Source organism: Bombina bombina, chromosome 7 (genome assembly GCF_027579735.1).
Source record: "Bombina bombina isolate aBomBom1 chromosome 7, aBomBom1.pri, whole genome shotgun sequence".
NCBI lineage: Eukaryota > Metazoa > Chordata > Amphibia > Anura > Bombinatoridae > Bombina > Bombina bombina.
This window is the reverse complement of record NC_069505.1, coordinates 69,277,818-69,349,906: the sequence shown is the minus strand read 5'-3', so window position 1 is coordinate 69,349,906 and position 72,089 is coordinate 69,277,818. Positions and strand designations below refer to the sequence as shown.

General features: G+C 42.5%; 1 protein-coding gene across 2 annotated transcripts; it reads left to right on the top strand.

The window, feature by feature from the left end:
* Positions 1-40,046: 40,046 nt before the first annotated feature.
* LOC128665901 (uncharacterized) lies at positions 40,047-45,455 on the top strand. 2 transcript variants are annotated; one of them, XM_053720150.1, is made up of 2 exons: positions 40,047-40,258; positions 43,791-45,455. In XM_053720150.1, exons 1-2 carry the CDS (start codon positions 40,135-40,137, stop codon positions 44,366-44,368), a joined length of 702 nt encoding a protein of 233 aa, XP_053576125.1. In that variant the 5' UTR covers positions 40,047-40,134; the 3' UTR covers positions 44,369-45,455. The 2 variants fall into 2 exon arrangements, with proteins under 2 accessions (XP_053576125.1, XP_053576124.1); XM_053720149.1 differs by having other exon boundaries at positions 42,781-45,455.
* The last annotated feature ends 26,634 nt before the right edge of the window (positions 45,456-72,089 follow it).

Genomic DNA, 72,089 nt, shown 5'->3' with positions numbered 1-72,089 from the left:
AGTTTTAGGAGTATACCGACAGATACCTACTCCAACTTGCTCCTGTTTGTGTAAAGGGTCTTTTCAGATGCAAAAGAAGGGGGAGGGAGAGTGTCTTATTTCCCACTTGCAGTGGGCTTTCCAACTACCTTTTCAACAAAGCTAAACTGAGAGCTTCTAAGTACAGTTTTATACTGGATTTTTATATCAGTATCTGTGCATCTTATTCTTTATATCAGTTTCTATTACATGCAGTTATATGAAAATTGGTGTATACTGTCCCTTTAAGTGATCTGATCCAAAGCTATCCCTTTAAAGTACATTTTTTTTGCTATGTAAAATTAAATATTTTTTTATGGGAATGGACTTTATCTTTTAGGGTCCATATTTACGCTTAGCAAATTGGGAACGATGAAAACAATCGGACCCTGAGAATTGAAAAAAAAAAAGAAATTCAGAAACAAATACTCTGAAATCTATAAGAATATTGTTTCTTGCGTATATTTCTGTGTGCCTAATACAGCTCTGATGATTTTTGGTTAGTTTTGAGTTTCCGGACTGCTGACGGGTTCCTGGAGAATTCAGCTGACACGCAGAGAGCATTATATGAGTTCTCACATTTTAATCACATGCTTATTTGTGACGATCACTTTATTAGGTAGATAAATGCAAAGACAAATTAGCGTTGGTGTGATACAATCAGTAATTACAATTCGTCACTTGGGTTTTAGTGAGCTTGTTGTTGCTAATCCTGGTTTACAGCAGATTAAAGCGTTTTATTGTAAACAAGAGGTGCTACATTGCGTGTTTGTCACTCTATCCTTAGAGAATCATTGAAATCCTCACTAGGGATGATTACATTAATCGAACTGCGCAATGGGAGACTGTTCCCACTCTGCCCTGTTTCCCTGTGTGCCCCGCTGCCTCACGGAGCTCGTTCTTTTTGTTAGCTACAAAATAATGTGAATGCTGTATCAAATTAATTGCATTTGATCTTGCAATTTGTTTCATTATTTCAAATTCAATAACAGGGGATAGAAAGATTTTGTTCCTTCCAATGTTTTCAGCTGCAGAAAAAAAAATAGTAAGCAAGTTCTGGTCTGCCTAAAAATATTTTATAGTTGAAAAATAAAACTGAAATGCTTTTTTTAGAGTCCCAAAATAACGGGACATCCTAAAACATTTAATTGGAAAATGGCTTAATGTAGCTTAATGACTAAAAAAGTGGCCAAATGTTAATCAATTGCTGCATAATTTTGCACAATCCAAGATTTCCACTATCCAAGCCTATCCTAGAAGTTTCATGGATTTTGGTCTCCCACAAGGCAAATGAGTGACATTAAGCTTGTTTTTTGGGAAGCACAATTGAACTTAAATGTTAACCAATTTCCTCCAAACTTGCCACAATACATTAATCTATCTATTCAAACATATTCTGAAAATTGCAGGACATTTGATAAAACATACCAAAAGTTATTTTTATTTAACTATTTCTTTAGAATCCTAAAACATTTAATGGCATCTATTTATCAACCCGTCAACTTACTTGCATTCGACGGCACCAATACGCTCACCTAAGATCGCCTAACATCGCTGCCGCAAACCTGAATACGTTCTCCAAATTTACCAAAAAAGCTGTCAAAAAGCCACGCACCAAGTAGGGGGCGATGAGCAGCGGACTGTTGTTAACTAACAGTCATCGATCTTGCTGCTCTTCGGCTTTTTCACAGCTTTATTGGTACCCTGTCACTAAACACCCACACTATACTATACTGTTTTACCCCCTATACCGCTGCTCCCGGACCGCGCCGCAACTCTAATAAATGTATTAACCCCTAAACCGCCGCTCACGGACCCCGCCACAGGTAAATAATGTGTTTAACCCCTAAACCGCCGCTCCCGGAGCCCACCACCACCTACATTATATTTATTGACCACTAATATGCCCCCTACACTGCCGCCACCTACATTATATTTATTAACCCCTAATCTGCCCCCTCCTACACCCCCACCACCTAAATTATACTTATTAACCCCTAATCTGCCAAACCCTACACCGCCACCACTATATTAAATTTATTAACCCCTAAACCTAATTCTACCCTAACCCTAACACCCACTAACTTAAATAAAATTTAAATAAATCTAAATAAATATTCATATCATTAAATAAATTATTCCTATTTAAAACTAAATACTTACCTATAAAATAAACCCTAAGCTAGCTACAATATAACTAATAGTTACATTGTAGCTATCTTAGGGTTTATTTTTATTTTGCAGGCAAGTTTGTATTTATTTTAACTAGGTACAATAGTTATTAAATAGTTATTAACTATTTAATAACTTCCTAGTTAAAATAAATAAAAATATACCTGTAAAATAAAACCTAACCTAAGTTACAATTATACCTAACACTACACTATAGTTAAATAAATTCCCTAAACTAAATACAATTAAATACAATTAAATAAAAAGATCTAAAGTACAAAAACAAACAAACACTAAATTACAGAAAATAATAAACAAATTACAAGATTTTTAAACTAATTACACCTAATCTAATCCCCCTGACAAAATAAAAAAGCCCCCCCAAAATAAAAAAAAGCCCTACCCTACACTATTTTACAAATAGCCCTTAAAAGGGCCTTTTGCGGGGCATTGCCCCAAAGTAATCAGCTGTTTTACCTGTAAAAAAAAAATTACAACCTCCCCAACATTAAAACCCACCACCACCCAGACGGCAGAAGTGGTCCTTCAGACGGGCAGAAGTCTTCATCCAGACGGCATCTTCTATCTTCATCCATCCGGCACGGAGCGGGTCCATCTTCAAGACATCCGACACGGAGCATCCTCTTCTGACGACGTCTTCTTGTTGAATGAAGGTACCTTTAAGTGACGTCATCCAAGATGGCGTCCCTTCAATTCCGATTGGCTGATAGAATTCTATCAGCAAATCGGAATTAAGGCAGAAAAAATCCTATTGGCTGATGCAATCAGCCAATAGGATTTAAGTTCAATCCTATTGGCTGATCCAATCAGCAAATAGGATTGAGCTCGCATTCTATTGGCTGTTCCAATCAGCCAATAGAATGCAAGCTCAATCCTATTGGCTGATTTAGTTAGTGACATCATTTAAAGGTACCTTCATTCAAAAAGAAGACGTCATCAGAAGAGGATGCTCCGCGTTGGATGTCTTGAAGATGGATGAAGATAGAAGATGCCGTCTGGATGAAGACTTCTGCCCGTCTGGAGGTTGGTTGTGTGGGTGGTGGGTTTTAATGTTGGGGGGGTTTGTAATTTTTTTACAGGTAAAAGAGCTGATTACTTTGGGGCAATGCCCCGCAAAAGGCCCTTTTAAGGGCTATTTGTAATTTAGTGTAGGGTAGGGCTTTTTTTATTTTGGGGGGGCTTTTTTATTTTGTTAGGGGGATTAGATTAGGTGCAATTAGTTTAAAAATCTTGTAATTTGTTTATTATTTTCTGTAATTTAGTGTTTGTTTGTTTTTGTACTTTAGATCATTTTATTTAATTGTATTTAATTGTATTTAGTTTAGGGAATTTATTTAATTATAGTGTAGTGTTAGGTTTTATTTTACAGGTATATTTGTATTTATTTTAACTAGGAAGTTATTAAATAGCTAATACCTATTTAATAACTATTGTACCCAGTTCAAATAAATACAAACTTGCCTGTAAAATAAAAATAAACCCTTAGGCCTTGATTTAGAGTTGGGCGGTAGCCGTGAAAACCAGCGTTAGAGGCTCCTAACGCTGGTTTTTACCGCCCGCTGGTATTTGGAGTCAATCAGGAAAGGGTCTAACTCTCACTTTGCAGCCGCGACTTTTCCATACCGCAGATCCCCCTACGCCATTTGCGTATCCTATCTTTTCAATGGGATCTTTCTAACGCCGGTATTTAGAGTCTTGGCTGAAGTGAGCGTTAGAAATCTAACGACAAAACTCCATCCGCAGAAAAAAGTCAGTAGTTAAGAGCTTTCTGGGCTAACGCCGGTTTATGAAGCTCTTAACTACTGTGCTCTAAAGTACACTAACACCCATAAACTACCTATGTACCCCTAAACCGAGGCCCCCCCACACCGCCGCCACTCTATTAAATTTTTGTAACCCCTAATCTGCCGCTCCGTACACCGCCGCCACCTACATTATCCCTATGTACCCCTAATCTGCTGCCCCTAATACCACCGACACCTACATAATATTTATTAACCCCTAATCTACGCCCCCAACGTCGCCGCCACCTACCTACACTTATTAACCCCTAATCTGCCGACCGCACCGCTACTATAATAAATGTATTAACCCCTAATCCGCCTCACTCCCGCCTCAATAACCCTATAATAAATAGTATTAACCCCTAATCTGCCCTCCCTAACATCGCCGACACCTAACTTCAAACATTAACCCCTAATCTGCCGACCAGAGCTCACTGCTATTCTAATAAATTTTTTAACCCCTAAAGCTAAGTCTAACCCTAACACTAACACCCCCCTAAGTTAAATATATTTTTTATCTAACAAAATAAATTAACTCTTATTAAATAAATTATTCCTATTTAAAACTAAATACTTACCTGTAAAATAAACCCTAATATAGCTACAATATAAATTATAATCATATTGTAGCTATTTTAGGATTAATATTTATTTTACAGGCAACTTTGTATTTATTTTAACCAGGTACAATAGCTATTAAATAGTTAATAACTATTTAATAGTTACCTAGTTAAAATAATTACAAAATTACCTGTAAAATAAATCCTAACCTAAGTTACAATTAAACCTAACACTACACTATCAATAAATTAATTAAATAAAATACCTACAATTATCTACAATTAAACCTAACACTACACTATCAATAAATTAATTAAATACAATACCTACAAATAACTACAATTAAATAAACTAACTAAAGTACAAAAAATAAAAAAGAACTAAGTTACAAAAAATAAAAAAATATTTACAAACATTAGAAAAATATTACAACAATTTTAAACTAATTACACCTACTCTAAGCCCCCTAATAAAATAACAAAGACCCCCAAAATAAAAAAAATGCCCTACCCTATTCTAAATTAAGTAGCAAAAAGGATTTGTTCCAGCCGCCAATAGTTAAAAAACCTTTATTTCTTCATATGGGGTCTTTAGACAAACATACAACGTTTCAGACCTGCTATAGGTCCTTAGTCATGTATGACTGGCGGCTGGAACAAATCATTTTTGCTACTTGGAGTATTTGCAGGATAAGGCAGATCCTGGGTTCCGTGCCCCACAAGCCACATATCTGTTGGTGCTGTTTTCCACAATTTGCTTTGACTATTCTAAATTAAAAAAGTTCAAAGGCCATTTGCGGGGCATGCCCCAAATAATTCAGCTCTTTTGCCTGTAAAAAAAAACATACAATACCCCCCCGCAACATTACAACCCACCACCCACATACCCCTAATCTAACCCAAACCCCCCTTAAATAAACCTAACACTAAGCCCCTGAAGATCTTCCTACCTTATCTTCACCATGCCAGGTTCACCGATCGCTCCAGGCTCCGAAATCTTCATCCAAGCCCAAGCGGGGGCTGGCGATCCATAATCCGGCTGAAATCTTCTATCAAGCGGCGGCTGAAGAGGTCCAGAAGAGGCTCCAAAGTCTTCATCCTATCCGGGAAGAAGAGGAGATCCGGACCGGCAACCATCTTGATCCAAGCGGCATCTTCTATCTTCATCCGATGACGAACGGCTCCATCTTGAAGGCCTCCAGTGCGGATCAATCTTCTTCTTCCGACGTCCAACTGAAGAATGAAGGTTCCTTTAAGGGACGTCATCCAAGATGGCGTCCCTCGAATTCCGATTGGCTGATAGGATTCTATCAGCCAATCGGAATTAAGGTAGGAAAATTCTGATTGGCTGATGGAATCAGCCAATCAGAATCAAGTTCAATCCGATTGGCTGATCCAATCAGCCAATCAGATTGAGCTCGCATTCTATTGGCTGATCGGAACAGCCAATAGAATGCAAGCTCAATCTGATTGGCTGATTGGATCAGCCAATCGGATTGAACTTGATTCTGATTGGCTGATTCCATCAGCCAATCAGAATTTTCCTACCTTAATTCCGATTGGCTGATAGAATCCTATCAGCCAATCGGAATTCGAGGGACGCCATCTTGGATGATGTCCCTTAAAGGAACCTTCATTCTTCAGTTGGACGTCGGAAGAAGAAGATTGATCCACGCTGGAGGTCTTCAAGATGGAGCTGTTCGTCATTGGATGAAGATAGAAGATGCCGCTTGGATCAAGATGGTTGCCGGTCCGGATCTCCTCTTCTTCCCGGATAGGATGAAGACTTTGGAGCCTCTTCTGGACCTCTTCAGCCGCCGCTTGATAGAATATTTCAGCTGGATTATAGATCGCCAGCCCCCGCTTGGGCTTGGATGAAGATTTCAGAGCCTGGAGCGATCGGTGAACCTGGCATGGTGAAGATAAGGTAGGAAGATCTTCAGGGGCTTAGTGTTAGGTTTATTTAAGGGGGGTTTGGGTTAGATTAGGGGTATGTGGGTGGTGGGTTGTAATGTTGGGGGGGGTATTGTATGTTTTTTTTTACAGGCAAAAGAGCTGAATTATTTGGGGCATGCCCCGCAAATGGCCCTTTTCAGGGCTGGTAAGGTAAAAAAGCTTTGAACTTTTTAAATTTAGAATAGGGTAGGGCATTTTTTTATTTTGGGGGTCTTTGTTATTTTATTAGGGGGCTTAGAGTAGGTGTAATTAGTTTAAAATTGTTGTAATATTTTTCTAATATTTGTAAATATTTTTTTATTTTTTGTAACTTAGTTCTTTTTTATTTTTTGTACTTTAGTTAGTTTATTTAATTGTAGTTATTTGTAGGTATTGTATTTAATTAATTTATTGATAGTGTAGTGTTAGGTTTAATTGTAGATAATTGTAGGTAGTTTATTTAATTAATTTATTGATAGTGTAGTGTTAGGTTTAATTGTAACTTAGGTTAGGATTTATTTTACAGGTAAATTTGTAATTATTTTAACTATTTTAGCTATTGTACCTGGTTAAAATAATTACAAAGTTGCCTGTAAAATAAATATTAATCCTAAAATAGCTACAATATAATTATAATTTATATTGTAGCTATATTAGGATTTATTTTACAGGTAAGTATTTAGCTTTAAATAGGATTAATTTATATAATAAGAGTTAATTTATTTTGTTAGATTTAAATTATATTTAATTTAGGGGGGTGTTAGTGTTAGGGTTAGACTTAGCTTTAGGGGTTAATCCATTTATTAGAGTAGCGGCGAGATCCGGTCGGCAGATTAGGGGTTAATTATTGTAGGTGGAGTCGACGTTGTGGGGGGCAGATTAGGGGTTAATAAATATAATATAGGGGTCGGCGGTGTTAGGGGCAGCAGATTAGGGGTACGTAAGTATAATGTAGGTTGCGGCGGTGTACGGAGCGGCAGATTAGGGGTTAATAATAATATGCAGGGGTCAGCGATAGCAGGGGTGGCAGATTAGGGGTTCATACATATAATATAGGGGTCAGCAGTGTTAGGGGCAGCAGATTAGGGGTACATAGGTATAATGTAGGTAGCGGCGGTGTACGGAGCGGCAGATTAGGGGTTAAAAAATATGCAGGTGTCAGCGATAGCGGGGGCGGCAGAATAGGGGTTAATAAGTGTAAGGTTAGGGGTGTTTAGACTCGGGGTACATGTTAGAGTGTTAGGTGCAGACGTTGGAAGTGTTTCCCCATAGAAAACAATGGGGCTGCGTTAGGAGCTGAACGCTGCTTTTTTGCAGGTGTTAGGTTTTTTTTCAGCTCAAATTGCCCCTTTGTTTTCTATGGGGGAATCGTGCATGAGCACGTTTTTGAAGCTGGCCGCGTCCGTAAGCAACGCTGGTATCTAGAGTTGCAGTGGCGGTAAATATGCTCTACGCTCCTTTTTTGGAGCCTAACGCAGCCATTCTGTGAACTCTAAATACCAGCGGTATTTAAAAGGTGCGGGAGAAAAAAGCCAGCGTAGCTAACGCACCCCTTTGGCCGCAGAACTCTAAATCTAGCCGTAAGATAGCTACAATGTAACTATTAGTTATATTGTAGCTAGCTTAGGGTTTATTTTATAGTTAAGTATTTAGTTTTAAATAGGAATAATTTATTTAATGCTAGGAATATTTATTTAGATTTATTTAAATTAGATTTAAAGGGACATGACACCCACATTTTTTCTTTCATGATTTAGAAAGAGAATGCAATTTTAAACAACTTTCTAATTTACTTATATTATCTAATTTGTTTTATTCTCTTGATATTCTTTGCTGAAAAGCATATCTAGATATGCTCAGCAGCTGCTGATTGGTTGCTGCACATAGAAGCCTCGTGTGATTGGCTCACCATGTGCATTACTTTTTCTTCAACTAAGGATATCTAAAAAATGAAGCAAAATAAATAATAGAAGTAAATTGTAATGTTGTTTAAATTTCTATTCTCTATCTGAATTATGAAAGAAAGATTTTGGGTTTAGTGGCCCTTTAAGTTAGGGGGTGTTAGGGGTTAATATATTTAATATAGTTGCGGCGGTGTAGGGGGCGGCAGATTAGGGGTTAATAAGTATAATGTAGGTGGCGGCGGTGTAGGGGGGCAGATTAGGGGTTAATAAGTATAATGTAGGTGGCGGCAGTGTAGGGGCGGCAGATTAGGGGTTAATAAGTATAATGTAAGTGGCGGTGTAGGGGGGGCAGATTAGGGGTTAATAAGTATAATGTAGGTGGCGGCGGTGTAGGGGTGGCAGATTAGGGGTTAATAAGTATAATGTAGGTGGCGGCGGTGTAGGGGGGCAGATTAGGGGTGTTTAGACTCGGGGTACATGTTAGGGTGTTGGGTGTAAATGTTACCATAGGAATCAATGGGATATCGGGCAGCAGCGAACATAAGCTTTCCTATGGCATCCGCGGCCTCCAGGGCGCGGATTGAAAATCAGGTATGCTGGGCCAGAATAGTGGCGAGCGTACCTGGTAGAAATTTGATAACTAGCAAAAGTAGTCAGATTGTGCTGAATTTGCATTCGGAACATCTGTAATGACGTAAGCATCGATCTGTGTCGGACTGAGTCCGGCGGATCGTATGTTACTTCACAAAATTCTACTTTTGCCAGTCTGTAGGGTTTGATAACTATGGGGAATCAGGCTCACCACAAATACGCTGCGGAATTCCAGCGTATTTGCGGTTGACGGCTTGATAAATAGATGCCAATGTGAGCAGCTTAATGTAAAAAGAGCTTAATGTACCAAAATTCCCCTAAACATCAATTAATTGCCTTGAAACTTGGCACAAACTCAGTTTGTCACTTTTCAAACCTATCCTAGAAGTTTCATAGATTTTGGTTACCCACAAGGCAAATAAGTGACATTTAGCTTGTTTTTTGGGAGCTTAATGTGGCTTAACGTACAAAATTGAACTTAGATGTTAACCAATTTCCCCCAAACTTCCCACAATACATTAATCTATATATTCAAACATATTCTGAAAATTTTAGGACATTTAATAAAACATACCAAAAGTTATTCACATTTAACTATTTTTTTTACAATCCTTTTTTTTTTTTTTTTACTTTTATTAACAGAAAAAGTTGAACATAACATCACATCCACGAATCAGACATCACCATTCAGTCTGATTGTTACATTATTATAAAATATACCGTCCTAGCAACGTTTCCTGACTCCACCATGGAGCATCATCTTTACAGACAAAAAAATAAAACCAAGCAAAAAAAGAAAGGAGAAAAAAAACTAAGGTCTACAGTCCCCCTTATGTTCACAGGTACCTAATATCTTGTATACAAAAAAAATACCAAACTGTATCTATTAACTTGGAGAGAAATAAACCTTCACCCTTTTGACATTGTTAAAACTAACTATTATTGGTTGGCCTCCTTATGGACGCTATCTCTCTGGTTATTCTGAAAAGAGAGGAGAAGAGCGCAAACTCAAATGTAGAGTAAAGGATATTTAATATATGTGGACGCACAACAAGTGGCAACTCACAAGAGGTATAAATTAAAACAGCAAATAACACGATGTGTAAACGTTACAAATGTAACTTATCCCACGTAACACGGATTCGGCAAGACAGCTCCAGAAGACAGCAGTCCCAAATTCCTGGGTAGATGGAAACCGGTCCGGGTGAATGGCGATATCCCCAAAGTCTTATCAGGGCTCTTTGTATTCTGTTTATTAAAGGCAAGCTGTATCTGACTGGTATTTTACTGGTAGCAGGTCGTTCCCATCCCTCTGGTTCCCTTTGCTCTTATGACAGATTCCTTTTACTTCTGGGAATTGCCAGTTCCACCACCATCGTAAACTTAAGTCTTAAGGGGAAACTAACCCCAAATAATCTAATATGTAGGGGAGAGGGCAGGGGGAGAGAAAGGAAAAGAAAAAAAAAGGAAAAAAAGGGGGGGGAGGAGTGGTAATATATGGGGATCCCATCTCTTCCCACGGTTCACGAATATCAGGGGAACCAACATCTTCTAGTTATATTACCAGTTTCCCTTTGTTGCCTGATCCACTCCGCCGCCTTGAAGCCTGAAACTATCTGTCTTTGTACTTCTACTGGAAATGAAATAATATATGTTTTTCATTTAGTAATGAAGCATCTTATCTGTTTATTATTATGTATTTTTACACTAAAAGGTTCTAAGATCATCTAGTGCTGGACATTCTTTAAAAATTCTAAAAACTTAAGTCCCGCCTTGCCTTTCCAATTCCTTAACATCTGATTCCTCCCTACCAAGATTATTGTGTTGATAAACCTATAATTCCAATTGGGGGGTCTTGAGGATGTGTGCTTCCCCATGAAAATTGATTAACATGATATAAATCAAATAAATAGATTTTTCCCATCATAATATAACTTGATCACCTCATCTAGTTTCTCTTGCTCTAATTCTGGTCCAGTTTCTATTCTCACCTTCCTTATCCAGTGTCTAGCTTGCAAGTATGAATAAAACGAGGTTCTTTTTAAATCATAGAATGCTCTCAATTCTTTAAATGTTTTTACCAGTAAAGTTTTTCCTTCACACATCTGTCCTATAAATTCAAGTCCATTCTGTGCCCATACAATGAATTCGGTCCTACCTAGTCCTGGTGGAAAGTTCGGGTGCCCTATCAGTGGAAGAAATTCTGATCTACGGTAGTCTACCTTTAACGCTATGCACATTTTCTGCCAAGCTACAATAATATGTTTGAACAAAGTTAATTGTGTAATAATACTAGGAAGTTTTGGAGAAGGACAGGGTAAAATTGCCTTTACAGTAAAAGGAGTGACAAGATTCTATTCTATTTCGTAAAAGGTAGTGTAATCTCTCTCCACAATCCAATCCAGTGCAAATTTACAGACAATTTACAATCCTAAAACATTTCATGTGAATTACTTAATGTAAAAAAGGGTTTAATGTACCAAAATTCGGCAAAAAATCAATCAATTTCCTAAAAACTTGGCACAAACTCAGTTTGTCACTTTGCAAACCTATCCTAGAAGGTTCCTGGATTTTGGTTTCCCACAAGGCAAATGAGTGACATTAATATTGTTTTTTGGGGAGCTTAATGTGGCTTAACGTACAAAATTGAACTTAGATGTTAACCAATTTCGCCCAAACTTCCCACAATACATTAATCTATCTATTCAAACATATTCTGAAAATGTAAGGACATTTGATAAAACATACCAAAATTTATTATTTTTTTACAATCCTAAAACATTTGGGTGCCCATTTATCAAGCTCTGAATGGAGCTTGATGCCCCGTGTTTCTGGCGAGCCCTCAGGCTCGCCAGAAACACAAGTTATGAAGCAGCGGTCTAAAGACAGCTGCTCCATAACCTGTCCGTCTGTTCTGAGGAGGCGGACAGAACTCACAAGAAATCAACCAGATCGAATACAATCGGGTTGATACCCCCTGCTAGCGGCCGATTGACCGCAAATCTGCAGGGGGCAGTATTGCACCAGTAGTTCACAAGAACTGCTGGTGCAATGATAAATGCTTAGAGCGTATGCTGTCAGCAGTTATCGATGTGCAGCGGACATTATCCGCAATATCGAATCATGTCCGCTCACATCTTGATAAATGGGCCCCTTAATGTGAGCAGCTTAATGTAAATAGAGCTTAATGTGCCAAAATTCACCTAAACATCGATCAATTGCCTTGAAACTTTGCACAAACTCAGATTGTCACTTTCCAAACCTATCCTAGAAGTTTCCTGGATTTTGGTTTCCCACAAGGCAAATGAGTGACATTAAGCTTGTTTTTTGTAGAGCTTAATGTGGCTTAGTTTACAAAAAAGAACTTAGATCTTAAGCAATATCCGTAAACTTTCCACAATACAATAGTCTATCTATTCAAACATTTTCTAAAAATTAATGGACATTTGGTAAAACAAACCAAAAGTTATTGATATTTAGCTTTTTTTTTACAATCCTAAAACATTTCTTGTGAGCAGCTTAATGTAAAAAGAGCTTAATGTACCAAAATATGCATAAACGTCAATCAATTGCTTTGAAACTTGGCACAACCTCAGTTTTTCACTATCCAAACCTATCTTAGAAGTTTCATGGATTTTGTTTTCCCACAAGGCAAATGAGTGCCATTAAACTTGTTTTTTGGGGATCTGTCACAGCTGATCAATCTCTTTCTGTAATTCCCTATAAGGGAAGAAAATGTATTCACAAATAGAACCCAACCGTGGCAAGTGAGTAAATTACACAGTTTATGTGTTGTACCCCTGATACTATGGTAGAAACTACTATCTGTGGAATCTTAGCAGATAGGGTAAATACCAGGGGGCCCATTTATCAAAGGGCTTGCGGACCTTATCCGATACTGCGGATCAGGTCCGCAAGACCTCGCTAAATGCGGAGAGCAATACGCTCTCCGCATTTAACATTGCACCAGCAGCTCACAAGAGCTGCTGGTGCAACGCCGCCCCCTGCTGACTCGCGGCCAATTGGCCGCCAGCAGGGAGGTGTCAATCAACCCGATCGTATTCGATCGGGTTGATTTCCGGCGATTCCTGTCCGCCTGCTCAGAGCAGGCGGACAGGGTTATGAAGCAGCGGTCTTTAGACCGCTGCTTCATAAGTTGTGTTTCTGGCGAGTCTGAAGACTCGCCAGAAACACGGCCCTTCAAGCTCCGTACGGAGCTTGATAAATGGGCCTGAATGAGTACTATTTTCTATAGGTGTAGTTGTTTCAGCAGGCTCTGATGGGCCAATGGTTATATGGCTTCAGAGGTACTGGTTAGTTACACCATTAAAATAGGTAATGATAAGAGATATGTTATAATATTAAAGTATATGTTAGAGGAAGTAAATGGTGCTAAATAATGACTTAAGTAAGCTTACTTGGGAGCAAGGAAGTCAAAGCGCTGTTCGAGTGAGAGAGGCAAAACTGACAGGCTGCAGCAAGACACAGTGAGTAGTTCCGTGCGATGTCGGCGTGTGACGTCACTGCGGAGTAATCCAGAAGATCCGGCAAAGCAGGTGAGGAGGAGAGAGACAAGGAAACCCTCCGGTCACGATAATGAAGCAGGTTACAGGTAATGGGAGCTTGAATAGAGAATACCAAGCAATGAGTGAGGGAATAAGGAGGTTTAAATAGCGGATAGCTGAGTGTTAATCTCGCCCCTTAAAGGAATATACACACAATGAAAACAGATATGTCACAGGATATTAATTAGGCTAAACATAAAAAAAACACTTATATATTATAGATATTAACCAATTTCCGCCAAACTTCCCACAATACAATACTTTATCAATTCAAACATATCTGGAACATTTCAAGATGTTTTCTAAAACAAACCAAAAGTTATTCACAATTAACTATTTTTTTTACAATCCTAAAATGAATGTGAACAGCTTAATGTAAAAATAGCTTAATGTTCAATAATGTGCCTAAACATCAATAAATTGCTTTGAAACTTGGCACTACCTTGCAGTTCCGACAAGGCAAACGAGTGACATTAAAGGAGACAGTTTATTCAAAAAATTTCTCCCCTCTAATTTGTTCACAATGGTCCACTTTACCTGCTGGAGTCTATTAAATTATTTATAAGTATTTCCATTACCCTTATATTGGCATTTAAGATAGTTAATTTATTCTGTGGTATCCCCACATATTCTGAAAGTTTTTGGCCTTAAGGCCAAGCTGTGTTAACACAGTCAGTAGAATAAATTACACTCCCAGTGGTAGATTTATCACAGTGCAAGCGGACATGATACAATGTAGCGTATCATGACCGCTGCACATCGATAAATGCTGACAGCATACGCTATCTGCATTTATCATTGCACCAGCAGTTCTTGTGAACTGCTTGTGCAACGCCGCCCCCTGCAGATTTGTGGCCAATTGGCCGCTAGCAAGGGGTGTCAATCAATCCGATTGTATTCGATTGAGTTGATTTTTGCCGAGTTCTGTCCACCTCCTCAGAGCAGGCACACAGGTTATAGAGCAGCTGCTTCTTAACTGGTGTTTCTAGCGCTCGCCAGAAACACGGCCCTTCAAGCTCAATACGGAGCTTGATAAATGGGCCCCTAAATGTTTTAGGATTGTACAAAACAGTTAAATGTGCATAACTTTTGTTATGTTTGTCAACTGTCCTGCAATTTTCAGAATATGTTTGAATCAATAGATTAATGTATTGTACGTTTGGGAAACCAAAATCCAGGAAACTTCTAGGATAGGTTTTGAAAGTGACAAACTGAGTTTGTGCCAAGTTTCAAGGCAATTGATCGATGTTTAGGTGAATTTTGGTACATTAAGCTCTTTTTACATTATGTTGCTCACATTAAATGTTTTAGGATTGTAAAAAAAATAGTTAAATGTGAATAACTTTTGGTATGTTTTATCACATGTCTGTAAATTTTCAGAATATGTTTGAATAGATAGATTAATGTATTTTGTGAAGTTTGGGGGAAATTGGTTAACATCTAAGTTCAATTTTGTACGTTAAGCCACATTAAGCTCCCCAAAAAACAAGCTTAATGTCACTCATGTGCCTTGTGGGAAACCAAAACCCATGAAACCTCTAGGATAGGCTTGGATAGTGGAAATCTTGGGTTGTGCAAAATTATGCAGCAATTGATTTACATTTAGCCACTTTTTCAATCATTAAGCTACATTAAGCCATTTCACATTAAATGTATTAGGATGTCCCCAAAATAACCTGTTTTTGGTTTAAAAAAAATAATAAAATAAGACAATAGTATGTCATTTTTTTAAAAACATATTACACGTGTAAACCAATAACCTACTATTATAAAATAATAAGACACAATATTTAATCCCTGGGGTGTGACAGAAACAATGTGTTGCAGCTCTATGGGGATTCAAAGGGTTAAATTGGTGTGTGCATATTCGCGTACCATAGAACAACAGGAAAAAAATTCCTGACCGGCTCAATCTCAAAAGAATCAAACATAATAATACATCATTAAAATAAGTTGACACAGCATGGTAGTAAAAATAGTTTCAAACCAGTCCTCTAATGCGTTTCGGGAAACCCTGTTGTCATAGATTACATCCATAGATTTGGGCATTGTCTTTTAAATACATACTGAAACAAATCAAATACACTGGGGACCAATCACTGCAAACTAGGCATATTGCTTTAATTACTTTATGATGTATTATATTTAAATGTGTATTGCTACCTCATATGTAACAGTTTTCTTCTAACAAGAAAACAAAATGTATGATAATTTATTTCTTCAAGATATTTTGATTCCACGGGTTCATCTTAAATACTGTTGGGAATATCACTCCTCGCCAGCAGGAGGAGGCACCACAGTAACACTGTTAAGTATCACTTCCCTACCCATAAACCCCTGAAGTCCCAAGTGAGTACAGCACAGAGGATAGGGTGCACGAAAGGCCAAGGGTACTGCCACAACCCTCCAACAATAGTAATAGCAAACAAGGTCTCCAGCACTCCAATATAAAAGGCAATTTTATTAATGAAAGCAACGTTTCGGGGTCACCGCCCCTTATTCATGCTACTTGGGGTGCTGATATTTCTGGAGCAGACATGCAGCCAAATCTGGAGTATTTTACAATATGGGCGAGCAAGCCGTCTGCAATAATGCACAGTGCTAATTAATATAGAAGTCATTGTCATATTGCAGGTCTTAGAACATTTATCTAATGCAAGTGTGATCGCACAGTACTGGGACAGCGGGCGCCTTAGAAAAGCTGATTGCCAACATAATAGGCACTTAGGCAAAAATAAGTTTGCACTCGGTGTCCCAGTACTGTGCGATCACACTCGCATTAGATAAATGTTCTAAGATTTGGCTGCATGTCTGCTCCGGAAATATCAGCACCCCAAGTAGCTGCTGATATTCAAGTTGCGAGCCTCCATCAACAGCGTGTACCCACAACCTGCAAGCAATAAGCTCTTCAAGTGCTTCTAAGGAGTAGGATGCCCAACACCAAGGGAGAGCCCCAGTGCTGCTGGAGGCTGTATAGCCGTTACTGGCACTAATCAGCCAGTGAGCAGGAAGTTGCCGCGCATCGACCACAGGAAGGCTTTGGGAATGAAGTATACCAGTGCTGCCTCTCTGCTGCAGCCAGCAGCGACGAACAGCTTGTAAGTGTTGCAGAATTGTTGCTTGATTCTCCGGACAAAGTGAAGGGGAAGCGCACTTGGGAGAAAGCAGGAATTTTGTAAATAAAGAGGGGTTTATGTACATGTGAAGCTGAACCAAAGTGTTACTATGCCTGTGCACATTTATTTAATGCGAGTGTGATCGCACAGTACTGGGACACCGGGCGCCTTAGAAAAGCTGATCGCCAACATAATAGGCACTTAGGCAGAAATAAGTTTGCGCCCGGTGTCCCAGTACTGTGCGATCACACTCGCATTAGATAAATGTTCTAAGACCTGCAATATGACAATGCAGATTCAGAGGTAATGCATGTTAAGATGATCTCATCTTTTTTAGCACCAGGGACAAAAAGCATTTTAAAGGGACATAAGACATTAGTGAAATAAAAAAAAAAGCTGATCGCCAACATAATAGGCATTTAGGCAGAAATAAGTTTGTGGATTAACTAGCAATGGAGAACCTGACACCCAGAAAAAGAAAGCACAGCTGCTTCTTTGACAGGTGTAGAGACAGAGCTGAAATTGCCATATGAGTGTCTCACTGAATGAAGGGAGACACAGGAGCGCGCAGGGACAAGACAAAAGGAAAGAATCTTGTACTAGTGGGAGCTTTTGGGAGATGTCAGAGAAGTAGGGGTCAGGCGGCCCTTTCAAAACGACTAGATGAGATCAGTAAGTTTATTTTCTGCCAAAGTTTATTTAGATGAAAATTGTGCTATAGTTTACTGTAAAGATCGTTAATTAACTAATCTAAATAAGTTACAGTAATTTTTGGGTTGACTGTCCCTTTAAGAGCACAGACCATGTCCAAATTATGCAACAGACGTTCTTTGTCCGACAATCTCCTGATTAATATTCTTAGTAGAAACAACTTTGGGAAGGAATCCCAACTTAGTACGAAAAACCGCATGAAAAATAAGATAAGGAGAATCAAACTGCAAGGTGGAAAGTTCAGATACCCTCCGCGCAGAGGAAATCGCCAATAGAAACAAAACCTTCCAGGATAGTAACTTGATATCTATAGAATGCATTGGCTCAAATGGACGCGGCTGCAAAACCTTAAGAACAAGATTAAGACTCCAAGGTGGAGTGACAGGTTTAAACACAGGCCTGATTCTCATCAAGGCCTGACAAAAAGATTGAACATCTGGCACATCTGCCAAACGCTTATGCAACAGCGCAGATAAGGCTGAAATTTGACCCTTCAAAGTGCTAACAGATAACCCTTTCTCCAGACCCTCCTGGAGAAAAGACAAAATTCTTGGAATCCTAACCCTACTCCATAAGAAGCCCTTGGATTCACACCAATAAAGATATTTCCTCCATATCTTATGGTAAATCTTCCTAGTAACAGGCTTACGAGCCTGAAACATAGTCTCAATTACTGACTCGGAGAAACCACACTTAGATAGAATCAGCATTCAATCTCCAAGCAGTCAGCTTTAGAGAAACGAGATTTGGGTAGAGAAAAGGCACCTGAAGAAGGTCATTCCTCAGAGGTAACCTCCACTGAGCTAGAGACGACATCACCACTAGGTCCGCATACCAGATCCTTTGAGGCCAAGAAGGGGCTATTAGGATCACTTATACCCTTTACTATTTTATGCAAGCGATCACCCGAGGAAGAAGAGCAAATGGAGGAAAAAGATAGGCCATTCTGAAGTTCCAAGGGACTGCCAACACATCTATTAGGCAGAAATAAAAAGAGAGAAGCGCTCAACCTGGGAACGAACAATAGCATAATAGCTTGTTCTATGGCTAGTTGCCACCCTAGAAGCAGCCTCTTTTTGCTCAATATGTGCCTTTCACAGAGAAGAACTTTCCTGTAGCATATCAGTCTGATCCTGACTTAACAGTGCAGTCCAGCCCCGAAATACCAGGCAATCCCTCTCTGAACAAGAGAAACAGCAAAACCCCAGACGTACGTTTCGGCCTATTGTGGGCCTCGTCAGTGAGGTGCAGCCATATCCCTCTAGGCACACTGAGCAACGGGTCCACGTCTGGATTACCGCATCACACTTAGGGAGACTTCCCCAAGTGTCATAATTTGCATAAATAAAAAGAGAGAAGCGCTCAACCTGGGAACGAACAATAGCATAATAGCTTGTTCTATGGCTAGTTGCCACCCTAGAAGCAGCCTCTTTTTGCTCAATATGTGCCTTTCACAGAGAAGAACTTTCCTGTAGCATATCAGTCTGATCCTGACTTAACAGTGCAGTCCAGCCCCGAAATACCAGGCAATCCCTCTCTGAACAAGAGAAACAGCAAAACCCCAGACGTACGTTTCGGCCTATTGTGGGCCTCGTCAGTGAGGTGCAGCCATATCCCTCTAGGCACACTGAGCAACGGGTCCACGTCTGGATTACCGCATCACACTTAGGGAGACTTCCCCAAGTGTCATAATTTGCATAAATAAAAAGAGAGAAGCGCTCAACCTGGGAACGAACAATAGCATAATAGCTTGTTCTATGGCTAGTTGCCACCCTAGAAGCAGCCTCTTTTTGCTCAATATGTGCCTTTCACAGAGAAGAACTTTCCTGTAGCATATCAGTCTGATCCTGACTTAACAGTGCAGTCCAGCCCCGAAATACCAGGCAATCCCTCTCTGAACAAGAGAAACAGCAAAACCCCAGACGTACGTTTCGGCCTATTGTGGGCCTCGTCAGTGAGGTGCAGCCATATCCCTCTAGGCACACTGAGCAACGGGTCCACGTCTGGATTACCGCATCACACTTAGGGAGACTTCCCCAAGTGTCATAATTTGCATAAATAAAAAGAGAGAAGCGCTCAACCTGGGAACGAACAATAGCATAATAGCTTGTTCTATGGCTAGTTGCCACCCTAGAAGCAGCCTCTTTTTGCTCAATATGTGCCTTTCACAGAGAAGAACTTTCCTGTAGCATATCAGTCTGATCCTGACTTAACAGTGCAGTCCAGCCCCGAAATACCAGGCAATCCCTCTCTGAACAAGAGAAACAGCAAAACCCCAGACGTACGTTTCGGCCTATTGTGGGCCTCGTCAGTGAGGTGCAGCCATATCCCTCTAGGCACACTGAGCAACGGGTCCACGTCTGGATTACCGCATCACACTTAGGGAGACTTCCCCAAGTGTCATAATTTGCATAAATAAAAAGAGAGAAGCGCTCAACCTGGGAACGAACAATAGCATAATAGCTTGTTCTATGGCTAGTTGCCACCCTAGAAGCAGCCTCTTTTTGCTCAATATGTGCCTTTCACAGAGAAGAACTTTCCTGTAGCATATCAGTCTGATCCTGACTTAACAGTGCAGTCCAGCCCCGAAATACCAGGCAATCCCTCTCTGAACAAGAGAAACAGCAAAACCCCAGACGTACGTTTCGGCCTATTGTGGGCCTCGTCAGTGAGGTGCAGCCATATCCCTCTAGGCACACTGAGCAACGGGTCCACGTCTGGATCACCGCATCACACTTAGGGAGACTTCCCCAAGTGTCATAATTTGCATAAATAAAAAGAGGAGAATTGCCTGGTATTTCGGGGCTGGACTGACCTTAATTGGCAGGATCAGACTGATATACTTCAGGAAAGTTTTCTTCTGTGAAAAGCACACTGGTCTAAAAGAGGCTGCTTCCGGGTGGTAAATCGCCATAGAACAAGCCACTGAGCTGTTGTTCGTTCCTGGTAGAGCGCTTCTCTCTTATTATGCAAATTATTATGACCCTGGGGAAGTCTCCCTATGGGTGATGGGGGAAACCAGACGTGGACTCCTTGCCCAGTGTGCTTAGAGGAATGTGGCTGCACCTCACTGACGAGGCCCATAGGAGGCCGAAACGATCGTCTGGGGTTGTCATGTTCCTTGTTCAGAGGAGAATTGCCTGGTATTTCGGGGCTGGACTGACCTTAATTGGCAGGATCAGACTGATATACTTCAGGAAAGTTTTCTTCTGTGAAAAGCACACTGGTCTAAAAGAGGCTGCTTCCGGGTGGTAAATCGCCATAGAACAAGCCACTGAGCTGTTGTTCGTTCCTGGTAGAGCGCTTCTCTCTTTATATGCAAATTATTATGACCCTGGGGAAGTCTCCCTATGGGTGATGGGGGAAACCAGACGTGGACTCCTTGCCCAGTGTGCTTAGAGGAATGTGGCTGCACCTCACTGACGAGGCCCATAGGAGGCCGAAACGATCGTCTGGGGTTGTCATGTTCCTTGTTCAGAGGAGAATTGCCTGGTATTTCGGGGCTGGACTGACCTTAATTGGCAGGATCAGACTGATATACTTCAGGAAAGTTTTCTTCTGTGAAAAGCACACTGGTCTAAAAGAGGCTGCTTCCGGGTGGTAAATCGCCATAGAACAAGCCACTGAGCTGTTGTTCGTTCCTGGTAGAGCGCTTCTCTCTTTATATGCAAATTATTATGACCCTGGGGAAGTCTCCCTATGGGTGATGGGGGAAACCAGACGTGGACTCCTTGCCCAGTGTGCTTAGAGGAATGTGGCTGCACCTCACTGACGAGGCCCATAGGAGGCCGAAACGATCGTCTGGGGTTGTCATGTTCCTTGTTCAGAGGAGAATTGCCTGGTATTTCGGGGCTGGACTGACCTTAATTGGCAGGATCAGACTGATATACTTCAGGAAAGTTTTCTTCTGTGAAAAGCACACTGGTCTAAAAGAGGCTGCTTCCGGGTGGTAAATCGCCATAGAACAAGCCACTGAGCTGTTGTTCGTTCCTGGTAGAGCGCTTCTCTCTTTATATGCAAATTATTATGACCCTGGGGAAGTCTCCCTATGGGTGATGGGGGAAACCAGACGTGGACTCCTTGCCCAGTGTGCTTAGAGGAATGTGGCTGCACCTCACTGACGAGGCCCATAGGAGGCCGAAACGATCGTCTGGGGTTGTCATGTTCCTTGTTCAGAGGAGAATTGCCTGGTATTTCGGGGCTGGACTGACCTTAATTGGCAGGATCAGACTGATATACGTCAGGAAAGTTTTCTTCTGTGAAAAGCACACTGGTCTAAAAGAGGCTGCTTCCGGGTGGTAAATCGCCATAGAACAAGCCACTGAGCTGTTGTTCGTTCCTGGTAGAGCGCTTCTCTCTTTATATGCAAATTATTATGACCCTGGGGAAGTCTCCCTATGGGTGATGGGGGAAACCAGACGTGGACTCCTTGCCCAGTGTGCTTAGAGGAATGTGGCTGCACCTCACTGACGAGGCCCATAGGAGGCCGAAACGATCGTCTGGGGTTGTCATGTTCCTTGTTCAGAGGAGAATTGCCTGGTATTTCGGGGCTGGACTGACCTTAATTGGCAGGATCAGACTGATATACTTCAGGAAAGTTTTCTTCTGTGAAAAGCACACTGGTCTAAAAGAGGCTGCTTCCGGGTGGTAAATCGCCATAGAACAAGCCACTGAGCTGTTGTTCGTTCCTGGTAGAGCGCTTCTCTCTTTATATGCAAATTATTATGACCCTGGGGAAGTCTCCCTATGGGTGATGGGGGAAACCAGACGTGGACTCCTTGCCCAGTGTGCTTAGAGGAATGTGGCTGCACCTCACTGACGAGGCCCATAGGAGGCCGAAACGATCGTCTGGGGTTGTCATGTTCCTTGTTCAGAGGAGAATTGCCTGGTATTTCGGGGCTGGACTGACCTTAATTGGCAGGATCAGACTGATATACTTCAGGAAAGTTTTCTTCTGTGAAAAGCACACTGGTCTAAAAGAGGCTGCTTCCGGGTGGTAAATCGCCATAGAACAAGCCACTGAGCTGTTGTTCGTTCCTGGTAGAGCGCTTCTCTCTTTATATGCAAATTATTATGACCCTGGGGAAGTCTCCCTATGGGTGATGGGGGAAACCAGACGTGGACTCCTTGCCCAGTGTGCTTAGAGGAATGTGGCTGCACCTCACTGACGAGGCCCATAGGAGGCCGAAACGATCGTCTGGGGTTGTCATGTTCCTTGTTCAGAGGAGAATTGCCTGGTATTTCGGGGCTGGACTGACCTTAATTGGCAGGATCAGACTGATATACTTCAGGAAAGTTTTCTTCTGTGAAAAGCACACTGGTCTAAAAGAGGCTGCTTCCGGGTGGTAAATCGCCATAGAACAAGCCACTGAGCTGTTGTTCGTTCCTGGTAGAGCGCTTCTCTCTTTATATGCAAATTATTATGACCCTGGGGAAGTCTCCCTATGGGTGATGGGGGAAACCAGACGTGGACTCCTTGCCCAGTGTGCTTAGAGGAATGTGGCTGCACCTCACTGACGAGGCCCATAGGAGGCCGAAACGATCGTCTGGGGTTGTCATGTTCCTTGTTCAGAGGAGAATTGCCTGGTATTTCGGGGCTGGACTGACCTTAATTGGCAGGATCAGACTGATATACGTCAGGAAAGTTTTCTTCTGTGAAAAGCACACTGGTCTAAAAGAGGCTGCTTCCGGGTGGTAAATCGCCATAGAACAAGCCACTGAGCTGTTGTTCGTTCCTGGTAGAGCGCTTCTCTCTTTATATGCAAATTATTATGACCCTGGGGAAGTCTCCCTATGGGTGATGGGGGAAACCAGACGTGGACTCCTTGCCCAGTGTGCTTAGAGGAATGTGGCTGCACCTCACTGACGAGGCCCATAGGAGGCCGAAACGATCGTCTGGGGTTGTCATGTTCCTTGTTCAGAGGAGAATTGCCTGGTATTTCGGGGCTGGACTGACCTTAATTGGCAGGATCAGACTGATATACTTCAGGAAAGTTTTCTTCTGTGAAAAGCACACTGGTCTAAAAGAGGCTGCTTCCGGGTGGTAAATCGCCATAGAACAAGCCACTGAGCTGTTGTTCGTTCCTGGTAGAGCGCTTCTCTCTTTATATGCAAATTATTATGACCCTGGGGAAGTCTCCCTATGGGTGATGGGGGAAACCAGACGTGGACTCCTTGCCCAGTGTGCTTAGAGGAATGTGGCTGCACCTCACTGACGAGGCCCATAGGAGGCCGAAACGATCGTCTGGGGTTGTCATGTTCCTTGTTCAGAGGAGAATTGCCTGGTATTTCGGGGCTGGACTGACCTTAATTGGCAGGATCAGACTGATATACTTCAGGAAAGTTTTCTTCTGTGAAAAGCACACTGGTCTAAAAGAGGCTGCTTCCGGGTGGTAAATCGCCATAGAACAAGCCACTGAGCTGTTGTTCGTTCCTGGTAGAGCGCTTCTCTCTTTATATGCAAATTATTATGACCCTGGGGAAGTCTCCCTATGGGTGATGGGGGAAACCAGACGTGGACTCCTTGCCCAGTGTGCTTAGAGGAATGTGGCTGCACCTCACTGACGAGGCCCATAGGAGGCCGAAACGATCGTCTGGGGTTGTCATGTTCCTTGTTCAGAGGAGAATTGCCTGGTATTTCGGGGCTGGACTGACCTTAATTGGCAGGATCAGACTGATATACTTCAGGAAAGTTTTCTTCTGTGAAAAGCACACTGGTCTAAAAGAGGCTGCTTCCGGGTGGTAAATCGCCATAGAACAAGCCACTGAGCTGTTGTTCGTTCCTGGTAGAGCGCTTCTCTCTTTATATGCAAATTATTATGACCCTGGGGAAGTCTCCCTATGGGTGATGGGGGAAACCAGACGTGGACTCCTTGCCCAGTGTGCTTAGAGGAATGTGGCTGCACCTCACTGACGAGGCCCATAGGAGGCCGAAACGATCGTCTGGGGTTGTCATGTTCCTTGTTCAGAGGAGAATTGCCTGGTATTTCGGGGCTGGACTGACCTTAATTGGCAGGATCAGACTGATATACTTCAGGAAAGTTTTCTTCTGTGAAAAGCACACTGGTCTAAAAGAGGCTGCTTCCGGGTGGTAAATCGCCATAGAACAAGCCACTGAGCTGTTGTTCGTTCCTGGTAGAGCGCTTCTCTCTTTATATGCAAATTATTATGACCCTGGGGAAGTCTCCCTATGGGTGATGGGGGAAACCAGACGTGGACTCCTTGCCCAGTGTGCTTAGAGGAATGTGGCTGCACCTCACTGACGAGGCCCATAGGAGGCCGAAACGATCGTCTGGGGTTGTCATGTTCCTTGTTCAGAGGAGAATTGCCTGGTATTTCGGGGCTGGACTGACCTTAATTGGCAGGATCAGACTGATATACTTCAGGAAAGTTTTCTTCTGTGAAAAGCACACTGGTCTAAAAGAGGCTGCTTCCGGGTGGTAAATCGCCATAGAACAAGCCACTGAGCTGTTGTTCGTTCCTGGTAGAGCGCTTCTCTCTTTATATGCAAATTATTATGACCCTGGGGAAGTCTCCCTATGGGTGATGGGGGAAACCAGACGTGGACTCCTTGCCCAGTGTGCTTAGAGGAATGTGGCTGCACCTCACTGACGAGGCCCATAGGAGGCCGAAACGATCGTCTGGGGTTGTCATGTTCCTTGTTCAGAGGAGAATTGCCTGGTATTTCGGGGCTGGACTGACCTTAATTGGCAGGATCAGACTGATATACTTCAGGAAAGTTTTCTTCTGTGAAAAGCACACTGGTCTAAAAGAGGCTGCTTCCGGGTGGTAAATCGCCATAGAACAAGCCACTGAGCTGTTGTTCGTTCCTGGTAGAGCGCTTCTCTCTTTATATGCAAATTATTATGACCCTGGGGAAGTCTCCCTATGGGTGATGGGGGAAACCAGACGTGGACTCCTTGCCCAGTGTGCTTAGAGGAATGTGGCTGCACCTCACTGACGAGGCCCATAGGAGGCCGAAACGATCGTCTGGGGTTGTCATGTTCCTTGTTCAGAGGAGAATTGCCTGGTATTTCGGGGCTGGACTGACCTTAATTGGCAGGATCAGACTGATATACTTCAGGAAAGTTTTCTTCTGTGAAAAGCACACTGGTCTAAAAGAGGCTGCTTCCGGGTGGTAAATCGCCATAGAACAAGCCACTGAGCTGTTGTTCGTTCCTGGTAGAGCGCTTCTCTCTTTATATGCAAATTATTATGACCCTGGGGAAGTCTCCCTATGGGTGATGGGGGAAACCAGACGTGGACTCCTTGCCCAGTGTGCTTAGAGGAATGTGGCTGCACCTCACTGACGAGGCCCATAGGAGGCCGAAACGATCGTCTGGGGTTGTCATGTTCCTTGTTCAGAGGAGAATTGCCTGGTATTTCGGGGCTGGACTGACCTTAATTGGCAGGATCAGACTGATATACTTCAGGAAAGTTTTCTTCTGTGAAAAGCACACTGGTCTAAAAGAGGCTGCTTCCGGGTGGTAAATCGCCATAGAACAAGCCACTGAGCTGTTGTTCGTTCCTGGTAGAGCGCTTCTCTCTTTATATGCAAATTATTATGACCCTGGGGAAGTCTCCCTATGGGTGATGGGGGAAACCAGACGTGGACTCCTTGCCCAGTGTGCTTAGAGGAATGTGGCTGCACCTCACTGACGAGGCCCATAGGAGGCCGAAACGATCGTCTGGGGTTGTCATGTTCCTTGTTCAGAGGAGAATTGCCTGGTATTTCGGGGCTGGACTGACCTTAATTGGCAGGATCAGACTGATATACTTCAGGAAAGTTTTCTTCTGTGAAAAGCACACTGGTCTAAAAGAGGCTGCTTCCGGGTGGTAAATCGCCATAGAACAAGCCACTGAGCTGTTGTTCGTTCCTGGTAGAGCGCTTCTCTCTTTATATGCAAATTATTATGACCCTGGGGAAGTCTCCCTATGGGTGATGGGGGAAACCAGACGTGGACTCCTTGCCCAGTGTGCTTAGAGGAATGTGGCTGCACCTCACTGACGAGGCCCATAGGAGGCCGAAACGATCGTCTGGGGTTGTCATGTTCCTTGTTCAGAGGAGAATTGCCTGGTATTTCGGGGCTGGACTGACCTTAATTGGCAGGATCAGACTGATATACTTCAGGAAAGTTTTCTTCTGTGAAAAGCACACTGGTCTAAAAGAGGCTGCTTCCGGGTGGTAAATCGCCATAGAACAAGCCACTGAGCTGTTGTTCGTTCCTGGTAGAGCGCTTCTCTCTTTATATGCACATCTATTAGGCAGGCCTGGGGATCCCTCAATCTGGAACCGTACTTTGGAAGCTTGGCATTTTGTTGAGATGCCATCAGATCTAACTCCGGAATCCCCCATTTGGAGATTAACCTGGAGAACACCTCCGGATGGAGTTCCCATTCCCTGGGATGGAAAGTCTGCCTGATTAGGAAACTCGCTTCCCAATTGTCCACGCCCGGGATGTGAATGGCAGAAAGGCAGCAACAGTGATCCTCCACCCACTGAATGATCCGAGTCACTTCCCTCATAGCTAGAGAACTCTGAGTTACCCCCTGGTGGTTGATGTAATCAACTTAAGCTATGTTGTCTGATTGGAATGTGATGAACTGGCTCAAAGCCAACTGTGGTCAAGCCAACAGCGCATTGTAAATTGCTCTCAACTCTAAGATGTTGATTGGTTATTCAGACTCCTCCCGAGACCAAAGACCCTACGCTTTTAGTGAATTCCAGACTGCTCCCCATCCCACTAGGCTGGCATCCATGGTCACGGTCACCCACGAAGGCCTTCCAAAAGCAGGTGCCCTGAGATAGGTGTTCTAGAGAGAGCCACCACAGAAGAGAATCCTTCGTCTTCAGATTTAGAGTTATCTCTGGGGATAGATCCATATAATCACTGTTCCACTGACTGAGCATGCACAACTGCAGGGCTCTCAGATTAAATTGTTTTTGTTTTTTTAACCTCTCTATTTTAAGTGTCAGGATAGAATGTATACATACAGTCGTGTAACATTGAGTAACATTAACAAATGATCATTTTGGATCACGAGAGAAAAAAAAGACAAAGCAAAAAAAAAAAGTAGTATCCACATATCAATCTCTATACAATGATCAGGTTACAAAAAATAATTTCCCTATCCTGCGATTTTATAAATTATATATTCCATAGAGTGGAACCGGAACATCTAACCATATTCATTGTAGAAAACTCGAAGTATATCAATGTTGCAGAGCGAGAAGGAGGGGGAAAAAAAAAGAAGGGGGGGGAAACCCTCCGAGAACTCTCTCCACTTCTCTGCCCCGCGCCCCTGATCACCCAACCTGAAATATCCAGGAGATATGGTGGGACAAAACAGTGCATGGCTCATCTGAGACCTTCAGTACCCTAACCTTTTTAAAGATCCAGCCTGACTTAAGTCATTTAATACCAGGTTATAGGGAATATTTCCCTTAATATCAGGCCCTCAAAATATTCAGTTTTTTGGAACGATTTAGTAAGGATATATATATATATTTAGTAAGGATATATATATATTATATAATATATATAAATATATTAGTTTTAATATATTTGTCCTTAATGAATAAAGGGAGGTTGTCCATGATATAAATTATCTGGGGGAACAAAATAGTTTTTATCATCATGACTTTCGCTGATAATGAAATTGTAAACAGTGTCCAGTGTTGTAATTTAGATGTTTTATGTGCAAAGAAAAGTGTGAAGTTAAGTTTATACCAGGTGTTCGGATCCTTATGTAATTTAATTCCCAAATATCTGAAGCTCTCAACTTTTAAGTTATGCTGCTTCAGACTATCTTTGTTTCTATGTATCCCGAGAATCTCTGATTTTGTGGTATTCACCTTGTATCCTGAAATTGCACTAAATAGGTCTAAAGCTCTAAATGCTATTGGTATATTTTTGTTGGTCTTTTTAAAATATAATAGTAAATCATCAGCATAGAGTGATAAAACACATTTCTGGGCCCCAAAATTTATTCCCTCAAGTTCTTGTCTTAGATAGATTGCCAAGGGCTCGATTGCTACATTAAAGAGAAGGGGGGAGAGTGGGCATCCCTGGTGCGTTCCTTTCTCTAATTTAAAAAAAGATGTTTGGCTATTATTAACCAGTATGGAAGAGATTGGATAGTTGTATATAGTTTTAATAAAGTTTATCAGGTTCCCGGGAAAACCAAAATTTGTCAAAGCATTATAAAGATGTTCCCAAATTATAGAATCAAAGGCCTTCTCGGCATCAACCATTACTAAAGCAAGATCATCTTTGAGTAGTGATTTATCTTTATGTAATTTATTCCAAAAATATTCTATTATCATATATGTTTTTTGGATATTTTTAGTAGGAGACCTATTAATCATAAACCCGGATTGATCCGGGTGAATAACTTCTTGAAGTGGTTCCTTTAATCGATTAGCTATTATAGAGGTGAGTAATTTGTAGTCTGTATTCAGCAGGGAAATAGGCCTATATCCTTTATGTATCCTTATTATCCTTTTTTAAGACAAGTGTTATGGTTGAAGCCGAGAAGAACCGTGACATTGATTTTTCCCCGATAAAATAATCATTAAATAAACAAGTCAAAATGAGAACAACTTCCGATTTGAGTAATCTATAAAACTCTGCCGGGACTTGATCTGGCCCAGGGGCCTTGTCGAGTTTAGCTTCCTCTATAGCCTTCAATACTTCAGCTGGGGAAATGGGGGCATTAATTAATTTAGCCTGCTCTGGGGAAATCTTTGGACACTTGATCTTATTCCAAAAGTTCTTGCTAGCTTCTGTATCTATTGATTTAGCAGAATATATGTTCTTATAGTAGCTTAGAAATACATTGCTAATGTCAGATACTTGAGTATAGTTCTGACCTTTCATAATAATATTCTCAATTCTGTTATTCTGTTTCCTGCATCTATCTAGCATAGCAAGATGCTTAGCAGATTTACCATATCTACCACTCTAGAAAAAGATCTATGAACCCGGGATTCACAAGTGAAACCTTTTCTATCCGGGTGATGAATACGCCATAAATCGTGTAACTTTAAATTTTTGCATATTTGAAAAAATATCTTATATTTCTGCAGGGGCCTACCCCTCTGTCTAGGTGAAAATCTGTCTAATAACGGTAACGGTGTTAAGTTAAAATCACCAGCAAGTATTATGTTTTGTTCAGATTTCACACATAATCTTGCAATAATATTATCCCAAAAGGGTTGATCCGTAGTGTTAACAGAGAACATATTTAACCTTTAAAATTTCAAGTGAGAGGGCTCTCAGATGAAATTGAGCAAATGGGACGATGTCCATGGCGGCCACCATTAGACTGATTACTTCCATACATTGGGCGACTGAAGGGTGAGAAGTCTCCTGCAGGGATCGACAAGATGAAAGGAGCTTTGCTATTCTGGTCTCTGTCAGAAAGATCTTCATCAGAACAGAATCTATGATAGTTCCTAGGAAAACTGCCCTTGTCGCAGGAACCAGGGAGCTCTTTTCCAAATTCACTTTCCACTCGTGTGATCGGAGAAAGTAACATCTCTGTGTGAGATGCTGCTTGTTTAAAGGAAGGTGCCTGAATCAGAATATCGTCCAGGTAGGGAGCTACTGCAATCCCCCTGGACCAGACCACCACTAAGAGGGCTCCTAGGACCTTTGAGAATATCCTGGGAGCCGTGGCAAGGCCGAATGGTAAGGCCACAAACTGAAAGTGTTGGTCGAGAAAGGCAAACCTCAGGAACTTGTGATGATCCCTGTGAATTTGAACATGCAAGTATGCATTCGTTCGATCTATGGTTTTCATGAACTGAACTTCTTGAATCAATGGAAGAATCGTACGAATGGTTTCCATCTTGAAGGATGGAACCCTGAGGAATTTGTTAAGACATTTTAACAAGTTTAAGTAAAACCCCAGACCCTGTTCCTGTTTTGGAACAGAGACAATCACTCCCAGGGACGAGAGATCTTGGACGGACTTTAAGAACACCTCTCTCTTTATCTGGTGTGCAGATAATCTGGAATAGTGAAGCCTGCCCCTGGGAGGACAATTTTTGAACTCCAATCTGTAGACCTGTGAAACAATTTCCACAACCCAAGGGTCTGGAACGTCTCTCATCCAGACCTGAGAGAACTGAGACAGTCTGCCCCCTACCTGATCCAAGCCTGGATAGGGGCAACCCCTTCATGCAGACTTAGAGTCAGCCGCAGGCTTTTTGGCCTGCTTCCCCTTACTCCAAGACTGATTTGATTTCCAGAATGGCTTGTTATTGTCCTGTTTGGACAAAGATGAAGATGGCTTTCCTCTAAAATTCCGAAAAGAACAAAAATTACTCTGATGTCCCTTTGGCTTGTTTTTCTTATCCTGAGGCAGAAAAGACCCCTTTCCACCTGTAATGTTGGAAATGATTTCCGCCAAACCCGGTCCAAATAAGGTCTTCCCCTTATAAGGAAGTGCCATCAGCTTAACCTTAGGCGAAACATTGGCTGACCAAGACTTTAACCATAAGGCCCTTCTGACTAAAACTGCAAAACTTGAAGCCTTAGCTCCCAGTCTAAGGACCTTAAGGACAGCATTTGCAATATAGGAATTGGATAACTTAAGAGCTCTGATCCTGTCCTGAATCTCGTCTAAAGGCATCTCTTCCTGGAGAGAATCCTACAAGGCCTCAAACCAATATGAAGCTGGACTAATCACCGTGGCAATACATACTACTGGCTGCCATTGAAGACCAAGATATACATAAATCTTTTTCAAATAACTCTCCATCTTTTTATCTATGGGATCTTTGAAAGAGCAACTATCCTCAATAGGTATAGTAGTTATTTTGGCCAGGGTAGAAATGGCCCCTTCTACCTTGGGCACCGAAGACCAAGACTCCTTGATAGATGACTCTGTCGTGCCGTGCCACTCTAGCTGCTGCTAGGGATGCGGCGCCTGCTGTCTGGTCGTTGCCTAGGGGGGAGTCGGCTCCTCTCTGCGTGTGGCAGTGACATCATTGCTGCATGCTTCCTCCTGCAGAAGCCGTTCTGGATCTCCTGTGGCGCGAATTCTGCACCTATGTAATTAACGTCAGTCCTATCTATCACTGTCCAAGTATAGGTATTACTTACTGTTCTCCTGGGTGTTATTGATTTGTATGCTGGATTGCTATTTTGTTGCTGGCCCCTGCTTGTCTGACCACTCTGCCTCTTTAACCCTTAACTGCTGGATTGATACTGCTGCTGAACTTTGCTTGTCTGACCACTCTACCTGTTAACCCCTATCTGCCCTGGATTGCCTTACTGTTGTCTCTGGTTTCCTGCCTGTTGCCACCAAGGACTGTCCTGCCTGTGGTGAGTGCCATTTATCTCATCTTGCAAACCTACTCTGCTCTGGGATATTCCCTATCATTCTGGCTCAACACCGGGATAACAAGACTACTGGCCGAGTTCGGTCTGATAGAGGAGCATTACATATTCCACCGGAAACATTTTCCTAAACACCGATGATGGAGTAAAAGCCACTCCTGGCTTCTCCTACTCCTGAGCTATGAAGAGGAAGGAACGTCAAAAAAACTATTATGTTTACTAGACTTCTTAGCATAACTACCGCCTGAGTCTCCAAGTCATCCAATGTAGCTAAGATCTCCTTTAACAGTAAGCGAAGGTGTTCAAGCTTAAATCTGAAGGAAGATCCTTCACCATCAGAAGAAGGCATTATACTGTCCGAGTCTGAGATTTCACCCTCCGAATGAGAGCCTTCCTCAGATCTAAGAGGAACCTGAGGCTCAGTGCCAGGGACAGATACCTTATTATCTGAATTCTTAGATTTCCTCTTGCGCTTCCTCGTAAATCTGGGAAACTCAGCTAAGGCTGCAGATACCGCTGAGGATACCTGTATAATGCTCGTGGGATACTCCTCTATCAGACCGAACTCGGCCAGTAGTCTTGTTATCTCGGCGTTGAGCCGGAAAGATAGGGAATATTCCATGGCAGAGAAAGTTAGCAAGATGAGGGAAGCAGCATTCACCACAGGCAGGGTAGTCTTCGGCGCCAATGGTAGAGCAGTCCAAGGTAAACCACTAGAATGGTCAGGCAGGCAGGGTTTGGCAACAGTAAATCAGTTCAAGGGCAAACCACTATAATGGTCAGGCAGGGTTTGGCAATGGTAAAACAGTCCAAGGGCAAACCACCAGAATGGTCAGGCAGGCAGGGTTTGGCAACAGAGAGGCAATCCAGAATAATAGGGGTTAATAGGCAGAGTAATCAGGCAAGCAGAGTTTAGCAGCAGTCAATCAATACAGAAATGTAGGGGTTAACAAGCAGAGTAGTCAGACAAGCAGAGTTCAGCAGCAGTATATCAATCCAGCAATTCAGGGGTATAACAGGCAGAGTAGTCAGACAGGCAGGGTTCAAACACAATAAGGCAATATAGCAGTAACAATCTATCACACCCAGGAGCACACAAAGAAACACCTATACTTTGGCAGTGAAAGATCTTTAATGTGGACTTACATAGGCGCAGGATTTGCGCCACAGTAATCCGGACCGGCATGGACAAAGGAGCGTGCGGTGATGACATCAGCGCTGCACGCATATGGACCCGACACAGCCCCTGACAACGAGCAGGGAAGGAGTCGCTGTGACCCTAGCAACGGCTAGAGCGGTGCGGCGTGACAACCTGTGCAGCAATCTCTGCCTTTAAAAGCGCTCCGCTGGGAGTTAGTGAGGAACCGCAGGACACAGTGTTAGACACCATAGAGGCTTGGGACGAAATTGGAGATGGCCCTGGTAACACCAGGACAGCATCCTCCTGAGAGACATTAGGCTCCACATTAAAAAATCTTTACCCTGTAATGTTTGTTTAACACAGGAGGAGCAGAATTGCATGGGTTCTGCAATGTGTGCATCTAAGCACAATAAACAAGGATTGAATTGAACGGACTCCTGATCCATGTCAGACATACACCACCATGCAACGGGATCCTCCGACCTCTCCTAGATGCGCTACCTCGCAGAAACACAGCTGCATACGATGAAACCACCTCCGTAGGGAACAGAACAGAGAAGAAGGGCCGATGACGTAAGCAAACATAAGGGAGGCACGAAAACCTCCAGTGGAACAACGGGGAAGGAGGGGGGCGTGGTCAAGTTGAATCAACATGCCGCCATAGTGTTAAGAAAGAAAACGCATACTTTAAAAAGTACCCAACACACAGCACCCACCTAAAACGAGCCCTCTCTTAGTTAGAAATAACTATACCAGTCTCTCAATAAAGCACTGTGTCTGCAGTCATGTTTTAGCGAAGCCCTTACACCAGGGTGAGATAATATAGTCCCTATACACATAGCAAGGTAGAAAAATTATCTAGTGCCCCTTCTCCCACCTGGAAGACCAGCACTTACCTGCATAGCTGTCCGACATGAAGACAGTCCCTAGGTTTGAGAGGACACCTCTTCCTCACAGAGACCTGGTCAAAATGCAGATAAATTAACCAACTTTGGTATCTGAGATTAGGGCAGCAAATGTGGGGAAACGCAGCAAGTACCTCTTTCCAAGTTCCCCACTGCATTAAAGCCACCACAGCTCGACCGCAAAAACTAATGTGGAGCATAGCTATACCCTGAAAACTTGCTTGAAGTAATCCTTCTTCTCAGAAAAAACGATTTTAATTACACACTAAACTTCACCTCCTCCATGCACGAGAGGTAAAAAGAATGACTAGGGTTAATGGGTAGGGTAACAGTTTTACTGTGGTGCTCTTCGCCTCCTCCTGCTGGCGAGGAGTGATATTCCCAACAGTAATTAAGATGAACCCGTGGACTCACCATATCTTAAGAAGAAATTATGTTTTACGATACTTTGTGTATTAAGTGTCTCATGTCTAGCATTATTTTCTTGATGAGAGGTTTGTGTAAAATTACTTAACTGTTTGAACTTGCACCGTAGCCATTTTTCAGTTAAATATATGACGGACAATATTTGTTTTAAATGTCAAGTTTAAGAGTGATGATGCATGTTATTGCTAAAAAAATGATCAGCAGCACACAACTAAAGGTACTAGGTATAAATAGATATATACACATATAAATACATCTGTACTCACACATATACAAATATATATTTCTGTTTTGAACAAAATGTAGAGAAATACCACATATCGCTCACGAGCTACAGTTAGCATGCCACTCATAATCTAGCCTTAAAGAGACAGTAAAGTCATAATTAGACATTAATGATTTAGACAGAACATACAATTTTAAACAACTTTCCAATTTATCTATTATTTAATTTGCTTCCCTCTCTTGTTATCCTTTGCTGAAATGTTTATCTAGGTAAGCTCATTAGCAGCAAAGAACCTAGGTTCTAGCTGCTGATTGGTGGCTGCATATATATACCGATTGTCATTGGCTCACCCATGTGTTCAGTTAGAAACCAGTAGTGCAGTGCTGCTCCTTCAACAAATGATACCAAGAGAATGAAGAAAATTTGATAAACTGGAAATTTGTTTAAAATTGTATGTTCTACCTAAATCATGGCAGAAAAATTTTGGGTTTCATGTCCCTTTAAAGATGTTGTTAAACACATTTTATTCTTTCATTACTCAAATATAACATACAGTTTTAGAGGCCAAATTATCAAATGTCTGTCGGACCTGATCCGACAGAGCGAATCAGGTCCGACAGACATCGCTGAATGTGGAGAGCAGTACGCTCTCCGTATTCAGCATTGCACCAGCAGCTCACAAGAGCTGCTGGTGCAACGCCGCCCCCTGCAGACTCGCGGCCAATTGGCCGCCAGCAGGGAGGTGTCAATCAACCCGATCGTACTCGATCAGGTTGAATTGTGGCGATTCCTGTCTGCCTGCTCAGAGTCTGAAGACAAATGGGATCCCAGAGAAACTTTTACAACCATTTGAACCATGATTGCAAAAGCATTATGTAAATCATTTCTGTAAGAAACTCAAATTAACAAAAAAATTTTTATTTGATAGCATTTGATAGTCAAATGGTGGCATGAAATATACCAAAATGAGCCTAGATCAATACCTTAGGTTGCCTACTTAAATATATATATATATATATATATATATATATATATATATATATATATATATATATATATATATATATATATATATATATAGTTTTGACAGGTAAATAAAAAAAAAACAAGGCTCTATTTCTGTTTAAATGGAGTGAAAGCAAAAAAGCTAAAAATTCTCTGGTATTTTAGGCAAGTAGTGAAGGGGTTAAAGGAGCATGAAAACCCCAAAAATGTATTTCATGATTCAGACTGAGCAAAAAAAATAAACAACTTTCCACTTTATTTATATTATTTAATTTGCTCTGTTTTCTTTGTATCCCATTTTATTAAGTATACCTAGATATGCTCAAGAGCAGCAATGCACTATTTGGAACTAGATTCTGATTGGTGGATTCTCACCAGATGTGTTCAGCTAGCTTCCAGTAGTGCGTTATTGCTCCTTCAACAAATGATACCACAAGAATGAAGCAAATTTAGTAAGAGAAGTACATTGGAAAGTTGTTTACAATGTTATGCTATTTTTGAATCATGGGAGAAGCATTTTGGGTTTTATGTCCCTTTAAAGGAACATGAAACCCCCCCAAAATGATTTCATGATTCAGATACAGCATATAATTTTACAACTTCACAATTTACTTCTACTATCTAATTTGCTTTGTTCTCTTGCTATCTTTTGTTGAAACAGATAGCTAGGTAGGCTCAGGAGCTGGGAGATAGCTGCTAATTGTTGGCTTAACTTATATGTCTCTTGCCATTGGTTTGTGATGTGTTTAGATAGTTCCCAGTAGTGCATTGCTGCACCCTCAATAAAGGATACCATGAGAGTAATCCAAAATTGATAATAGAAGTAAATTGAAAAGTTGTTTAAAATAACATGCTCTGTCTGAATCAGAAAATAAAAAAATAAGTAAAAAATTAGGTCCCATGTCCCTTTAAAGGGACATTCCGGTCAAAATTTAAATGTACATAGATAAATTACATCTTTGAATAGAAACATATATGCAATATACATGTATTAGCAAAAATGCTTCTAGTAAATGTTATCACTGTTTTTGTGTGAACATTTTTCTTTCCACGTGCATGTGAAGGATAGCTGTATTTTCTCAGTGCACCAGCAGTTTAAATACTGCAGCTGTTCAGAGCACCAGTGGGTTTTGTATCATGTTAGCAATGATCAAATTAAGTCATTACCAGATGATACAAGCACCTTAGACTTTTTGAAAAAGTGCTGTGTTTAAAATGCGGGTGCACTGTGCATACTTTAAGGACCAGTCAACACAGTAGATTTGCATAATCAACAAATGCAAGATAACAAGACAATGCAATAGCACTTAGTCTGAACTTCAAAAGAGTAGTAGATTTTTTCTTCTGACAAATTTAAAAGTTATGTCTTTTTCCACTCCCCCTGTACCATGTGACAGCCATCAGCCATTCACAAATGCATACACGTACCATGTGACAGCCATCAGCCATTCACAAATGCATACACACTTATTCTTGCACATGCTCAGTAGGAGCTGGTGACTCAAAAAGTGTAAATATAAAAAGAATGTGCACATTTTGTTAATGGAAGTAAATTGGAAAGTTGTTTAAAATGGCATGTTCTATCTGAATAATGAAAGTTTAATTTTGATTGAGTGTCCCTTTAAATAAACATTTGAAACAACTATAGCTTTTGTTAGAAGCATTTTTGCTTATTTTATCTTGCCTAATACACAGAAATATACATTTTGATTAAAAAAAACAACTTTATTTAAACATTCCAATAACCAATCTGAATTTCAAGGCCAACATTCTCCTATTCCTGTTTGCAATTTCAAGAACAAATAAAACAATTGAAAAATAACCAGTCCAGTAACATTCTCAGATTATTCTGCTATAAGGACAGTGTTCATTCAGCTCGGATTTGCAGCACTTGAGATATTCCTATTTCATCAAGCTGACTTAATCCTTAGGTGAACTGGCCTGAGGTGATCAGTACCATTTAATACTTCTTTATTACCTCAATATTATAGTGGCCTTTGGGGTTAATACCATTTTTATTACATTTTCGGTGGATTACATTTTTGCATGTCTCCATAACCTTCACTAAACCTAAAGAAAAATAGAAAAAAATCCATTGATTTGTGTCAAACAAGCACAGGGTTTCCTTTTGTTCTGAAGTATAAGAATTTAAGACAGGTCTCAATTTTAACACATATTTTTTTCGCTTCTTTTAATGTGAAAAAAAAAATGGAAGGAGAGAATTCTACAAGTCTTTTGTAATCTCAGTATATTCATTTGGTTAGTTTTGATATGAACACTCCATAAAGATACGTTTTCCTATTTCAACATATAATATGAATCAGGTTTGCTAAGAATTATTTTTTCTTTTAACCTAAGAATTATTTGTATTCTGTGTAATTTATTTTTTAAATTATTCACAATTTTTCCCAAAGTCATAAGCACAATTTACCTAAACTTGCTCACATTTTTCAAAATGCATGCGCCAAATTTTTTATGTTTGCTATTTTGAGCCAGGTTATAAGTGGAGTGTGCAAATGATATGGGGTTTATCACTCGTGTTAGGAGATGGAAATAAACGCGATGGCTTGAGCACAATCGATATTTACGCTAGAATGATTACCACAACTTTGGAGCTCTAGTTAACTGTTTTGCGAAACAAAAAACACGTAAAAAATACATATCAAAGTAGAGTTACACTCATATTAACACCACCTAATAAAAAAAACATTCAAAAATAATTATTGCACACAAAAGTTATAAAGGCTCAAAGATATGAGATTTCAGGTTTTAGAAATAAAATGCAGGCAAATGGTTTTAACATTAAGATACATACATATACATGTCTAAATATGTATATGTATATATATATATATATATATATATATATATATATATGTGTGTGTGTGTCTATATATGTACAGACATACCTCGTTTTATTGCGCTTTGCTTTATTGCGCCTTGCAGATATTTCTCTTTTTACAAATTGAGGGTTTGTGGCAACCTTATGTCAAGCAAGTCTATCGGCGCCATTTTTCAAACCTACATAGACATATAAACACAAATACACACCTACATATATACACCCCCCCCCCCAGCAAAATGATTATGACTCACTGAAGGCTCAGATGATGCTTAGCATTTTTTAGCAATAAAGTATTTTATAATTAAGGTATGTACATTGGTTTTTAAACATAAGGGGAATGAAAGGTAGCAGAGTCTCCTGTAATGGAGTTAAGGGATGAGCTGACAGGCTAGTGGAAAATCCCAGTGTAGTGTAGCAGCAACAATGTTGCAAAGTGAGGGGAGGTCTTAGGCTCACCTAATATAAACGAAGTTCTGGAACAATCTGGCCTCTTCCACCTGGGATTTTGCAAGGAGAAAGTTTTGCCATTCTTCAAGCGAAAATGTCTAGATCTAAGAGAAGTGCTGCGGTGCCCATTCGCTTCAGGGAGTCCCCTGGGAGATCCTTGAGGAGTGCACCTGTAATTGAAGAGGAGGATGAGGATGTGGTGCCACCAACTCCGGAGAAAACAAGGCCAGTATCATCTGCTTTAACTCCTAATGTGGCGGTCACTAACCCCCCAGCCCCTGAACTCGCACCCGCCGGGCCCGGTACTGTGATGGTTGCGGGACAGGCGGGTGCAGTGAGCGCTGGCCCATCCGGCCTAGACACGGCTTTGGAGGCAGGCCTGGGGGCCCTTACGGCCTCCGGGATGTCGCCGGAGGCAGCGGCGGCCATAGTGGGCATGTTTAAGGCCCTCACGGCCGCCGTTCTGCCTCCGGTGGCAAGCCGGGTGGAACCGGGGCCTACCGCCCCTCATTATCCCCCTCAATTGGGCCGGGGGCCTGGGGACCCTCATCAGGCAGGGCCCAGTATGGTAAATCATCCGGCCGGGTCCCTAGGGCCCGGCACGGATGCCTCATTGGTGGCTCAGTCGGTTACTGGAGCGGGGCCTGCGGGTCCTCGCCCACTCACCGGACCGCCGCTATCATTGGTGGCTCAGTTGGAGCCTGCAACTACCAGTGCAGGCTCCGGTTGCGGCCTTGCGTCCGCCGCGTCCATTTCCGGCCAGTCAGGTGACACGCGTGACGTCACTTCCGGCGCCGCGGTAGTCACACGGCCGGAACCTGGATCAGAGCGGCACATCCAGCGAGCGCGCAAGAGGCCTAGCCGGGTACTCTCCACAGGTGAGGGGGGAGTATCCGGGCGGGCCTGCTCCGCTGCGCGACACTCTGCAATAGCTAGCAATGCAAACAGAGCAAGCCCCTTACAGAGAGGCCGCGGCGCGCAGAGAGGGAGGCTCAGGGGTTCCAGTGTTAGCAAGCAGGCTTATGGGAGAGCTAGAAGCGCATTGCTGGAGCGCCAGTGGTATCACAGGGGGGGTGCCGGCAGCAACTATGTACCCCAAACAAGGGTGAATGCGCCCACTGATGGGGCACAGGGCGAGTCGCTAGGCACAATAACTGCAGGGGTCCAAGGGGGCAAAGGGCTTGTTGCGGCAGGTGCTCAGAACGTTCATTCAGTCAGGGAGCGTGTGGTCAGAGAATCCCCCTTTGTGGCAGGGCCAGCGAATGAATGGAGTGGTGATATGATTGACGAGAGGGCTAGAGGGATCCCAGACAGGGCCGGGGGCAGTACTTCTACCCCGATTGGGGGCGGCAGTCAAGGGGGACACACGGCTGGCCTGGATACTCCCCTCTCGTTTGTTTCTCCCCCACAGGACATGGTGCCTACACCGCAGAGGACAGAGGGCCCGGGTACAACGGGAGTAGGACTATCTGTACAGCCAGCAGGCGGATCAGTGGCAGCTGCACCAGGAACATCTACCCCGTCAACATCGGCAGTTGGTGAGAGAAATGTATTTAATTTGTCACGCATTACTGACACCGACTATAGCACTGATTCAGACTCAGATGGTGGGAGGAAATTAGGGCTTAACAGTAAGGGGCAGCGTCGCATGTTCAAAATGTTAAGGCTATTGGTGGCTGAGCGTAATCAGGCTAGAGGTTTAGGTAACATGGAGCAGGCTGCGCCGTTAGCGGGGCAAAGCACGGCGACAATATCCAAGGGCAGTGGCCAGGGAAGCGAGAGCGTTGCGCAGCTGCAGGACATGTCAGTCAGTACCAGGAGGGTGGCATTGCAGGGAGACTCTTATCCCTGCAAGATCCACTGCCTCCATGCACATCTCAAGCCCAAGACGGTACAAAAAATCCGCGATCATAAATACGTCAATATGTTCGAGCTGTCCCTTGAGGCACAGCGAGATAAAGAGCGTAGTGAGGATGGGACTGGGCCAAAGAAGATCCAGCGCCCAGATACATTTGAGGAGTGGAGGAAGTGCTTTAGGGTATTCTCCTCCTGCTACATCGAACAGAGGCCGGAGGCCGCGGTCGATGTAATTAAGTACGCGGAAATCATTGAATGTATCTATAATAGATATGGGGAAGGCATGTGGCGTGCTTATGATAGCGAATTTAGGCGGAAGATGGTCGATAACCCGGTCTTGAACTTTGGGGTAAAAGACTTGGACCTGTGGTCCCTGCTCATACCGGAAAAGGGGGGGGGCAGGAGCTCCCTTGCTGCGGTCAGGGCCCCAGAGGCCAACGGGCCCCATCAAGCGGAGAGGCAGGGAGTGCTGGAAATACAATGAGAAGCAGTGTGACAAAGGAGCTTCCTGTTCCTTTCGGCACGCTTGCATGTACTGCAGCGGTCAACACCCAGGTGTTGAATGCCCGAAGCGGAGGGACGGAGGAGCTTTCCGTGGGGCAAAATCGGGGGGGGCTGGACAAAAGGGCTCCAACACCCCTGAAGCTGGACGCCATTAGACCTTGGCTGGCGGCCTACCCAGACAGGGTGTCGGCTGCCAACCTACTAGCGGGGATTGTCGAAGGTTTCAAGATACCAACATCGGGGTTGGTAATGGGGTCCTCGTCGCACAAGAATCTGAAGTCGGCTTACGAAATGCCGGGTGAAGTTAGGGCGAAACTGAGCAAAGAAATTGCTCTGGGAAGATTTGCTGGTCCATTTGACCAAGCTCCCATCCCTGACCTAGTTATTTCCCCTTTAGGGGTGGTTCCCAAAAAGGAACCAGGGAAGTTCCGCCTGATTCAGCATTTGTCCTACCCGAAAGGGGGTTCTGTCAATGACGCAATAGACCCAATGATAAGCTCGGTGTCTTACCAATCGTTTGACCAGGCGTTGGAATTAGTGTTGGCGGCGGGTCCGGGCGCGCTGCTAGCCAAAATGGACATCGAATCTGCCTTTCGGTTACTCCCCATACACCCAGCGTCTTTCAGACTGATGGGGTGTAAATTCGAGGGGAATTATTTTGTAGACAAATGTTTGCCCATGGGTTGCTCGCTATCGTGTGCTTATTTTGAAGAGTTTAGCTCATTCTTGCACTGGGCCATCATCACGGAGGCCGGCGGGGGGAATAGTCGCTCATTATCTGGACGACTTCCTGCTGGTTGGCACCGCGGACACTCGCGAATGCGATCGACTGATCGCAGTAATGCGTAGGCTAATGTCGAAATTCGGAGTGCCACTGGCTGAGGAAAAAACACAGGGCCCCTGTACAAGACTCACGTACTTGGGGATCGAAATTGACACTGCTGCAAGGCTATGTCGTCTCCCAGCCGATAAGGTGGAAGCAATGCTCGCGGCGGTGCGCAAAGCCAGGGCAGCGAAGAGCATGCCCCTGAGGGAGCTTCAGTCCGTGCTAGGCTTACTCAATTTTGCGTGCAAAATTATACCCATGGGTCGCGTGTTTAACAGGAGGATGGAGGCTTTACTTTCCAATCCGCACGGCACACGTAAAGTGTCGGTTTCGGAAGACATGCGGGAAGATCTGAAGGTATGGGAACTCTTCCTGCAAGGCTTCAATGGAACACTGCTGTGGCGCGCTCCTAGGGTTTCCAGTCAGACAGTGCACCTGCTGACGGATGCAGCTGGAGCAGCAGGTTATGGCGCCTATTTGGATGGGCAATGGAGCGCTGAGCCATGGCCCTTGGCATGGGTCCGAGCAGGACTGACAAGGAACTTGACACTTCTGGAGCTCTTTCCCATAGTTGTGGCTATGGAGCTCTGGGGGTCGGCGTTAAAGGATCGCTACATAGTGTTTTGGACGGACAACGCTAGCGTTGTTTTCGCCATAAATAGGTTGTCCGCGTCGTCACCGGTAGTTGTTAGGTACTTGCGACAGCTAGTGCTGAGGTGCTTGCAATACAATATTCAGTTTTCCGCGAGGCACGTTCCCGGGGTCAACAACACCCTGGCGGACGCACTCTCGAGGTTTCAATGGGAACAGTTTCGCAGACTGGCCCCTAACGCAGCAGCAGTTGGCTTACCTTGTCCCCACTCTATCTGGCAGTTGGCGGGGCAGGGAGGTCCATAAGGCACCTAGTGAGGGCATCCCTGGCGCAGAACACGTGGAGAGCTTATTCACAGCACTGGGGCGAGTGGGTAAGTTACTGTTACGCACAAGGCGCAGCGCCGGAAAGGGTCTCGAGGGATCTGTTCTTGGAGTGGCTGGCAGAGAAACATGGGCAAGGGACTTCGAAGGGCGCTATATCCAATAGAATAGCTGCAATCTCCTTCTTTTGCAATATGCTAGAGTGGCCCAATATCACGAAAGGTTTCCTGGTGAAGCAAGTGATTAAGGGCTGGGGAAGGCTCGAGGGTAGAGCGAAAGATGCGCGCGAACCTGTCACATTTTGTAGGCTAGCCAGGCTGGTGGACGCAATCGAGGGCATTTGCGTCGAACCCGGCGAAAGAGAACTGTTTCAGTGCGTATTCTCCTTGGCGTTCTTTGCGGCCCTCAGGCCGGGCGAGCTGGTCGCAACCTCAAAGGATGCAATTAACACGGGTATGCAGTTGGCTCATGTCAAACTGGCGGGCGATAATTTGTTATTGTTTATCCCGCACTCGAAGACTGACCAGGAGGGGAAAGGGGTGTGGATCACTCTGACTCCCTCGGCATCAGGCGTCTGCCCGGTTGTGAGTACAAGGGCCTACATGGCGCAGCGACCACGGGCCCCCGCCCAGTTCTTAGTGCATTCCGACGGTTCGAATCTCTCCCGGTACCAGTTCGCAGCGGTGCTCAGAAAGGTAGCGCTTGCAGCAGGTTTGGGGAAGTGTAGAATCACCCCCCATTCCTTCCGAATAGGGGCTGCCACCAGCGCGGCCGCGCTAGGTTGGAAAGGAGATCGCATACAGAAGTTGGGCCGATGGAGGTCCCAATGTTACAAGTCTTACGTGCGCCCTCCGGCTGAAGCCTAGGGGGTATTCGGTGTAGGAGGAAGGAAACTGGCGTTTTACATTTGTTTGGTTGTGTTGTTTAGTTTTAGTCTAAGGTGATTGACTATGTAATCCGTTTTTCAGGTGTGGCTACAGGTCCTTCTCGTATCTGGATAATAGGGCACTCCTACGTGCACTGGGCGGCACTGAAGGCCCATTCTCTTCCTGAGGGGCAGCAGTTGGGGATTCCGACGTCTCAGGCATCAATACGGTGGTTGGGCCGTAGAGGCTTACAGTGGGATGGTTTGCCTGCCCTCCTCCAGAATGCCAGACATCGATGGGGACAGCCCCACATCATCCTCCTTCACATGGGGGGAAACGATATAGGGAGTGCACCTGCTCTAGATCTCATCAATGCGATGAGGTCGGATGTCAAGTGGATCTGTACCACGTTTCCGGGGGTTAGGCTGGCCTGGTCCAACATAATCCCCCGGCTGCGTTGGAGATATTTCCCCACACCGAGGATAGCATATAGGGTTAGGAAAAAAGTTAACAGGGAGCTGGGTAGAGCAGTAATAGAGGTAGGGGGTTTTGTGGTCCGCCATGAACTGATCTCAGCGGACAAAAAAGGGCTGTATCGCCCGGACGGGGTGCACCTGTCCGACGAAGGGCTGGCGATCTTCCTGGTGGACCTCAAAACGGCTCTGGTTAGTAATATTTAGCGGGTGGCGGCAAGAGCCCGGTTTATGTGGGAGTGCCTGTCTCTTGTGGCGGGAGGTCGTAGCCATCAACAATTGAGGGCGGAGTCTGTAGAGGTGACAGTCGGGCTAATGGGCGGGGGTGATGTCCTCAGGTCGTGACCTGGGGGGCCCCGCCCCGCGGGTCTGCTGGCTGAAGATCCTTTAGGACGTCCGCGCCTACTAGACGGAAGGGGGTGGGGCCACATTTGTGCCCACCCTTGGCATTTGCTATTCCACGACATCTGGCTGCGACCTCTTGTCATATGGAGCTAATAGTTTACTAGGCCTCGAATGCCGCCACAAGTTAAATATTTGAATGACTTCCGTTGAAGTCAAGTTAATAAATGTGACCATCGTTATGGTCTTTAAATCCCAGCTATCTGTGTCGTGTCTTTATTTATAAGTTAAGTAGTTATGTTAAGTTGTTTTGAAGGGGTTGGAACTACCAGATACAGCATCAGCCCTTAGGGGAATGAAAGGTAGCAGAGTCTCCTGTAATGGAGTTAAGGGATGAGCTGACAGGCTAGTGGAAAATCCCAGTGTAGTGTAGCAGCAACAATGTTGCAAAGTGAGGGGAGGTCTTAGGCTCACCTAATATAAACGAAGTTCTGGAACAATCTGGCCTCTTCCACCTGGGATTTTGCAAGGAGAAAGTTTCCCTCCCTCCCAACCCTATTGTTGAATGGTTAATTAAGTAATTGCTATTGCAACAGTTTTTAGGCGTCATTCAGGCAGATGGCTTCCCGGACGGGTTGCTGGTTCTTTAGATGCGAAAGGCAGGGATGGGGTTAGTTGACCTAGTCTTGGTAAGACCTTAGCCGTAATTTATTCGCTTCCTGGGCGAGCCTTGCTGCAGGGCTTGGCCATACCAGTGCCTTAGAGGCTGAAGCGCATCATAACATCCACGTATCTCCTAATGGCGGGAGGTCGTAGCCATCAACAATTGAGGGCGGAGTCTGTAGAGGTGACAGTCGGGCTAATGGGCGGGGGTGATGTCCTCAGGTCGTGACCTGGGGGGCCCCGCCCCGCGGGTCTGCTGGCTGAAGATCCTTTAGGACGTCCGCGCCTACTAGACGGAAGGGGGTGGGGCCACATTTGTGCCCACCCTTGGCATTTGCTATTCCACGACATCTGGCTGCGACCTCTTGTCATATGGAGCTAATAGTTTACTAGGCCTCGAATGCCGCCACAAGTTAAATATTTGAATGACTTCCGTTGAAGTCAAGTTAATAAATGTGACCATCGTTATGGTCTTTAAATCCCAGCTATCTGTGTCGTGTCTTTATTTATAAGTTAAGTAGTTATGTTAAGTTGTTTTGAAGGGGTTGGAACTACCAGATACAGCATCAGCCCTTATGCTATTGAATACTTAATAGACTACAGTATAGTGTAAATATAACATTTATATGCACTGGGAAACAAAAAAGTGAGTGTCTGGAACCAAACCCACACTATCTCAGAGGTATACCTGTATACATATGTATTTATATGTATATATATATATATATATATATATATATGTATTTGAAACCCTTTGCAGTAAGGTAACTAAAAGCATGAAAACTTTTTTTTATGCAATATTCATATTTAATAAAGTTTTATACTATATATTTACTGTAAATATTTCACATTCCAATGTTCTGCACATAGAAGTATATGTTTTATGTATTTCTAAACAGATATTCCTATATATATATATATATATATATATATATATATATATATATATATATATATATATATATATATATATATGTACACACACACATATACATATATACACCTTTATATAATCATGTATATTGTGTATATATATATATATATATATATATATATATATAAACAGAAGAGAAGACAGATGCGCCACATGGCCCAATATTGTTTGATCCACAGAGTTAGACTATCAGATTGTATTCTATCAAACTCACAATCTTGGAAGCACTCCAATTAGTGCAGTGGGAGCAGTCTGGGATCTATAACAGTCACCCAGCAGACCGACCTCTTGGGGTGAAGATGGATATTCTGTAGTAAAACACAAGGGGACACAAAGGTGCCTATATGGCCTATTACAGTCTTATACCAGGAACAATAGTGTGTGTGGTAAGATATATACTCACAAAAAGTAAAGCATCGCCATTGATGCTAATCAGACAGGATGGGGTCAATGTAGTCACCCAACAGACTGTATCAAGGCTTCCACAGGAGGCTGACAGCAGAGGTCCAATGGACCATGTGTAGATCCAAGTAAAACACAGTAGCAAGTGTTTGAGTTAAAAAAGTATTAAACTTTACTGACATAAATTAAAATACAGCAAATATATATATATATATATATAGGAGTAGGTGCACTTGTACAAACTTCTTTCAATTGCCAGGTGGAATAGTGGATAAGTACAGGTAAATGGAAGACAACACTTGCTGGGTGCCTTTTATTCAGTGACGTTTCGGGAATACACCCCTTTATCAGACCACGCTGGTCTGATGAACGGGTGTATTCCCCAAAGTGTCAGCGAGTTTTTCATGTCTGAGCCAGTGAAGTTTTTAGAATCGGGCCCCTAGTCAGATGCTTTTTCTTCACCAGTTCTCATATCATCCTATGCCACAGATTCACTGGGGTAGGTTTACCAAAGGTCGAGTGGGCATGAAAAAGATGGCGCCTTCGGCTAACTGTTTGTTAAATTTAATATAACGGGTTAATACACCAGTGATAAATCAATTTATTAATAATGCAAGGATGACCTATATATATTTCATATATATACACAATACTTAAATAATTCAGTGAATTCGTAAACCTCTATTCAATTTTAATTACTCAACACAAGATATACAAATAACGGTATATTTTAAAATAACATGAACGTTCATTCATTAAATTGTAACTTAATCGATTAAATCGATTCAATACCCTTAAATACAATATAAATAAAAAGTTAAGGGGGGCGGAGCCAGCTACAGAGGCAGCCAGACGTGTTTTGCTGAAGCTCCTAGCTTTTGGACATAATTTCTTGAATTAAAGTATACATAAAGAGCTCAAATCTGTCTGTTGTGACCTCAGAAAATAAATGCCGTCTATTGGGCTCCTAAGGAAACTAAAGAGGGGCTGTTTGGTGCATGTGGGACTGATCGATCTCTCTAAGCTACGCCACGCGGGCTCCCCAGGAGTCACCCACTCCTAAAGATATGGCTGCTATGGAGGCCTTAGAATTATGGGAACAGCGCACTCAACATCTCCTAAAACAGAGCTTTCAGAGCATGAAGGAAGATTTAATGCTTTTAGTCTCTGCCTTAACACTATCGCCGGATCATCTGGCTGCAGACGCTGATTTTGTCGTACATAGCAGGTGTTATGCTGCGCCAGATCCCAGGCTTCAGGAAGCAACAGATATACCCTCTAATAGGCCTGCTCCACTTTCAAGATATCTTGTATCGGGGCGAGAACTGGACTTCCTCCATGAACTAACTATACCGACAGATATAGAGGCTGACGTGCTAGCATACAGTGAAGTTATTACCGCACAGGATGACAGGATGCCTATGCCGACGCTAGACCGTTATGATTTCCCAGCTCCAGCCAGTGTTCCGCTACACGGGAACAGCCTAAGAGGGCCGACACAATCCAGTCACACATCTGGGGAAATAGCCTACCTTTTAAATGACGGCAGCCTTAGAGGGAGATCACAGATGCATAGGAGTACAGCTCAGTCCCCTGCCGTAAGCAGACCAAGTGCTAGAGCCATAAGAGCCGGACAGCAGGTAAAAGTAATCACACAGGACTCGCTCTTAAGCCCCGCTCCCATGACAGCCCATAATGATTCAAGCGCAGATTATATGCAGCGCTACAGGAAACATGGATACTCCAGACAAGATGCCACACAAACGCCTACGGGACTTTTAAATAACTTAATTTGACCCTGGAGGCAGGTGTCATTGTATGTCTCCCAGACCTATGAGGTATTGCACGGTGAGGTCCATTCGCTAGATTTGAACTTTTCTGACACCATCCAATTAAGGGGACATTTCTGTGACAACACTAAGCCACTGGGAAAGCGCCAAAAGGGCACAGGATAACTTTTTCTTTATTTGTAGCAGAACTTAACAAAACTGGCACTGAAATCATTTGCAGAGTTCCTTCTTATCGCATTTGCTTTCCACAGTTTGGCTTCCATTGGCTTACAAGCCTTATATTTTATTAGCTGTTAATTTGCATTGGTTTTATCGTTAATGTGTTCTATCTTTAGATTTGTGGTTTCTGCCCCCCATGTACTTTATTGCCCTCAATATTTTACAGCCTTATCCCTGAATTAGTCTGACATTGACTTATATGCGCTCACCACTACCTACATAGACAGCGTTATATGTATTGATACTGTTTAATCACAGAGAGTCTCCTAATAAGGGATAAATACCCATCCCACATTGCAAAGCAGGTATCCTACCTCCATGTAACTAGGCTGAGCTTCAGAGATATATGTATTGACTGTAACCCTATTTTCCCAAATCGAGGTCAATTTATTACATTACTATTTCAACTAGGCTATTTAATTTTAATATGCTGTGGGTTGTTACATAAATATTTTTGAATAGAGTTCAGTGCTTAGGTCCTATCCCTATAATACTCAGTCACTAATATGGAGTTGACACACCTTATTATTTAGCACTGCACAACATAGCTACTCCAAGACAGCATCCTCATAACTATAACCAGTATATATAAGCTAGCAGCTTTAGTAGTTCATTTTAAGCTCTACAGTAATAAAATCTATATGGTTATGTTCAGCTTATACAAATCCCGCTAAATGTTTTCTGATGGTTTTTGCTATCTACTGACATGTATTTGGTGCATACTGTTTTACGTTGATATCACATATGCTAACTATATCTATCCCTAGCTGTAACAATATGGAGGGTTACTGGATGTGAGGATATGAATGTTTCTTTTCTATGATTGTACATAATTGTATCCTTATGCTGCAGGGTTTATGGTGGAAAGTGTTATGTCATGTTGCATTACGTTAGAATATTGCTCCCAGAGACCCCAGTACAACTTGACATCCTTCCACACTGCCAGCGGCCGAGGCAGTGTGGCATGCTAAGAATTTTGCTCATGTTACCTGGAGTGATGCCATTCACATGGCATGCTAGTACAAACTCTCCATGATCCTCAGTGGAGTTCCTTAAGCATATAAATTGATATTGTCATCATAGATATATCATAGGATGACATGCCTGTTAGAAAATATATATATAATAGGTACTGCCTACACTGCCCACACCCAGTTACTGTCGAGCCCTCTCCTTCCTTTCCCACTGGTACTAGTTGTCTGCGGGTCATACCCCTTCTCCTTTGTCCCGCATTGTCTATAGCTGACATTTCCCCAGGAGAGGAGCTCACCCAGAAACCCCTTATATCCCATACATATTAATACACCCCCTTCCCACATAACCTTCTTGAGACCTACCCTTATCTTTATTATTGATAGCCCCCCAACTATGCATATAAATTACTATACCCTGAGCAACTTCTGCTTACAACCCCGACATACTAATTGGCTCCGCCCCCCACCCCCTACTCTATTTTGAGCGGCTCTTGCCCGCTGCTTCCCCTCTGCCCCATAAAAATAAAGAGCTATCTCCTCCCTAGCCCTAATTTGAGTTGATTAGATACCTTAATCTTTTTCTTATATAGCTGGGAGGGGACCATTGCTGTTCATTTCACACTTCTCTTACTCTATAATAAAACTGAAGTCTTATTGCGAATCAGCCCACGTTGTATGGTAACGCTTGAGATGTGTGAATGTGTTGCTAACTATACCGCGTATATATTGATGTATAAATGTTTTGGGGCTCACCCCATATTCTGTATCTTTTTATGACTTCAATAAAAATTATTTGAAAAAAAAAAAGTTAAGAAGATGATCTTAAAAATTTGATCATATAAAAAAATTAATTGACACATTGGCCCCTATTTATCAAGGTCTGGCGGACCTGATCTGACAGTGCGGATCAGGTCCGCCAGACCTTGCTGAATACGGCGAGCAATACACTCGCCGCATTCAGCATTGCACCAGCAGCTCACAAAAGCTGCTGGTGCAACGCCGCCCCCTGCAGACTCACGGCCAATCGGCCGCCAGCAGGGGGTTGTCAATCAACCCGATCGTACTCGATCAGGTTGATTTCCGGCGATGTCCATCCGCCTGCTCAGAGCAGGCGGACAGGTTATGGAGCAGCGGTCTTTGTGACCGCTGCTTCATAACTGCTGTTTCTGGCGAGCCTGCAGGCTCGCCAGAAACACGGGGCACCAAGCTCCATACGGAGCTTGATACATATGCCCCATTGGCTCAAAAAGATTGATTTCAAAAGACTGCAATTGTGTGCAGTGTTTTTAAAAATATCCCACGTTGTAAAAAACCATTGGAAGCTAATGTTTCAATATCTTATTATTCTATTTCCTTCATCTTGAAACAAATTGTTCAACTAGTAACTGGACACAATATGTTGTTAAATGTCTTTTGATAATTTGTCAGTTAGAACTTCAATACTTTGTTCCGCTTTTAGACGTTATAATTTAACCCCTTAGTGTATGAGTGGAATCTCCTTTTGTCTTTTAGGTGATGTTATATAGTTAGTTATGTTCTTATAAAGTCTCACTGGTGTGCTGACTGAAGTCAGATTACTTACCGGATGGGTATAGGTGCTGTGCATACAGACAATCCTTCCGAGACTGTTGCTCTTTCTGCCAATTTCGCCTGGCTCGCCCTGATTGTAACGGCATCTTCAGGCTGACATTCAGATGTTGTAGGGTTCTTTGTAAATAGTTGCTTCAATGTTGCTTTTTCTTGATGTCTCCTAAGGAATCCTATTTGTTGTCTTCCTTCCGTGCATCAATGTGAATGGTCTTCTAACGCCTGCTGCGGTCAGATGTACTCACAGATCCGGCGATCTTGAGAGTGTCAGCGACACTGTATTTCTCATGCAATCGACTCCGTTAATCTCCTAACGCCAAATTGCGGGTTAAATCATATACCGAAATGGCGATCCTGGGAGTAACGGTATTTCCACTAACTGGCCAGTTAGATCGGGTGGTATGCTGGAGCTGTGTACTGGAGCTAGTTCCTTTCTACACGTTTCGGCTCTGTGTGTATGTTGTGAGCCTTTGTCAAGATTCTTTATTTATAAGAATGCCGTCCCAGGGTAATAGCCATATTTTGGTTATTTTATAAACTACATCACCCTCTGGCATTTTATAGATGGGTTAATAATGTACATTAAAATGTTGTTTAATTCAAGAGACATATACTGATCAAACTATTATACTACCGCTTTGCATACCATGTAAACACACTGCTATATTTTATATTAGTATTTCAACCCACTAAAAGAGAAAGGTGAGAAGACCACTGTGTGCATATTTTCTATTCATAACATAAATATGTTAAACAATGTAGGTATTGAGTTACACTGTAGTTACTATCACAACAGTTGCCAAGTAAACATCGGCACTTTAGCCAATCACTAAATGAATCTTGAGAAAGATAGTGATTGGTCAGTTTGTACACACCCATCATTGAGGATAATTGCGAGAAAAAAACTTTTTTTCTTTTTTTGCAAACACACAAGATTTCATTAGTTAAAACGAAGAAGGGTATTGGCAACACTAGGATAAGCATTACAGCCTCTAAGTTTGTGGTCTTTATAAGTATGGATATACGGCTGACGACCGTTTTAGATCTATAGGCGGTTTGCGCGTACTGGGGCTAGGGAGTGGGCTCACATTTTTAGTTGTTATTGGTGGTTTTACCCGCATTGTTTAGGTGGCTCTTAAGTGTTCTATTAAGCTGTCATATTTCATCAAATCAGGGGGCGTTAACCCTTGTAGGCACCCTGTATGATTACACATCGAGTAACTATTGGACAAAAAAGGGGGGGGTGGCAATTGACCCCTACGTCACGCAACCATAGCCAATAGAAGAGTACTGACAGGAACCAATAGAATAGGAGAATTTACGCTCCAGTAAACATTAATATACAATATAGATATTGCTTACGATCTGAATAGTTTTTAAAATATGTAACAAGAATCAAATAGATCTATATGCTATTAGTAGATCTGACCTAGCAAATTGTTGCGATTATTAAAAACCTGCATTTATTGATATACCAGCTTTTATCACGCAGGTCACACACATACTTTTAATAGACAACGAAAAGGTGGAATTTCCCATTGATTTCAAGGGGGGAACTTTTGATGTATTTTCCTCTTATAATATCTAAGGAATTTGCACACACGCTAGTTACTTGGGGTGCATATAAATAAATATTGCATGAATTGCATATTGAAAAATGATCGTAATGCATAGTACACATTAGAAATTGTAAACATAGCATTTATTCATTCATATCTATATATATATATATATATATATATATATATATATATATATATATATATATATATATATATATATATATATGAATATATATATGAGAGAAACACTTTACCCACTAGTCAGTGAGTTGGATTAATCTATACAGGTGTATTACATCAATTCATTTAGGAAGACAACCCACTGAAGGGAGGTGAAATGTTTTTAGTAAGGTTTATAAGGCAGTGATGGGTAGCAATGTTTCTTATGCCTGATGAAACGGTCTGCGAACCGAGAAACGCGTTGCAAGTATTTGGGGATCACTGGATACCCCATTATCCACTTTTATCAGCAACTATTGTGTTGTTGTTTTTAAGATTTTGTGTTTTTAATAAATTTGGATACATTTTTTTATTCAGTGAGTGGATTTTTTCTACCCATCATCTGCCTGTACCTACATACAAGGGATCAGCTCACTATCTGAGGGAGCACACTGGGATTACCATTTACCTGTGCCACAACTACCAAGACACCATCTGTTTGGGTGAGCTGCCACACCCACTTTAATCTGCAGCCTGCGTCTACAAGCACATTGGTGTGCTCCTGGAGTTTCTCTCATATATATATATATATATATATATATATATATATATATATATATGAATATATATATGAGAGAAACACTTTACCCACTAGTCAGTGAGTTGGATTAATCTATACAGGTGTATTACATCAATTCATTTAGGAAGACAACCCACTGAAGGGAGGTGAAATGTTTTTAGTAAGGTTTATAAGGCAGTGATGGGTAGCAATGTTTCTTATGCCTGATGAAACGGTCTGCGAACCGAGAAACGGGTTGCAAGTATTTGGGGATCACTGGACACCCCATTATCCACTTTTATCAGCAACTATTGTGTTGTTGTTTTTAAGATTTTGTGTTTTTAATAAATTTGGATACATTTTTTATTCAGTGAGTGGATTTTTTCTACCCATCATCTGCCTGTACCTACATACAAGGGATCAGCTCACTATCTGAGGGAGCACACTGGGATTACCATTTACCTGTGCCACAACTACCAAGACACCATCTGTTTGGGTGAGCTGCCACACCCACTTTAATCTGCAGCCTGCGTCTACAAGCACATTGGTGTGCTCCTGGAGTTTGTGAGCACCCTGTACATCAAGAAATTACTATCGGTTGCATCATTAATAGTCTGCACATGTAGTGCCTGCATTTTATGTTTCCATTGTAGCACCAACACTTCTCGCTAAGAGCGCTCCTAAGTGGGTGAGCTGTTACACCTCTATAATTCTGCAGCCTGCCTCTACCAGCACATAAGTGTGTTCCTGGAATATGTGAGTACGCATTTGGCCTGATCTGTGTCATTTTTGTTGATTTGATGATACCACACATTAGGCGCCCCTCTATTCTTCTTTATTTTTTATAGTTTTACCTGGACCAGCCGGTGAGGAGGTGGCAGCCGTCCCAGCAATCACTTCTTTCTGAAGAATATTTAAAGGACATTTATACCTTTTTACAAGGGAACTTTCACATTTAAGGTTTTCATTATTACAAGCCACTTGCGACACATCGCATGTTTATGCCATATATATGTTATAAAATATTTGTGACACGTTATATATTTATGTTATAGAGTTTTTGTTGTTCTTTGAGCGCCCCCTCTGTGACTAGGTCACCCTTGCTCAATTTTATACATCCTTGTATTATTAATCAATTGATTTATCATTGGTGTATTAACCCAGTAAATTAAATTTAACAAACAGTTAGCCAAAGGCGCCACCTCATAACCTTTGTCACTGTCTTTTCCCCACGTTACTAATCTGTGAGAATTAGTAACATTTGAGGTAGGCCACACTGTTACACCCAAAGCAGCTTGATAACCACACCTAACCTTTTTTTCACATGAAAAAGATGGGGCCACTTACTATTCTGGCGAGTCAGAAATGATGGGGCCACTTATGATTTTGGTGGGTCAGAAACGATGGGGCCACTTACGATTCTGGAGGGTCAGAAACGATGGGGCCACTTACGATTCTGGTGGGTCTGAAACGATGGGGCCACTTACGATTCTGGCGGGTCAGAAATGATGGGGCCTCTTACGATTCTGGCGAGTCAGAAATGATGGGGTCACTTACGATTCTGGCGAGTCAGAAATGATGGGGCCACTTATGATTTTGGCGGGTCAGAAATGATGGGGCCACTTACGATTCTGGCGAGTCAGAAATGATGGGGCCACTTATGATTCTGGTGGGTCAGAAATGATGGAGCCATGTGCGATTCTGGTGGGTCAGAAATGATGGGGCCACTTACGATTCTGGCGAGTCAGAAACGATGGGGCCACTTACGATTTTGGCGGGTCAGAAACGATGGGGCCACTTATGATTTTGGCGGGTCAGAAACAATGGGGCCACTTATGATTCTGGCGGGTCAGAAAGGATGGGGCCACTTATGATTCTGGCGGGTCAGAAAGGATGGGGCCTCTTACGATGCTGGTGGGTCAGAAACGATGGGGCCACTTACGATTCTGGCGGGTCAGAAACGATGGGTCATCAATGTAGTATCCTCTGCTTAATAAATCTACCCCATAGACTCCTCTCTCCATTGTTTTATAAATTATATGTATAATACGACATAATGCCATAGATTCATAGACACTTGTGATATTATAGAAGCTCCTTGTAAAAGTGAGATTGTGATCAAATTCATTGAACATTGCTCCACCTATAAGTTCCAATGTTTTATTACTGGTTGTTCCTTCCATTAAAGTGATAGGAAAGTCAAGATTAAAGTTTCATGATTCAGAAAGAGCATGTTATTCTATGACTCTCTTAATTTCACTTCTATTTTCAAATTTACTTTTGTTGAAAAATAATATGTACATATTTTTTGCTACTGGGAGCTAGCTGGTGATTGCGGGCTTCACACATTTGCTTCTTGTCATTGGTTTATCAGATGTATACAGCTAGCTCTCAGTAGTGCATTGCTGCTCTGAAGCTGATTTTAAACTATGTGTTTTAAGGGACAGTCAAGTCAAAATTAAACTTTCATGATTCAGATAGGGCATGCAATTTTAAACAACTTTCCAATTTACTTTTATCATCACATTGCTTTGTTCTATTGGTATTCCTTGTTGAAAGCTAAACCTAGGTAGGCTCATATACTAATTTCTAAGCCCTTGAAGACCGCCACTTCTCTCAGTGCATTGTGACAGTTTTTCACAGTTAGACAGTGCTAGTTCATGTGTGCCATACAGATAGTATTGTGCTCACCCTCGTTGAGTCAGCACTAGTTGGCTGAAATGCAAATCTGTTAAAAAGCTTATATAAGGGGCAGTCTGCAGAGACTTAGATGCTTCAGGGCAAAGTCAGCATCGGGGCCCCCCATTTTAAAAGTGCTCTTCCTGGATGTTTAAATTCAGCAGAAGCAGACCAGCAAACACATAGAAAAAAGAGGAGGTGCTTCTTTGTGACTGTCAGTCATTCATCCCACTTGGTTAGTCTGCACTTGTGCAAACTTCCTCTACAAATATGGTGGCAGATATTTTAGTTCAACCACTCTGACGGCCATCTTGTAAACCCTGCCCTGTAAAGGTGAATCCATTTACTTCCCAAACACTGTGAGCCCTGTTTTGCATGTGCTGCATACAGAGGGGCCAAGCATAATGCATACGAAGCCCGGGCCCCCATGTAGTGAAACCGATTAAGACTAATTACAGGGCAAGACAGGCCTTATAAATATGTGAGCCTGCTCTTGATTGGGACCTCTGAGACACCCATATTTATACCCTGCTTTCATTATCAAATTGTATATAGTCTTTTTTATGTGCACTTTCTGAGGCATCCACTCCTACAAGTCTGTGAGTGGCTGTCACATGATACACAGGGCAGGGGAATGGAGGACATTTTATAATTTGAACAAGTGAAAAGACAAAAATGGAGAGAACCGCGCTACATTACCATACAGCGTGTCTCCTGGAGTATGTTATAAACATAGAGATAAACTCCGACTGCAAGTATTGTAGGAGCGGACGATGAGAAGGTGGTCTCAGAGGAGTGCTGCTGTACAAAACCGATGGGTTCCTGATCCACCGATGAATTCACAAAATACTGCAACAGAAGAGGGAAGACAGCACACCTCCGACTCAAGGTAAACAGTTTTATTGGTTAAAAATGGCACACACTAGTAATACAACTTACTAGAGCAAAATAGAAACAAGCCTTCATTAGTGGTGAAACTGTGATCAAGCGTGGTGAAGTCTGCGGTGATTAGGAAAAGTCGTCAGTATTCCACAGGTTGAAAGTACCCGCATAGTAAACAGCACAAGTCACTGGGCGTCCTTCCAGCTCATGTTACGGGTCCACAGGATGACCAAAAGAGCTCAACGCATTTCGCCGGTGACAACCCGGCTTTCTCAAGAGTACTCAGTCATCGTGATCCATGCTTTTAAATACTGGTAGTCTCTAATTGTAATTGGCTAGTGAGAGTTCATTTAAAGGGACAAAAACACCTTAATACATATGCAAATCGTTTGGTTGTACAAGAAGATTTTTTTAGGGCAGATGTTGCGCACATTAACAATTTATATTAGCATATATTAGCAGCAAATTAATTTCACATAAACTAATAGATAAAGAAAACCATACAGTAAGCAGCATTGATAGATATATGAAACAAAATTGCATGACAGTATATAATATAATTCATCATTTCAAAAAAAAATTCAAAAACTTAAGTGCAATGTGCTAAAAGAGGCAAAGTCCACTTCATATATAATACATACAAACAATGTAAAAGCTATTAAAAAAGCATTTTGCATTCATAAATTAATAAAAACCTATTTTGTTAAACACATTTTTGCTGCTAATATATGCTAATATAAATTGTTAATGTGCGCAACATCTGCCCTAAAAAAATCTTCTTGTACAACCAAACGATTTGCATATGTATTAAGGTGTTTTTGTCCCTTTAAATGAACTCTCCCTTGCCAATTACAATTAGAGACTACCAGTATTTGAAAGCATGGATCACGATGACTGAGTACTCTTGAGAAATCTCGGTTGTCACCGGCGAAACGCGTTGAGCTCTTTTAGTCATCCTGTGGAGCAGTAGCACGAGCTGGAAGAACGCCCAGTGACGTGTGCTGTTTACTATACGCTGAGAAGAACAGCCGGGTACTTTCAACCTGTGGAATACTGACGGCTTTTCCTAATCACTGCGGACTTCACCACGCTTGATCACAGTTTCACCACTAATGAAGGCTTGTTTTTATTTTGCTCTAGTAAGCTGTATTACTAGTGTGTGCCATTTTTAACCAATAAAACTGTTTACCTTGAGTCGGAGGTGCGCTGTCTTCCCTCTTCTGTTGCAACATTTTAAAATTTGCCAAGAAAAAATCTTCTGCTTATTTGAAATTCAGGTTAAGTGTTATTGCATTGTCTTTTTATCATGCGCTTGTTGGTTATGCAATTCTACAATAATGGTCTTTTAATGGTAAAAGCTAATGAGGCCAATACATTCTTCAGATTTCTCTTATGTAATTCATCTCACTGTACTTGATTCACTAACAGCCTTTCCAGATCTATATTATTTTACACAAACTTTACTATATCTCACTAATTATTATTATTATAGTTTATTTATAGTGATGTCACGAATTGTTCACCGGCGAATAGTTCCCGGCGAACATATGCGATGTTCGATCCGCCCCCTATTCGTCATCATTGAGAAAACTTTGACCCTGTATCTCACAGTCTGCAGACACATTACAGCCAATCAGCAGCAGACACTCCCTCCCAGACCATCCCAGCTCCTGGGCAGCAGCCATTTTAGATTCATTTTGATCCTGCATTGTTAGTGAGAGGAGGGACAGTGTAGCTGCTGCTGATTTTTTAGGGAAATTGATAGCTAGGCTAGTGTATTCAGTGTCCACTACAGTCCTGAAGGACTCATCTGATCTCTGCTGTTTGGACAGCATCCTAAAAAGCCCTTTTTAGGGCTAGAACATCAGTCGTTTTTTGGGGGGTTTTTTGCCTGTGTAATTTTGACTGTGAAACATCAGTCTGCTAGTGTAATCTAATTGCAGTTGCCTGCCTGCAGTGCCACCACTCATATCTGTTGTAACAGTAGTGTAAATTTTAAAAAAAAAAACTTTTTTCACTGTGAAACATCAGTCTTGCTAGTGTAATCTAATTGCAGTTGCCTGCCTGCCAGCGTGTGTGCCAGGCCCACTTGCTAAGTGCCACCACTCATATCTGTTGTAACAGTAGTGTAAATATTTTTTAAAAAAACTTTTTGACTGTGAAACATCAGTCTGCTAGTGTAATCTAATTGCAGTTGCCTGCCTGCCAGCGTGTGTGCCAGGCGCACTTGCCAACTAGTGCCACCACTCATATCTGTTGTAACAGTAGTGTAAATATTTAAAAAAAAACTTTTTTGACTGTGAAACATCAGTCTGCTAATGTAATCTAATTACAGTTGCCTGCCTGCCTGCCAGCGTGTGTGCCAGGCCCACTTGCCAACTAGTGCTACCACTCATATTTGTTGTAACAGTAGTGTAAATATTTAAAAAAAAAACGTTTTTGACTGTGAAACATCAGTCTGCTAGTGTAATCTAATTGCAGTTGCCTGCCTGCCAGCGTGTGTGCCAGGCCTACTTGCCAACTAGTGCCACCACTCATATCTGTTGTAACAGTAGTGTAAATTTAGAAAAAAACTTTGACTGTGAAACAGTCTGCTAGTGTAATCTAATTGCAGATGCCTGCCTGCCTGCCAGTGTGTGTGCCAGGCCCACTTGCCAACTAGTGCCACCAATCATATCTGTTGTAACAGTAGTGTAAATATTTTTTAAAAAAACTTTTTTGACTGTGAAACATCAGTCTGCTAGTGTAATCTAATTGCAGTTGCCTGCCTGCAGTGCCACCACTCATATCTGTTGTAACAGTAGTGTAAATTAAAAAAAAAAACTTTTTTGACTGTGAAACATCAGTCTGCTAGTGTAATCTAATTGCAGTTGCCTGCCTGCCAGCGTGTGTGCCAGGCCCACTTGCCAACTAGTGCCACCACTCATATTTGTTGTAACTGTAGTGTAAATATTTAGAAAAAAACTTTTTTGACTGTGAAACATCAGTCTGCTAGTGTAATCTAATTGCAGTTGCCTGCCTGCCAGCGTGTGTGCCAGGCCCACTTGCCAACTAGTGCCACCACTCATATTTGTTGTAACAGTAGTGTAAATATTTAAAAAAAAAAACTTTTTTGACTGTGAAACGTCAGTCTGCTAGTGTAATCTAATTGCAGTTGCCTGCCTGCCAGTGTGTGTTCCAGGCCCACTTGCTAAGTGCCACTACTCATATCTGTTGTAACAGTAGTGTAAATATTTTATTAAAAAAAAAAAAAATTTGACTGTGAAACATCAGTCTGCTAGTGTAATCTAATTGCAGTTGCCTGCCTGCCAGAGTGTGTGCCAGGCCCACTTGCTAAGTGCCATCACTCATATCTGTTGTAACAGTAGTGTAAATATTTAAAAAAAACTTTTTTGACTGTGAAACATCAGTCTGCTAGTGTAATCTAATTGCAGTTGCCTGCCTGCCAGCGTGTGTGCAAGGCCCACTTGCCAACTAGTGCCACCACTCATATTTGTTATAACAGTAGTGTAAATATTTAAAAAAAAACTTTTGACTGTGAAACATCAGTCTGCTAGTGTAATCTAATTGCAGTTGCCTGCCTGCCAGCGTGTGTGCCAGGCCCACTTGCCAACTAATGCCACCACTCATATTTATTGTAAAAGTAGTGTAAATATTTTTAAAAAAACTTTTTTGACTGTGAAACATCAGTCTGCTAGTGTAATCTAAATGCAGTTGCCTGCCTGTCAGCATGTGTGCCAGGCCCACTTGCCAACTAGTGTCACCACTCATATTTGTTGTAACAGTAGTGTAAATATTTAAAAAAAACTTTTTTGACTGTGAAACATCAGTCTGCTAGTGTAATCTAATTGCAGTTGCCTGCCTGCCAGCGTGTGTGCCAGGCCCACTTGCCAACTAGTGCCACCACTCATATTTGTTGTAACAGTAGTGTAAATATTTTTAAAAAAACTTTTTTGACTGTGAAACATCAGTATGATAGTGTAATCTATTTGCAGTTGCCTGCCTGGCAGCGCGTGTGCCAGGCCCACTTGCTAAGTGCCACCACTCATATCTGTTATAACAGTAGTGTAAATGTTTAAAAAAAAAAACTTTTTTGACTGTGAAACATCAGTCTGCTAGTGTAATCTAATTGCAGTTGCCTGCCTGCCAGCGTGTGTGCCAGGCCCACTTGCCAACTAGTGCCACCACTCATATTTGTTGTAACAGTAGTGTAAATATTTAAAAAAACAACTTTTTTGACTGTGAAACGTCAGTCTGCTAGTGTAATCTAATTGCAGTTGCCTGCCTGCCAGCGTGTGTTCCAGGCCCACTTGCTAAGTGCCACTACTCATATCTGTTGTAACAGTAGTATAAATATTTTATTAAAAAAATTTTTTTTTGACTGTGAAACATCAGTCTGCTAGTGTAATCTAATTGCAGTTGCCTGCCTGCCAGAGTGTGTGCCAGGCCCACTTGCTAAGTGCCATCACTCATATCTGTTGTAACAGTAGTGTAAATATTTAAAAAAAACTTTTTTGACTGTGAAACATCAGTCTGCTAGTGTAATCTAATTGCAGTTGCCTGCCTGCCAGCGTGTGTGCAAGGCCCACTTGCCAACTAGTGCCACCACTCATATTTGTTATAACAGTAGTGTAAATATTTTAAAAAAAAACTTTTGACTGTGAAACATCAGTCTGCTAGTGTAATCTAATTGCAGTTGCCTGCCTGCCAGAGTGTGTGCCAGGCCCACTTGCTAAGTGCCATCACTCATATCTGTTGTAACAGTAGTGTAAATATTTAAAAAAAACTTTTTTGACTGTGAAACATCAGTATGATAGTGTAATCTATTTGCAGTTGCCTGCCTGGCAGCGCGTGTGCCAGGCCCACTTGCTAAGTGCCACCACTCATATCTGTTGTAACAGTAGTGTAAATATTTAAAAAAAAAAACTTTTTTGACTGTGAAACATCAGTCTGCTAGTGTAATCTAATTGCAGTTGCCTGCCTGCCAGCGTGTGTGCCAGGCCCACTTGCCAACTAGTGCCACCACTCATATTTGTTGTAACAGTAGTGTAAATATTTAAAAAAAAAACTTTTTTGACTGTGAAACGTCAGTCTGCTAGTGTAATCTAATTGCAGTTGCCTGCCTGCCAGCGTGTGTTCCAGGCCCACTTGCTAAGTGCCACTACTCATATCTGTTGTAACAGTAGTATAAATATTTTATTAAAAAAAAAAAAATTTTGACTGTGAAACATCAGTCTGCTAGTGTAATCTAATTGCAGTTGCCTGCCTGCCAGAGTGTGTGCCAGGCCCACTTGCTAAGTGCCATCACTCATATCTGTTGTAACAGTAGTGTAAATATTTAAAAAAAACTTTTTTGACTGTGAAACATCAGTCTGCTAGTGTAATCTAATTGCAGTTGCCTGCCTGCCAGCGTGTGTGCAAGGCCCACTTGCCAACTAGTGCCACCACTCATATTTGTTATAACAGTAGTGTAAATATTTTTAAAAAAAACTTTTGACTGTGAAACATCAGTCTGCTAGTGTAATCTAATTGCAGTTGCCTGCCTGCCAGAGTGTGTGCCAGGCCCACTTGCTAAGTGCCATCACTCATATCTGTTGTAACAGTAGTGTAAATATTTAAAAAAAACTTTTTTGACTGTGAAACATCAGTATGATAGTGTAATCTATTTGCAGTTGCCTGCCTGGCAGCGCGTGTGCCAGGCCCACTTGCTAAGTGCCACCACTCATATCTGTTGTAACAGTAGTGTAAATATTTAAAAAAAAAAACTTTTTTGACTGTGAAACATCAGTCTGCTAGTGTAATCTAATTGCAGTTGCCTGCCTGCCAGCGTGTGTGCCAGGCCCACTTGCCAACTAGTGCCACCACTCATATTTGTTGTAACAGTAGTGTAAATATTTAAAAAAAAAACTTTTTTGACTGTGAAACGTCAGTCTGCTAGTGTAATCTAATTGCAGTTGCCTGCCTGCCAGCGTGTGTTCCAGGCCCACTTGCTAAGTGCCACTACTCATATCTGTTGTAACAGTAGTATAAATATTTTATTAAAAAAAAAAAAATTTTGACTGTGAAACATCAGTCTGCTAGTGTAATCTAATTGCAGTTGCCTGCCTGCCAGAGTGTGTGCCAGGCCCACTTGCTAAGTGCCATCACTCATATCTGTTGTAACAGTAGTGTAAATATTTAAAAAAAACTTTTTTGACTGTGAAACATCAGTCTGCTAGTGTAATCTAATTGCAGTTGCCTGCCTGCCAGCGTGTGTGCAAGGCCCACTTGCCAACTAGTGCCACCACTCATATTTGTTATAACAGTAGTGTAAATATTTAAAAAAAAAACTTTTGACTGTGAAACATCAGTCTGCTAGTGTAATCTAATTGCAGTTGCCTGCCTGCCAGAGTGTGTGCCAGGCCCACTTGCTAAGTGCCATCACTCATATCTGTTGTAACAGTAGTGTAAATATTTAAAAAAAACTTTTTTGACTGTGAAACATCAGTCTGCTAGTGTAATCTAATTGCAGTTGCCTGCCTGCCAGCGTGTGTGCAAGGCCCACTTGCCAACTAGTGCCACCACTCATATTTGTTATAACAGTAGTGTAAATATTTTAAAAAAAAACTTTTGACTGTGAAACATCAGTCTGCTAGTGTAATCTAAATGCAGTTGCCTGCCTGCCAGCATGTGTGCCAGGCCCACTTGCCAACTAGTGTCACCACTCATATTTGTTGTAACAGTAGTGTAAATATTTAAAAAAAAACTTTTTTGACTGTGAAACATCAGTATGATAGTGTAATCTATTTGCAGTTGCCTGCCTGGCAGCGCGTGTGCCAGGCCCACTTGCTAAGTGCCACCACTCATATCTGTTGTAACAGTAGTGTAAATATTTAAAAAAAAACTTTTTTGACTGTGAAACATCAGTATGATAGTGTAATCTATTTGCAGTTGCCTGCCTGGCAGCGCGTGTGCCAGGCCCACTTGCTAAGTGCCACCACTCATATCTGTTGTAACAGTAGTGTAAATATTTAAAAAAAAAAACTTTTTTGACTGTGAAACATCAGTCTGCTAGTGTAATCTAATTGCAGTTGCCTGCCTGCCAGCGTGTGTGCCAGGCCCACTTGCCAACTAGTGCCACCACTCATATTTGTTGTAACAGTAGTGTAAATATTTAAAAAAAAAACTTTTTTGACTGTGAAACGTCAGTCTGCTAGTGTAATCTAATTGCAGTTGCCTGCCTGCCAGAGTGTGTGCCAGGCCCACTTGCTAAGTGCCACCACTCATATCTGTTGTAACAGTAGTGTAAATATTTAAAAAAAAACTTTTTTGACTGTGAAACATCAGTCTGCTAGTGTAATCTAATTGCAGTTGCCTGCCTGCCAGTGTGTGTGCCAGGCCCACTTACTAAGCGCCATCACTCATATCTGTTGTAACAGTAGTGTAAATTTAAAAAAAAAACTTTTTTGACTGTGAAACATCAGTCTGCTAGTGTAATCTAATTGCAGTTGCCTGCCTGCCAGCGTGTGTGCCAGGCCCACTTGCCAACTAGTGCCACCACTCATATTTGTTGTAACAGTAGTGTAAATATTTAAAAAAACAACTTTTTTGACTGTGAAACATCAGTCTGCTAGTGTAATCTAATTGCAGTTGCCTGCCTGCCAGAGTGTGTGCCAGGCCCACTTGCTAAGTGCCATCACTCATATCTGTTGTAACAGTAGTGTAAATATTTTAAAAAAACTTTTTTGACTGTGAAACATCAGTCTGCTAGTGTAATCTAATTGCAGTTGCCTGCCTGCCAGCGTGTGTGCAAGGCCCACTTTCCAACTAGTGCCACCACTCATATTTGTTATAACAGTAGTGTAAATATTTTAAAAAAAAACTTTTGACTGTGAAACATCAGTCTCCTAGTGTAATCTAATTGCAGTTGCCTGCCTGCCAGCATGTGTGCCAGGCCCACTTGCCAACTAATGCCACCACTCATATTTGTTGTAAAAGTAGTGTAAATATTTTAAAAAAAACTTTTTTGACTGTGAAACATCAGTCTACTAGTGTAATCTAATTGCAGTTGCCTGCCTGCCAGTATGTGTGCCAGGCCCACTTGCCAACTAGTGTCACCACTCATATTTGTTGTAACAGTAGTGTAAATATTTTAAAAAAAACTTTTTTGACTGTGAAACATCAGTCTGCTAGTGTAATCTAATTGCAGTTGCCTGCCTGCCAGCGTGTGTGCCAGGCCCACTTGCCAACTAGTGCCACCACTCATATTTGTTGTAACAGTAGTGTAAATATTTAAAAAAAACTTTTTTGACTGTGAAACATCAGTATGATAGTGTAATCTATTTGCAGTTGCCTGCCTGGCAGCGCATGTGCCAGGCCCACTTGCTAAGTGCCACCACTCATATCTGTTGTAACAGTAGTGTAAATATTTAAAAAAAACTTTTTTGACTGTGAAACATCAGTCTGCTAGTGTAATCTAATTGCAGTTGCCTGCCTGCCAGAGTGTGTGCCAGGCCCACTTGCTAAGTGCCATCACTCATATCTGTTGTAACAGTAGTGTAAATATTTAAAAAAAACTTTTTTGACTGTGAAACATCAGTATGATAGTGTAATCTATTTGCAGTTGCCTGCCTGGCAGCGCGTGTGCCAGGCCCACTTGCTAAGTGCCACCACTCATATCTGTTGTAACAGTAGTGTAAATATTTAAAAAAAAAAACTTTTTTGACTGTGAAACATCAGTCTGCTAGTGTAATCTAATTGCAGTTGCCTGCCTGCCAGCGTGTGTGCCAGGCCCACTTGCCAACTAGTGCCACCACTCATATTTGTTGTAACAGTAGTGTAAATATTTAAAAAAAAAACTTTTTTGACTGTGAAACGTCAGTCTGCTAGTGTAATCTAATTGCAGTTGCCTGCCTGCCAGCGTGTGTTCCAGGCCCACTTGCTAAGTGCCACTACTCATATCTGTTGTAACAGTAGTATAAATATTTTATTAAAAAAAAAAAAATTTTGACTGTGAAACATCAGTCTGCTAGTGTAATCTAATTGCAGTTGCCTGCCTGCCAGAGTGTGTGCCAGGCCCACTTGCTAAGTGCCATCACTCATATCTGTTGTAACAGTAGTGTAAATATTTAAAAAAAACTTTTTTGACTGTGAAACATCAGTCTGCTAGTGTAATCTAATTGCAGTTGCCTGCCTGCCAGCGTGTGTGCAAGGCCCACTTGCCAACTAGTGCCACCACTCATATTTGTTATAACAGTAGTGTAAATATTTAAAAAAAAAACTTTTGACTGTGAAACATCAGTCTGCTAGTGTAATCTAATTGCAGTTGCCTGCCTGCCAGAGTGTGTGCCAGGCCCACTTGCTAAGTGCCATCACTCATATCTGTTGTAACAGTAGTGTAAATATTTAAAAAAAACTTTTTTGACTGTGAAACATCAGTCTGCTAGTGTAATCTAATTGCAGTTGCCTGCCTGCCAGCGTGTGTGCAAGGCCCACTTGCCAACTAGTGCCACCACTCATATTTGTTATAACAGTAGTGTAAATATTTTAAAAAAAAACTTTTGACTGTGAAACATCAGTCTGCTAGTGTAATCTAATTGCAGTTGCCTGCCTGCCAGCATGTGTGCCAGGCCCACTTGCCAACTAGTGTCACCACTCATATTTGTTGTAACAGTAGTGTAAATATTTAAAAAAAAACTTTTTTGACTGTGAAACATCAGTATGATAGTGTAATCTATTTGCAGTTGCCTGCCTGGCAGCGCGTGTGCCAGGCCCACTTGCTAAGTGCCACCACTCATATCTGTTGTAACAGTAGTGTAAATATTTAAAAAAAAACTTTTTTGACTGTGAAACATCAGTATGATAGTGTAATCTATTTGCAGTTGCCTGCCTGGCAGCGCGTGTGCCAGGCCCACTTGCTAAGTGCCACCACTCATATCTGTTGTAACAGTAGTGTAAATATTTAAAAAAAAAAAACTTTTTTGACTGTGAAACATCAGTCTGCTAGTGTAATCTAATTGCAGTTGCCTGCCTGCCAGCGTGTGTGCCAGGCCCACTTGCCAACTAGTGCCACCACTCATATTTGTTGTAACAGTAGTGTAAATATTTAAAAAAAAAACTTTTTTGACTGTGAAACGTCAGTCTGCTAGTGTAATCTAATTGCAGTTGCCTGCCTGCCAGAGTGTGTGCCAGGCCCACTTGCTAAGTGCCACCACTCATATCTGTTGTAACAGTAGTGTAAATATTTAAAAAAAAACTTTTTTGACTGTGAAACATCAGTCTGCTAGTGTAATCTAATTGCAGTTGCCTGCCTGCCAGTGTGTGTGCCAGGCCCACTTACTAAGCGCCATCACTCATATCTGTTGTAACAGTAGTGTAAATTTAAAAAAAAAAACTTTTTTGACTGTGAAACATCAGTCTGCTAGTGTAATCTAATTGCAGTTGCCTGCCTGCCAGCGTGTGTGCCAGGCCCACTTGCCAACTAGTGCCACCACTCATATTTGTTGTAACAGTAGTGTAAATATTTAAAAAAACAACTTTTTTGACTGTGAAACATCAGTCTGCTAGTGTAATCTAATTGCAGTTGCCTGCCTGCCAGAGTGTGTGCCAGGCCCACTTGCTAAGTGCCATCACTCATATCTGTTGTAACAGTAGTGTAAATATTTTAAAAAAACTTTTTTGACTGTGAAACATCAGTCTGCTAGTGTAATCTAATTGCAGTTGCCTGCCTGCCAGCGTGTGTGCAAGGCCCACTTTCCAACTAGTGCCACCACTCATATTTGTTATAACAGTAGTGTAAATATTTTAAAAAAAAACTTTTGACTGTGAAACATCAGTCTCCTAGTGTAATCTAATTGCAGTTGCCTGCCTGCCAGCATGTGTGCCAGGCCCACTTGCCAACTAATGCCACCACTCATATTTGTTGTAAAAGTAGTGTAAATATTTTAAAAAAAACTTTTTTGACTGTGAAACATCAGTCTACTAGTGTAATCTAATTGCAGTTGCCTGCCTGCCAGTATGTGTGCCAGGCCCACTTGCCAACTAGTGTCACCACTCATATTTGTTGTAACAGTAGTGTAAATATTTTAAAAAAAACTTTTTTGACTGTGAAACATCAGTCTGCTAGTGTAATCTAATTGCAGTTGCCTGCCTGCCAGCGTGTGTGCCAGGCCCACTTGCCAACTAGTGCCACCACTCATATTTGTTGTAACAGTAGTGTAAATATTTAAAAAAAACTTTTTTGACTGTGAAACATCAGTATGATAGTGTAATCTATTTGCAGTTGCCTGCCTGGCAGCGCATGTGCCAGGCCCACTTGCTAAGTGCCACCACTCATATCTGTTGTAACAGTAGTGTAAATATTTAAAAAAAAACTTTTTTGACTGTGAAAAATCAGTCTGCTACTGTAATATAATTGCAGTTGCCTGCCTGCCAGCGTGTGTGCCAGGTCCACTTGCCAACTAGGGCCACCACTCATATTTGTTGTAACAGTAGTATAAATATTTAAAAAAAAAAAAACTTTTTTGACTGTGAAACATCAGTCTGCTAGTGTAATCTAATTGCAGTTGCCTGCCTGGCAGCGTGTGTGCCAGGCCCACTTGCTAAGCGCCACCACTCATATCTGTTGTAACAGTAGTGTAAATATTTTAAAAAAAAACTTTTTTGACTGTTAAACATCAGTCTGCTAGTGTAATCTAATTGCAGTTGCCTGCCTGCCAGCGTGTGTGCCAGGCCCACTTGCCAACTAGTGCCACCACTCATATTTGTTATAACAGTAGTGTAAATAGTTAAAAAAAAAAGCTTTTTTGACTGTGAAACATCAGTCTGCTAGTGCAATCTAATTGCAGTTGGCTGCCTGCCAGCGTGTGTGCCAGGCCCACTTGCCAACTAGTGCCACCACTCATATCGGTTGTAACAGTAGTGTAAATATTTAAAAAATAAACTTTTTGGATTGTGAAACATCAGTCTGCTTTTTTTGTCAGGCTCACAGCGCATACTGTGCCCACTTGCCCAGTGGCACAACTCATATTTTGTTTAATAGTTGTGTAAGAGTACATTTTAAAAAAAAATGACAGGCAGAGGCAGGCCACGGCGCAGGTGCCGTCGTGGTCGTGGTGCTGTGATTCCCTTTGACCCTACAATAATGCCCAGTCTTCAGAGGCCACGTACCATGAACGCGAAAAGTTCTGAGGAGGACCTAGTTGACTGGCTAACACAGGACACCCAATCTTCTACAGCTTCCGCTCGGAACCTTGATGCACCATCCACCTCCAGCTTAGCTTCGGGCACCTCTCAAGTGACCACTCGCCCGCCTGCCGCCACCACCAACACTAGCACCACAGCCGCTTCACTTGATCTGTCAGAGGAGTTATTGACACATCAGTTTGAAGAAATGAGTGATGCGTAACCATCATTGACAGAGGATGTAGATAACAGTGATATGTCTCAATCAGGCAGCATTACAGACATGGACGTACGGTGTGATGATGATGATGTTGTACCCGCTGCTGCTTCCATTGTTGATTTGTCAGATACAAGTGAAGCGGTTAATGATGATGCGTCCGTGGATGTCACGTGGGTGCCCGCTAGAAGAGAAGAAGAAGAGGGGGAAAGTTCAGATGGGGAGACAGAGAGGAGGAGGAGGAGACGAGTTGGAAGCAGGGGGAGGTCGTCGCAAGGAGCTAGTGGCACAGTCAGACAGCATGCATCGGCACCCGGGGTCAGCCAGACAGCACGCCAATCAACGCATGCTGTTGCCACCACCAGAATGCCGTCATTGCAGAGCTCAGCAGTGTGGCATTTTTTTTGTGTGTCTGCCTCTGACAACAGCGATGCCATTTGCAACCTGTGCCAAAAGAAACTGAGTCATGGGAAGTCCAACACCCACCTAGGTACAACTGCTTTGCGAAGGCACATGATCTCATATTATAAATGCTGATGGGATGAATACATGAGTAGAAGCAGCACACAAACTCAAAGCCGTCCTCCTCCTGGTCCAGCATCTTCAGCCACGTCAACCACTGCTGTCCTCCTTGCCCCCTCTCAACCATCCGCCACTCCGTCTCTCTTCCGTAGCAGTTCCTGCTCATCTGCCCACAGTCAGGTGTCTGTCAAGGACATGTTTGAGCGTAAGAAGCCAATGTCCCAAAGTCACCCCCTTGCCCGGCGTCTGACAGCTGGCTTGTCTGAACTCTTAGCCCTGCCAGCTTTTACCATACAAGCTGGTGGAGTCTGAGGCGTTCCAAAAAATTGTAGCTATTGGGACACCGCAGTGGAAGGTTCCCGGATGAAATTTCTTTGCACAAAAGGCAATCCCCAACCTGTACTCGATTGTGCGAAAGGAAGTAATGGCATGTCTTGCACACAGTGTTGTGGCAAGGGTCCATCTGACCACTGATAGCTGGTCTGCAAAGCATGGTCAGGGCAGGTATATCACCTACACTGCGCATTGGGTAAACCTGCTGACGGCTGCCAAGCATGGAATGCGCGGCTCTGCAGAGGAGTTGGTGACACCGCCATGACTTGCAGGCAGGCCTGCTGCTACCTCCTCTACTCCTCCTACTCCATCCTCTTCCATAACCTCTTCCTCGGCTGAGTCCTCTTCTCTTCAACGGCACCCCCCCCAGCTCCACAGGTACTATTCCACATCCTGGATACGGCAGTGTCACGCCGTCTTGGGGTTGACTTGACTTGTCACACCGGAACAGCACTCCTCTCCACCCTGAACGCACAGGTGGATCAGTGTCTGACTCCGCACCAACTGGAGATCGGCAAAGTGGTTTGTGACAATGGAAGTAATTTGTTGGCGGCATTGAAATTGGGCAAGTTGACACATGTGCCGTGCATGGCACATGTGTGTAATCTGATCGTACAACGCTTTGTGCATAAGTACCCAGGCTTAAAGGACGTCCTGAAGCAGGCCAGGAAGGTTTGTGGCCATTTCAGGCGTTCCTACACGACCATGGCGAATTTTGCAGATATCCAGCGGCGAAACAACATGCCAGTGAGGCGCTTGATTTGCGACAGCCTGACACGTTGGAATTCAACACTCCTAATGTTCGACCGCCTGCTCCAACAAGAAAAAGCCGTTAACGAGTATTTGTATGACCGGGGTGCTAGGACAGCCTCTTCAGAGCTGGGGATTTTTTTGCCATGTTACTGGACGCTCATGCGCAATGCCTGTAGGCTCATGCGTCCTTTTGAGGAGGTGACAAACCTAGTCAGTCGCACCGAAGGCACCATCAGCGACATCATACCATTTGTTTTCTTCCTGGAGCGTGCCCTGTGAAGAGTGCTGGATCAGGCCATAGATGAGCGTGAAGAGGAAGAGTTGTGGTCACCATCACCACCAGAAACAGCCTTATCAGCATCGCTTGCTGGACCAGCGGCAACGCTAGAAGAGGATTGTGAGGAAGAGGAGTCAGAGGAGGAATGTGGCTTTGAGGAGGAGGAGGAGGAAGACCAACCACAACAGGCATCCCAGGGTGCTCGTTGTCACCTATCTGGTACCCGTGGTGTTGTACGTGGCTGGGGGGAAGAACATACCTTCAGTGAGATCACTGAGGACGAGGAACGGGACATGAGTAGCTCAGCATCCAAACTTGTGCAAATGGGGTCTTTCATGCTGTTGTGCCTGTTGAGGGACCCTCATATAAAAAAACTGAAGGAAAACGACCTGTACTGGGTGTCAACGCTACTAGACCCTCGGTATAAACATAAAGTGTCTGAAATGTTACTAAATTCCTGCAAGTCGGAAAGGATGCAGCAGTTCCAAAATAAATTAAAAAGTATGCTTTACACAGCGTATAAGGGTGATGTCACAGAACAACGGGAAACTAACAGGGGAAGAGGTGAAAGTAATCCTCCGACTCCCACAAACACGCCGGCAAGGACAGGACGCTTAACAGACGTGTTGTTGATGGAGGACATGCAGAGCATTTTAACTCCTATGCATCGCCACAGCCCTTCGGGGTCCACTCTGAGAGATTGTCTCGACCGACAGGTAGCAGACTATCTTGCCTTAACTGCAGATCTCGACACTCTGAGGAACGATGAACCCCTTGACTACTGGGTGTGCAGGCTTGACCTGTGGCCTGAGCTATCCCAATTTGCTATAGAACTTCTTGCCTGCCCCGCTTCAAGTGTCCTGTCAGAAAGGACCTTCAGTGCAGCAGGAGGTATTGTCACTGAGAAGAGAA

Coding starts and splice junctions, on each gene's coding strand:
- LOC128665901 (XM_053720149.1), top strand. CDS start 40,135: ATGGTGCCTACACCGCAGAGGACAGAGGGCCCGGGTACAACGGGAGTA. Junction 40,259..42,780: donor CCCGTCAACATCGGCAGTTG/GTGAGAGAAATG, acceptor TCTATCTGGCAG/TTGGCGGGGCAGGGAGGTCC.